The following is a 72,089-nucleotide window of genomic DNA, read 5'->3' as shown; positions in this document are numbered from 1 at the left end:
TTAATGCTCACCATAACCCTAACCCTCAAGCTCACAGTCACCCTCAGCCTAACCCTAAACCTAAGCCTAACCCTATCCCTAAACTTCACACTCACCCTCACCTTAACCCTAATCGTAAACCTATCCCTAACACAAACCCTCCTCCTAACTCTCACCCTAACTCTAACCCTAATACTATCATTAACATTATCCTAAAACTCACCCTAACCCTAACCTAATCCTCACCCTCACCCTAATTCTAACTCTAACCCTAACGATAACACTAACCCTCATCCTAACCCTAAACCTCACCCTCACCCTAAACCTATCCCTAAGTCTCAAGCTCACCCTAACCCTAACCCAAACCCTCAACTGAACCCTCACACTCACCGTCACCCTAACGCTCACCCTCACACTAAACATCACCCTAACCCTAACCCTCACCCTTAACTTCACCCTAGCTCTAACCCTCATACTAACCCTAAACCTCACCCTAACCTAATCCTCAACCTAACACTTACCCTCACCCTAACACTAAGGCTAAACATAACATGAACCCTCACAGTAACCCTAAACCTCAGCCTTACCCTAACCCTCACACTCTCCCTAACCCTCACCCTAACCCTAACACTCACCCTAACCCTAACTCTCACCAGCATCTAACCCTCACCCTAACCCTCACCCTAACCCTCAACCACACCCTCACCCTAAACCTAACCCTAATGCTCACACTCAACATAACCCTAAACCTCACACTCACCCTCACCCTCAGCTTAAACCTAAGAATAACAATAAACCTAACCCTAACCCTCACACTCACCCTCACCCTAAACCTAATCCTAACCCTAAACCAAACCCTCTCACTCACCCTCACCCTCAACCTAAACCTAACCCAAACCCTCAACCGAACCTTCACCCTCACCCTAACCCTAACCCTCACCCTCAACCTAAACATCACCTTAAACCTAACCCTCACCCTAACCCTTAGCCTAACCCACCCCCTAAACCTAACCCTCACCCTCACCCTCACCCTCAGGCTCACCTTAAACGTAATCCTAACCCTAAACCTCAACCTCACCCTCAACCTAACCATACCCCTAACGCTAACCAGCACCCTAACACTAACCTCCTACCTAAACCTAACCCTAAACCTAACTCTAACCCTCACTCAAACCCTAACACTCACCCCAACGCTTACCCTCACCCTAACCCCAAACTTAATGCTCACCATAACCCTAACACTCAAGCTCACAGTCACCCTCAGCCTAACCCTAAACCTAAACCTAACCCTAACCCTAAACCTCACACTCACCCTCACACTAACCCTAATCGTAACAATAACCCTAACCCTAACCCTCCTCCTAACTCTCACCCTAACTCTAACCCTAATACTATCACTAACATTATCCTAAAACTCACCCTAACCCTAACCTAATCCTCACCCTCACCCTGATTCTAACTCTAACCCTAACGATAACACTAACCCTCACCCTAACCCTAAACCTCACCCTCACCCTAAACCTATCCCTGTCTCAAGCTCACCCTAACCCTAACCCAAACCCTCAACTGAACCCTCACACTCACCGTCACCCTAACGCTCACCCTCACACTAAACATCACCCTAACCCTAACCCTCACCCTTACCCTCACCCTAGCCCTAACCCTCATACTAACCCTAAACCTCACCCTAACCTAATCCTCAACCTAACGCTTACCCTAACCCTAACACTAAGGGTAAACATAACATGAACCCTCACAGTAACCCTAAACCTCAGACTAACCCTAACCCTCACGCTCTCCCTAACCCTCACCTTAACCCTAACCCTAACACTCACCCTAAGCCTAACTATCACCCTCATCTAACCCTCACCCTAACCCTCACCCTAACCCTCAACCACACCCTCACCCTAAACCTAACCCTAATGCTCACACTCAACATAACCCTAAACCTCACACTCACCCTCACCCTCAGCTTAAACCTAAGCCTAACAATTAACCTAACCCTAACCCTCACACTCACCCTCACCCTAAACCTAATCCTAACCCTAAACCTAACCCTCTCACTCACCCTCACCCTCAACCTAAACCTAACCCAAACCCTCAACCGAACCTTCACCCTCACCCTAACCCTAACCCTCACCCTCAACCTAAACATCACCCTATACCTAACACACACCCTAACCCTTAGCCTAACCCACCCCCTAAACCTAACCCTCACCCTCACCTTCACCCTCAGGCTCACCTTAAACCTAATCCTAACCCTAACCCTCAACCGCACCCTCAACCTCACCCTCAACCTAACCATACCCCTAACGCTAACCCTCACCGTAACACTAACCTCCTACCTAAACCTAACCCTAAACCTAACGCTAACCCTCACCCAAACCCTAACACTCACCCCAAAACTTACCCTCACCCTAACCCCAAATTTAATGCTCACCATAACCCTAACACTCAAGCTCACAGTCACCCTCAGCCTAAACCTAAACCTAATCCTAACCCTATCCCTAAACCTCACCCTCACCCTCACCCTAAACCTAATCGTAACCCTAATCCTAACCCTAACCCTCCGCCTAACTCTCACCCTAAACCTAACCCTAACACTATCATTAACCTTAACCGTAAACCTCACCCTAACCCTAACCCTAATCCTCACCCTCACCGTTATTCTAACCCTAACCCTAATGATAACACTAACCCTAACCTTTACCCTAACCCTCACCCTCACCCTAACCCTAACGCTAAGTCTCAACCTCACCCTAACCCTAACCCAAACCCACAACTGATCCCTCACCCTAACCCTAACCCTAAACCTCAACCTCACCCTAAACCTAACCCTAAGTCGCAAGCTCACCCTAACCCTAACCCAAACCCTGAACTGAACCCTCACCCTCACCATCACCCTAACCCTCACCCTCACCCTAAACATCACCATAATCATAACCCTCACCCTTACCCTCAACCTAGCCCTAACCCTCATACTAACCCTAAACCTCACCCTAACCTAACCCTCAACCTAACCCTTACCCTCACCCTAACTCTAAGGCTAAACCTAACATGAACCCTCACATTAACCCTAAACCTCACCCTAACCCTAACCCTCACCCTCAACCTCACCCTCCGCCTAACACTAAGGCTATCCCTAATCCCAACCCTAACCCTAACACTAACCCTAAACCTAAGCCTCACACTAATCCTTACCTAAACATGACCCTAACCCTCACACTCACCCTAGCCCATACCTTAACCCTAAACCTAATCCTAACCCTCACCCTAACCCTCACCCTCAGCCTAAACTTAAGCCTAACCCTAACACTAACCCTAAACCTCAACTCACACTAACCCTAATCCTAACCCTAATCTTAACCCTCACCCTCACCCTAACTCTAACTCTAACACTAAGCCTAACCCTAACCCTCACCCTCAGCCTCACCCTAACCCTAACCGTCACCCTCAAACTCACCCTCAGCCTAACCCTAAGCCTAACCCCAATCCTAACCCTAAACCACACCCTCACCCTCACTCTAACACTAATCCTAACCCTAACCCTCCTCCTAACTCTCACCCTAACCCTAACCCTAACCCTAACCCTAACACTAACACTAACCCTTAACTTCATCCTAACCCTAACCCTAATCCTCACCCTCACTGTTATTCTAACCCTAACCCTAACGATAACACTAACCCTAACCCTAACACTAACCCTCACCCTCACCTTTAACCAAACCCTCCTCCTAACCCTAAACCTAACCCTAACCCTAAACGTCACCCTAACCCTAACCCTAACGCTCACCCTCAGCCTCACCCTCAACATAAGATTAACACTAACCATAACACTAACAATAACCCTAACCATATCCCTAATTCTAACCCTCACCATCACCCTAACCCTGACCCTAACCCTCACCCTAACCCTAAAACTCATCCTCAATGTAACCCTAACCCTAACCCTAACTTCACCCTAATGCTAACCCTAATCCTCATCCTCACACTAGCCCTCACCCGAACCCTAATCCTAACCCTAAACCTCATCCTAACACTCACCCAAATCCTAACACCCAAACCCTAACCCTATCCCTAACTCTCACCCTCACCCTCACCCTCCGCTTAACACTAAGACTATCCCTAACCCCAACCTTAACCCTAACACTAACCTTATACCTAACCCTCACACTAAACCTCACCCTAACCCTGACCCTAACCCTAACCCTCACCCTCACCCATATGCTCGGCCTAAGCCTAAGCCTAAGACTAACCCTAACCCTCACACTCAATTTCACCCTAACCCTAACCCTCACACTAACCCTAACCCTAAAACTCTCCCTCATGCTAGGCCTAAGCCTAAGCCTAAGCCTAAGCGTAACCCTAAAACTCACACTAACCCTCACCCTAACCCTAACCCTAACACTAAACCTAAATCTAACCCCAAACCTCACCCTTACACTAACCCTAACTCTAACCCTATCCCTAAACCTAAACCTTACACTATCCCTATCCCCAACCCTCACCGTCACAGTAACTTTAAACCTAAACCTAATCCTACCAATAACCCTAACCCTAACGCTAACCCTCACCTTGTCCATAACCCTCACCCTAAACCTAACCCTCACCCTCACTCTTAGGCTCAGCTTAAACCTACGCTTAAGCCTAAGACTAACCCTTACCCTTACACTCACCCTCACCCTAACCCTAACAGTAACACTCACCCTAACCCTAACCCTTACACTAACCCTCACCCTAATGCTAACACTAAACCTAAACCTCGCCCGCACCGTAACCCTAACCCTCAGCTTCAACCTCACCCACCGCTTAACACTAAGCCTATCCCTCACACCAACCCTAAACCTAACACTAACCCTAAACCTAACCCTCACCCTAACACTCACCCTCACCCTAGCCCATACCCTAACCCTAAGCCTAATCCTAACCCTCACCCTAACGCTAACTCTTACCCTAACCCCAACACTCACCCTAAACTTAACCCTCACCCTCACCCGCACCATAACACTAATCTTAACCCTAACCCTAACCCTCACCTTAAACCTCACCATAACCTTAACCCTAACAATAACCCTAACCCTAAACCTAACCATAAACTTCACCCTCAGCCTCACCCTCACCGCAAATGTAACACTAACCTAACACTAACAATAACCCTAACCCTAACCCTAACCCTCACTGTAACCCTAAACTTAACCTTTACCTTACCCTCACCATAACCCTCACACTAACCTAACCCTCAACCTAGCCCGAACCCTAACCCTAACCGTCACCCTCACCCTCACGCCCACCCTCAGCCTAAATTTAAACCTAACACTACTCCTAAAACTAACCCTCAAGTTCACGCTCACACTAACCCTAACCCTAAACCTAACCCTCACACTCACCCTCACCCACACCCTAAGCCTCAGTGTCACCCTAACGCTCACACTCACTGTAACCCTAACCCTAACCCTCACGCTAAACCTATCTCTCACCCTAACCATAAACCTAACATTCACCCTCACCTTCACCTCACCCTAACCCTAAACCTCACCCTAACCCTCACCCTAAACCTCACCCTAAGCCTAATGCTAACTCTAACCCTCACACTCACCCTGAACCTCACGCTAACCCTTACTCTCACCATAAAGCTAACACTAACCCCAACCCTCACACTGACCCTAACCCTCACCCTAACCCTAACCCTAACCATAACCCTAACGCTAACCCTAACGCTCATCTTAACCATAACCATACGCCTCAAACTAACTCTCATCCTAAACTTAACCCTAACACAAACCCTCAACCTAACCCTAACCCTAACTTTCAACCTAACCCTAATCCTCACCCACACCCTCAGCCTCATCCTCAGCCTAAACCTAACCCTAACCCTAATCCTAACCCTAAACTTCAACCTCATCCTAACTCTATCCCTAACCTTCACTCTCACCCTCACTCCCACCCTCACCCTAACCCTAACCCGAACCCTAAACCGAACCCTCAACCTAACCCTCATCTTAACCCTCTCCCTAACCCTCATCCTAACCCTAACCCTAGCCCTTACCATAACCCTAAACCTCACCCTCACCCTGACCCTAAACCTAACCCTAACCCTCACCATAACCCTAAACTTAACCCTAACCCGAAGCCTCACCCTAACTCTCATCCTAACCCTCTCGCTAACCCTCATCCTAACCCTAACCTTAGCCCTTACATGACCCTAAACCTCACCCTCACCCTAACCCTAACCCTAACCCTCACACTCACCATAATCCTCACCCTAAACTTTACCCTCACCCTAACCCTCATCCTAACCCTCACACTATCCCTAACCCTAACCCTCAAGCTAACCCTTACACTCACTCTAACACTAAGCCTAACCCTAACAATAACTCTCACACCAACCCTCACCCTAAATATCACCCTATTATTAACCCTAACCCTAAAACTCACCGTAACCCTAACCCTCACCCTCACCCTCAGCCTAACTCTCAGCCTAAAGCCTAACCCTAACCCTAACCCTCAGATTCACCCTCACCCTAACCCTAACCCTAAGCCTCACCCTCACCCTCAACCTCACCCTAAACCTAACGCAAACCCTCAAACCAACCCTCACCCTCAACATAAACATCACTGTAACCCTAACACTCACGCTAATCTGCAACATAAACCGAACCCTCACCCTAACGCTAACCCTCAACCTCACCCTAAACCTAACCCTTACCCTAACCCTAACCCTCACCCTCATCTAACCCTCACCCTAACCCAAACCCTACCCTCACCCTTACCCTCAACCACACCCTCACCATAATCCTAACCCTAATTCTCACACTCAACATAACCCTAAACCTCACACTCACCCTCACCCTCAGCTTAAACCTAAGCCTAACAATAAACCTAACCCTAACACTCACACTCAACCTCACCCTAAACCGAATCCTAACCCTAAACCTAACCCACTCACTCACCCTCACCCTCAACCTAACCCTAACCCAAACCATCAACTGAAACTTCACCCTAACCCTAACCCTAACCCTTACGCTCAGCCTAAACATCACCCTAAACCTAACCCTCACCCTAAACCTTAGCCTAACCCTCACCCTAAACCTAACCCTCAACCTCACCCTCACCCTCAGGCTCAACTTAAACCTAATCCTAACCCTAATCTTCACCCTCACCCTCAACTTAAACCTACCCCTAACGCTAACCCTTACCCTAACACTAACCTCCAAACTAACCCTAACCCTAAACCTAACGCTAACCCTCACCCAAAACCTAACACTCAACCCAACCCTTACCCTCACCCTAATCCAAAACCTAATGGTCACCATAACCCTAACACTCAAGCTCACAGTCACCCTCAGCATAACCGTAAACATAAGCCTAACCCTATCCCTAAACCTCACACTCACCCTCACCCTAAACCTAATCCTAACCCTAACCCTAACCCTCCTCCTAACTCTCACCCTAACCCTAACCCTAACACAATCACTAACATTAAGCCTAAATCTCACCCTAACCCTAACCCTAATCCTCACCCTCAACGTTATTCTAACCCTAACCCTAACGATAACACTAACCCTAACCCTAACCCTAACACTCACCCTCACCCGCAACCTAACCCTAAGCCTCAACCTCACCCTAACCCTAACCCAAATATTCAACTGAACCCTCACCCTCACCTTCTCCCTCACCCTAAACCTCACCGTAAACATCACCCTAACCCTAACCCTCAATCTTACCCTCACCCTAGCCCTAACCCTCATACTAACCCTAAACCTCACCCTAACATAACCCTCAACCTAACTCTTACCCTCACCCTAACACTAAGCCTAAACCTAACATGAGCCCTTACAATAACCCTAAACCTCACCCTAACCTTTACCATCACACTATGCCTAACCCTCACCCTAACCCTAACCTAACCCTCACCCTAACCCTAATCATCACCCTCACCCTCACTATCACCCTAACCCTCTGCCTAAAGCCTAACCCTAACCCTCACAATCACCCTCAACCTAACCCTAACCCTAAGCGTCACCCTCATTCTCAACCTCACCCTAAACCTAATGCAAACCCTCAAACCAACTCTCACCCTCACCATAAACATCACCGTAAACGTAACACTCACCCTAATCGGCACCAAAACCCTAACCCTCACCCTAACGATAACCCTCACCCTCACCCTAACCCTAACCCTCACCCTAATCCTAACCCTCACCATCATCTAACCCTCACCCTAACCCAAACCCTAAACCTCTCCCTAACCCTCAACCTCAACCTCACCATAAAACTAACCGTAATGCTCACACTCAACATAACCCTAACCCTCACACTCACCCTAACCCTAAGCTTAAACCTAAGCCAAACAATAACCCTAACCCTAACCCTCACACTCACCCACACCCTAAACCTAACCCTAACCATAATCCTAACCCTCTCACTCACCCTCAGACTCACCCAAACCCAAACCCAAACCCTCAACCTAAACATCACCCTAAACCTAACCCTCACCCTAACCCTTAGCCTATCCCTCACCCTAACCCTAACCCTCACCCTCACCCTCATCAACAGGCTCACACTAAACATATTCCTAACCCTAAAACTCACTCTCATCCTCAACCTAACCCTACCCGTAATGCTAACCCTCACTCTAAACCTAACCTCGAACCTAACCCTAAACCTCACCCTTAACCTAACCCTCAACCTAACCCTAAACCTCACCCTAACCCTAAACCTCATGCTCACAGTCACCCTCCGCCTAACACTAAACCTAAGCCTAACCATAACCCAAACCCTCAACTTAACCCTCACCCTCACCCTGAACCCAACCCTAAGTCTCACCCTCACCCTAACATCACCCTAACCCTAACCCTCACCCATACCCTCACCCTAGCCCTAACCCTCATACTAACCCTAAACCTCACCCTAAACCTAACACTCAACCTAACACTTACCCTCACCCTAACACTAAGCCTAAACCTAACATGAACCCACACACTATCCCTAAAACTCACCCTAACCCTAAACCTCACATTAACCCTAACCCTCACACTAACCCTAACCCTATCCCTCACCCTAACCCTCACTCTAACCCTAACCCTGACCCTAACCCTCACCCTGTCCATAACCCTCATACTAACCCTAACCCTGACCCTACCCTAACCCTTACCCTCTCCCTTAGGCTCGGACTAAGCCTAAGCCTAAGACTAAAACTAACCCTTACACTCACACTGACCCTCACCCTAACCCTAAAAGTAACAGTCACCCTAACCCTAACCCTCACACTAACTCTCACCGTAACACTAACACTAAACATAAACCTCACCCAAACCCCAACCCTAACCCTCACCCTCACCCTCACCCTCCGCCTAACACTAAGACTATCCCTAACCCCAACCCTAACCCTAAAACTAACCCTAAACCTAACCCTCACCCTAACCCTCACTCTAACCCTGACCGTAACCCTCAACCTCACCTTAGGCCATACCCTAACCCTGAGCCTAAACCTAACCCTCACCCTAAACCTCACTCTAACCCTAACCCCAACCCTCACCCTAACCCTAACCCTCACCTCACCCTCACCATAACTCTAATCCTAACCTTAACCCTAACCCTAACCCTCACACTCACCTTCACCTTAACCCTAATCTTAATCCTAACCCTAACCCTAACACTCACCCCCACCCTAAACCACACTCTAACCCCAACCCTAACACTAACCATAACCCTAACACACACCCTACACTAACTCTAACCCTAAACCTCACCTTAACCCTAAACCTCACCCTAACACTTACCTTCACACTAAAACTCACCTTAACCCGAAAACTAACCCTCACACTAACCCTAACCATCACCCTAAACTTAAAACTCACCCTAACCCTAACCCTAAACTTCAACCTTGCCCTAACCCTAACCATTACCCTAACCCTATCACTCACCCTAACCGTAACCCCCACCCTCAACCTCAAGCTGGGCCTAAGCCTAAGCATAAGCCTAAGACTAACCCGAACCCTCACACTCACCCTCACCCTAACCCTAATCGTAACTGTAACCCTAACCATAACCCTCACACTAACCCTCACCCTAACGCTAACACTAACCCTATCCCTAACCCTCACCTAACCCTCACCCTAACCCTTAACCATAACCATTACCATAACACTCACCCTCAGACTAACCCTCACCTTTACCCTTACTGTCACCCTCACCCTAACCCTCACCCTAACCGTAATCATCATTCTAACACTCAACCTAACTGTAACCCTAACCATCACCCTAACCGTAACACTCACCCTCACCTTCAGCCTCAGCCTATCCCTAAGCCTAAGACTAACCCTAACCCTAAACATCACCCTCATCCTAGCCCTCACCCTAACGCTAATCCTAACCCTAACCCTCATCCTAACCCTCAACCTAACCATAACCCTAACCATCACTCAAAAGCGAATTCTCATCCCCATTATCACCCTCAGCCTAATCCTAAGCCTAAGCCTAACCCTAACCCTAATCCACACACTCATCCTCACTGTAACCCTAATACTAAACCTAACCCTAACCCTAAACCTAATCCTAAACCTCACCCTCAACCTAACCCTAAACCTAACACTCACCCTAAACCTAACCCTCACGCTCAACGTAACCCTAACCCTAAACCTCAACCTAACGCTAACCCTAACCCTCACACTCACTGTAGACCTCACTTAACCCTAATCCTAACCCTAAACCTCATCCTATCCCTCACCCTAACCCTAAAACCCTAACCCTCATCCTAACCCTAACACTCTCCCCCTCACACTCATGCTCGGCCTAAGCCTAAGCCTAAGACTAACCATAAACCTCACACTCACCCTAACCCTCACCCCAACCCTAACACTAACCCTCACCCTCACCTTAGCCAATACTCGAACCCTAAGCCTAAACCTAACCCTCACCCTTACCCTCACTCTCACCCTCACCCTAAGTCTAATCCTAACCCTAACCCTCACACTCACCCTCATCCTAAACCTAATTGTAACACTAACCCTAACCCTAACACTAACCCTCACCCTAATGCTAATTCTAACCCTAAACCTCATCCTCACCCAAACCCTAACCCTCTCCCTCACCTTCAACTTCTGCCTAACACTAAGCCTATCCCTAACCACAGCCCTAACCCTAACACTAACCCTAAACCTAACTCTCACACTAACCCTCAAACTAAACCTCACCCTAACACTCAACCTCACCCTCACCCTAAACCTAACCCTAATTCTCACACTCAACATAACCATAACGGTCACACTCACACTCACCCTCAGCTTAAACATAAGCCTAAAAATAACCCTAACCCTAAACCTCACACTCACCTTCACCCTAAACCTAAACCTAACCATAAACTTAACCCTCACACTCACCCTCACCCTCACTCTAACTCTAACCGAAACCCTCAACTGAACCCTCACCTTCACCCTCAACCTAACCCTAACCCTCACCCTAACCCTCAACCTAACCCTACCCCTAACGCTAACACACATCCTTACCCTAATCTCCAACCTAATCCGATCCCTAACCCTAACGCTAACACTCACCCTAACCCTAACCTCCAACCTAACGCTAACACTCACCCTTACCCTAACGTGAACCCTCACCCTAACCCTAACACTCAACTCAACCATTACCTTCACCCTAACTCTAAACCTCACCCTAACCCTAACTCTCACGCTCACAGTCACCCTCAGCCTAATCCTAAACTTAAGCCTAACGCCATCCCAAACCCTCACACACACCCTCACACTAAACCTAACCCTACTACTCACCCTCACCCTCAACCTCACCCTAACGCTAACCCAAACCCTCAACTTAACCCTCACCCTCACACTAACCCTAACCCTCACCCTCACCCTGAACATCACCCTAACCCTAATACTCACCCTTTCCCTCACCCTAGCCCTAATCCTCATACTAACCCTAAACCTCACCCTAAACCTAAACCTCAACCTAACCCTAACCCTAACACTAACACTAAGACTAAACCTAACATAAACCCTCAAAGTAACCCTAAACCTCACCCTAACCCTAACCCTCACACTAACCCTAACCCTCACCCTAACCCTAACACTAAAACTACCCTTCACCCTACCCTCACTCTAACCCTAAACCCAACCCTAACCCTCACACTCACCTTCACCCTAACACTCACCCACCCCTAACACTCAACCAAACCCTAACTCTCATACTCTCCCGAACTCTAAGCCTCACAATATCACTCACACTCATCCTCAACCTAAACCTCACCCTAACCCTAACCATCACCCTAACCTCACCCTTACCCTCAACCTAACCCTCACCCTCAACCTAACACTAACCGTAACCCTAACACTAAACCTCACCCTAATCCTCACCCTAACCCTATGCCTAACCCTCACCATCACGCTAACCTTTAACATTACCCTCAGCCTAACCCTCACACAAACCCTAACCCTCAACCTAACCCTAACTCTAACCATCACCCTCACCCTCACACTCACCCTCAGCCTAACTGTAAACCTAACCCTACTCCTAACACTAACATTCACCTTCACACTCACCTAACCCTAATCCTAAACCTAACCCTAAGTCTAAGCCTCACACTCACCCTCACCGTCACCCTGACCCTAAGCCTCACTTTCACACTCACACTCACCCTCACCCTAACCCTAACCATAACTCTAACCCTAAACCTCACCCTAACCCTAACCCTAACACTCACCCTCAATCTAACCTTTAACCTTACCCTCACCCTAACCCTCACACTAACCCTAACCCTAACACTCACCCTAACCCTAACACTCACCCTAACCCTCACCCTCACCATAGACCTCACCCTAACCCTAATCCTAACGCTAACCCGCACCCTAAACCTAACCCTCAACCTAACCCTAACCCTCACCCTCATCTAACCCTCACCCTAACCCAACGCTAACCCTCACCTTAACCCTAACCCTCACACTAAACAAACCCTAAAACTCATCCTAACCCTCACACTAACCCTAATGCTAACCCTAATCCTAACCATAACCCTCACCCTAAACCTAAACCTCAATCTAACAATAACCCTCACACTCATCTAACCCTCACCCTAACCCAAACCTAACCCTCAGCCTAACCCTCAACCTAACCCTAACCCTCACCCTAACCTAACCCTAACACTCACCCTAACCCTCACACTAGCCCTAATGCTAACCCTAACCCTCACCCTCACACTAACCCTTCAACCTAAACCTTAAACTCACACTAACCATAACCCTAACATTAACCCTCAACCTCACCCTAAACCTCAGCCAAACCCTAAACCTCACCCCAACACTTACCCTCACCCTAACTCTCATCCTAACGCTAACCCTAACGCTAAACTTCACTTCACCCGCAACCTCACCTTAACCGTAACCCTAACACTAACCCTAACAATAACCCTCACACTAACCCTAACCCTCACACTAACCTTCACCCTCAACCTCACCCTAACCCTCACCCTCATCTTAACGCTAACCATAACCCTAACCCTGAACCTCACCCTAACCCTCACCCTAACCCTAAACCTAACCCTCACCCTCTCCCTAAACTTTAGCCTTAACCTCACCCTAACCCTCACACTAAACCTAAACCTCACCCTAACCCTAACCCTAACAGTCACCCTCATCCTCACGCTCACCCTCAGCCTAAATTTAAACCTAACGCTACTCCTAACACTAACCCTCAACTTCACCCTCACACTAACCCTAAACCTAACCCTAAGCCTAACCATCACACTCACCCTCACCCACAACCTAAGCCTCACTGTCAACCTCACGCTCATCCTCACCCTAACCCTAACCCTAACCATCACGCTAAGCCTATCTCTCACCCTAACCATAAACCTCACAATCGCCCTCACCCTCACCTCACCCTAACCCTAAACCTAAACCTAACCCTCACCCTAAACGTCACCCTAACCCTAATGCTAACTCTAACCCTCACACTCACCCTAAACCTCACGCTAACCCTTACTCTCACCGTAAAACTAAACCTAAGCCTAACCCTCACTCTTACCGTAACCCTCACCCTAAACCTAATCCTAACCCTAGCCCTCACCCTCACACTCAACCTAACCCTACCCCTAACGCTAACCCTCACCCTAAACCTAAACTCCAACCTAACCCTAACCCTAACCCTACCACTAAGCCTCACCCTAAACCTAACTCTCATCCTAACCCTAACCCTCAAACTCACAGTCACACTCAGCCTAACCCTAAAGCTAAGCCTAACCCTATCCCTAATCCTCACACTCATCATCACCCTAAACCTAACCCTAAGTCTCACCCTCACACTCAACCTCACCCTAACCCTAACCCAATCCCTCAACTGAACCCTCTCCCTCACCCTAACACTCACCCTAACCCTAACTCTCACACTCACCATAACCCTCAAATTAAACCTTACCCTCACCCTAACCCTGATCCCAACCCTCACCCTATCCCTAATCCTAAACCTCAACCTAACACTTACACTCACTCTAACACTAAGCCTAACCCTAACACTAACTCTCACACTAACCCTCACCCTAAATATCACCCTATCATTAACCCTAACCCTATCCCTAACACTCACCCTCACCCTCAGGCTAACCCTCAGCATAAAGCCTATCCCTAACCCTGACCCTCAGAGTCACCCTCACCCTAACCCTAACCCTAAGCCTCACCCTCACCCTCAACCTCACCCTAAACCTAATGCAAAACCTCAAACCAACCCTCACCCTCACCATAAACATCACCGTAACCCTAACACTCACCCTAATCCGCACCATAAACCTAACCCTCACCCTAACGCTAACCATCACTTTCACCCTAACACTAACCCTCAAACTAACCCTCAACCTCACCCTCACCCTAAACCTAACCCTAATGCTCACACTCAATATAACCCTAACCCTCACTCTCACCCTCACCCTCAGCTTAAACCTAAGCCTAACAATAACCCAAACCCAATCCTCACACTCACCCTCACCCTAATCCTAACCCTAACCCTAATCCTAACCCTCTCACTCACCCTCAGACTCACCCTAACCCTAACCCAAACTCTCAACCTAAACATCACCCTAAACCTAACCTTCACCCTAACCCTTAGCCTAACCCTCACCCTAACGCTAACCCTCACCCTCACCCTCACCCACAGGCTCACCCTAAACCTAATCCTAACCCTAGTCCTCCCTCTCCCCCTCAACATAACCCTACCCCTAACGCTAACCCTCACCCTAAACCTAACCTCCAACCTAACCCTAACCCTAACCCTAACGCTAACCCTCAACCTAACCCTAACCCTCAATCTAACCCTCACCCTCACGCTCACAGTCACCTTCAGCCTAACTCTAAACCTAAGCCTAACCCTATCCCTAATCCTCACACTCACCATCACCCTAAACCTAACCCTGAGTCTCACCCTCACACTTAACCTCACCCTAACCCTAACACAAACCCTCAACTGAATCCTCACCCTCACCCTCACCCTCACCCTACCCCTAACCCTAACCCTCACACTCACCATAACCCTCACCCTAAACCTTACCCTCACCCTAACTGTCATCACAACCCTCACCCAATCCCTAACCCTAACCCTCAACCTAACCCTTACACTCACTCTAACACTAAGCCTAACCCTAACACTAACTCTCACACTAATCCTCACCCTAAATATCACCATATCATTAACACTAATCCTAAAACTAACCCTCACCCTCACCCTCAACCTAACCAACAGCTTAAGCCTAACCCTAAACTTAACCCTCAGGGTCACCCTCACCCTAACCCTAACCCTAAGCCTCACCCTCACCCCCAACCTCAACCTAAAACTAATGCAAATCCTCAAACCAACCCTCACCCTCACCATAAACATCAGAGTAACCCTAACACTCACCCTAATCTGCACCATAACCCTAACTCTCACCCTAACGCTAACCCTCACCGTCACCCTAACCCGAACCGTCACCCTAACCCTAACCCTCACCCTCATCTAACCTTCACCCTAACCCAAACCCTAACCCTCAAACACACCCTCACCCTAAACCTAACCCTAATGCTCACACTCAACATAACCCTAACCCTCACACTCACCCTCATCCTCAGCTTAAAACTAAGCCTAACAATAACCCTAACCCTAACCCTCACACTCACCCTCACCCTAAACCTAATCCTAACCCTAAACCTAACCCTCTCACTCACCCTCACCCTCAACCTAACCCTAACCCTCAACCTAAACATCACCTTAAACCTAACCCTCACCCTAACCCTTAGCCTAACCCTCACCCTAACCCTAACCCTCACCCTCACCCTCACCCTCAGGCTCACCTTAAACCTAATCCTAACCCTAACCCTCACTCTCAAGCTCAACCTAACCCTACCTCTAACGCTAACCCTCACCCTAACCTAACCTCCAACCTAACCCTAACCCTAAACCTAACGCTAACCCTCACCCAAACCCTAACACTCACCCCAACACTTACCTCACCCTAACCCCAACCCTAATGCTCACCATATTACTAACCCTCAAGCTCACAGTCACCCTCAGCCTAACCCGAAACTAAGACTAACCCTATTCCTAAACCTCACACTCAACCTCACCCTAACACTAACCCAAACCCTCAACTGAACCCTCACCCTCACCCTCACCCTAAGCCTCACCCTCACCCTAAACATCACCCTAAACCTAACCCTCACCCTTACCCTCACCTTAGCCCTAAACCTCATACTAACCCTAAACCTCACCCTAAACCTGACCTTCAACCTAACCCTTACCCTCACCCTAACACTAAGTCTAAACCTAACATGAACCCTCACAGTAACCCTAAACCTCACCCTAAACCTAACCCCCACACTATCCCTAACCGTCACCCTAACCCTAACCCTAACCCTCACCCTAACTCTAAACATCACCCTCACCCTCACCCTCAGCCTAACCCTCAGCCTAAAGCCTAACCCTAACCCTAACCCTCACAGTCACCCTCACCCTAACCCTAATTCTAAGCCTCACCCTCACCCTCAACCTCACCCTAAACCTAATGCAAACCCTCAAACCAACCTCATCTTACCCTAAACATCACCCTCACCCTAACCCTCACCCTAATCCCCACCAGAACCCTAACCCTCACCATAACGCTAATCCTCACTCTCACCCTAACCCTAACCCTCACCCTAACCCTAACCCTCACCCTCATCTAATCCTCACCCTAACCCAAACTCTAACTCTCACCCTAACCCTCAACCTCACCCTCACCCTAAACCTAACCCTAATGCTCACACTCAACATAACCCTAACCCTCACACTCACCCTCACCCTCAGCTTAAACCTAAGCCTAACAATAACCCGAAACCTAACCCTCACACTCACCCTCACCCTAAACCTAACCCTCACACTAATCCTAACCCTATTACTCATCCTCACACTCACCCTAACCCTAACCCAAACCCTCAACCTAAACATCACCCTAAACCTAACCCTCACCCTAACCCTTAGCTTAACCCTCACCCTAACCATAACCCTCACCCTCACCCTCACCCTCAGGTTCACTTTAAACCTAATCCTAACCCTCACCCTCACGCTCAACCTAACCCTTATCCTAACGCTAACCCTCACCCTAACCCTAACCTCCAACCTAACCCTAACCCTAAACCTAACGCTAACACTCACCCAAACCCTAACACTCACCCGAACACTTACCCTCACCCTAACCCCAACCCTAATGCTCACCATAACCCTAAACCTCAGGCTCATAGTCACCCTCAGCCTAACCCTAAACCTAAGCCTAACCCTATCCCTAAACCTCACACTCACCCTCACCCTAAACCTAACCCTAAGTCTCAATCTCACCCTAACCCTAACCAAAACACTCAACCTAAACATCACCCTAAACCTAACCCTCATCCTAAACCTTAGCCTAACCCTTACCCTAACCCTAACCCTCACCCTCACCCTCACCCACAGGCTCACCCTAAACGTAATCCTAACCCTAACCCTCACCCTCAACCTAACCCTCACCCTAACTGTAACCCTCAACCTAAACCTAACCCTCACGCTCACAGTCACCCTCAGTTAACCCTAAACCTAAGCCTAACCCTATCCCTAAACCTCACACTCACCCTCACACTAAACCTAACCCTAAGTCTCAATCTCACCCTAACCCTAACCAAAATCCTCAACCTAAACATCACCCTAAACCTAACCCTCACCCTAAACCTTAGCCTAACCCTCACCCTAACCCTAACCGTCACCCTCACCCTCACCCACAGGTTCACCCTAAACGTAATCCTAACCCTAACCCTCACCCTCAACCTAACCCTCACCCTAACTCTAACCCTCAACCTAAACCTAACCCTCACGCTCACAGTCACCCTCAGCCTAACCCTAAACCTAAGCCTAACCCTATCCCTAATCCTCACATTCACCCTCACCCTAAACCTAACCCTAAGTCTCACCTTCACCATCAACCTCACCCTAACCCTATCCCAAACCCACAAATGAACCCTCTCCTTCACCCTCACCCTAATACTCACCCTCACCCTAAACATCACCCTAACCCTAACCCTCACCATTGCCCTCACCCTAGCCCTAACCCACATACTACCCCTAAACCTCACCATAAACCTAACCCTCAACCTAACCCTTATTCTTACCCTAACGCTAAGCCTAAACCTAACATGAAACCTCACAGTAACAGTAAACCTCATCCTAACCCTAAACCTCACCCTAAACCTAACACTACCCCTCACCCTAACCCTCACTCTGACCCTAAACCCAACCCTAACCCTCAACCTCACCATCATGCTAACACTCACCCAACCTTAACCCTCACCCAAACCCTAACCCTCATACTCTCCCAAACCCTAAGCCTCACTCTAACAGTTACCCTCATCCTCACCCTAACCCTCACCCTAACCCTAACCCTATCAGTCACGCTCACCCTCACCCTCACACTCAGCCTAACTCTAAACCTATACCTCACTCAAACCCTCAACTTAACCCTAAACCTAACCCTCACCTTCACCCTAACCCTAACCCTCACTGACAACCTAGCATTCACCCTAAACCTAATCCAAACCCTAACCCTCACCCTAATGCTCACCCTTACCCTCACCCTAACCCTCACCCTCACCCTAACCCTAACCGTAACCCTACCCCTAATCCTCACCCTAACCCTAACCCTAACCCTCACCCTAACCTTTAACCTTACCCTCACCCTAACCCTCACACTAACTCTAACCCTCAACCTAACCCTAACCCTAACCATCACCCTCACGCTCACCCTCAGCCTCACTTTAAACATAAACCTACTCCTAACACTAACCTTCACCTTTACCCTCACACTAACCCTAACCCTAAACCTAAACCTAATCCTAACCCTCACACTCACCCTCTCCCTCACCCTAAGCCTCACTGTCACCCTCACGCTCACCTTCACCCTAAAATTAACCCTCACCTAAAACCTATCCCTCACCCTAAAAATAAACCTCACAATCACCCTCACTCTCACATCACCCTAACCCTAAACCTAACCCTAACCCTCACCCTAAACCTACCCTTACCCTTATGTAACTCTAACCCTCTCACGCTAAACCGCACGCTAACACTTACTCTCAGCATAAATCTAACCCTACCCCTAACCCTCGCACTGACCCTATCCCTTACCCTAACCCTAACCCTAACCATAACCTTCACCCTAACCCTCACCCTAACCCTAACCCTCATCCTAAACCTCACCCTAACCCTAACTCTATCCCTAAACCTAAAGCTAACCCTAATGCTCAATCTAACTGTAACCGTACTCGTCAAACTAACTCTCATCCTAAACTTAACCCTAACCCAAACCCTTACGTTAACACTAACCCTAACACTCAACCTAAGCCTAATCCTCACCCACACCCTCAGCCACATCCTCAGCCTAAACCTAACCCTAACCCTAACCCTAACCTTAATCCTCACCTGCATCCTAACTCTAACCCTAACCTTCACTCTCACCCTCACCCCCACCCTCACCATAACCCTAACCCGAACCCTAAACCGAACCCTCACACTAACCCTCATCCTAACCTTCTCCCTAACCCTCATCCTAACCCTAACCCTAACCCTTACTGTAACCCTAAACCTCATCTTAAACCTCACCCTAACCCTAAACCTATCCCTAACCCTAACGCTATCCCTAACGCTCACACTAACCGTAACCGTACCCCTCAACCTAACACTCATCCTAAACTTAAGCCTAACCCAAACCCTCACGCTAACCTTAACCCTAACACTCACCCTAACTCTAATCCTCACCCACACCCTCACCATCACCCTCAGCCTAACCCTCAGCCTAAGCCTAAACCTAACCCTAACACTCACACTCACCCTCACACAAACCCTAACCCTAAGCCTCACCATCACCCTCAACCTCACCCTTACCAAAACCCTAACCCTCACACTAACCCTAACCCTCACCCTAATGCTAACCCTCAACCTAAACCTTACACTCACCCTAACACTAAGTGAAACCCTAACACTAATTCTGACAATAACCCTCACCCTAAACATCACCCTATCCCTAACCCTAACCCTAACCCTCACACTCACCCCCACCCTCAGCCTAACCCAAAGCCTAAGCTTAACCCGAACCCTAACCCTCACACTCACCCTCACCCTAACCCTAAGCCTAATTCTCACCCTCACCTTCAACCTCACGCTAACTCTAACCCATACCCTCAAACCAACGCTCACCCTCAACCTCACCCTAACCCTCACCCTAAACATCACCCTAACCCTAAACCTCACCCTAATCCTCACCCTTACCCTAACCATCACCCTAACCCTAACCCTCACCCTAAACCTAAACCTCAATCTAAACATTATCCTCAACCTAACACTAAGCCTAACCCTAACACTAACCCTCACTAACCCTAAACCTCACCCTAACCCTAATCCTCACCCTAACATAACCCTAACACTCACCCTAACCCTCAACCTATCCCTTAATCGCACCCTAAACCTAACCCTAACACTAACCCTCAACCTCACCCTAAACCTCACCTTAACCCTAACCCTAACACTAACTCTCAACCTCACCCTCAACCTCACCCTAACCCTAACCCTCACCCCAACACTTACCTTCACCAAAACCCTCACTCTAACGCTAACCATAACGCTAAACCTCACCTCACCCGCAACCTCACCTTAACCGTAAACCTAACCCTAACCCTAACAATAACCCTAACCCTAACCCTAAACCTAATCCTTACCCTAACCCACATCATCACCCTCACCTTCACCCTAAACCGAACCCTAATCCTCTCCATAACCCTAAACCTCTCCCTAAACCTAACCCTCACACTCAACCTAACCCTCACCCTAAAACTTACCCTCACCCTAACCCTCAGCCTAACCCTAAAACTAACTCTAACCCTCACCTTAACCTTCACCCTAAACCCAACCGTAACGTTAACCCTCAAACTAACCCTGAACCTCACCATAACCCTAATCCTGCCCCTCATCGTAACCATCATCCTAACCCTCACCCTAACCCAAAATCTAACCCTAAAACTTACCCGCACCCTAACACTCACCCTCACACTCACCCTAAGCCTCACCCTCACACCCACCCTAACCATCACCCTATGGCTAACCCTCACCCTAACCCTAAGATTAACACTCACCTTAATCATAACCCTCACCCTCACCCTCACCCTCAGCCTAAACCTAACCCTAATCCTAACCCTAACTCTAAACCTCACCCTAACACTTAAACTAACAATCACCCTAACCCTAACCCTAATGCTCACACTCAACATAACACTAAGCCTCATACTCACCCTCACCCTCAGCTTAATCCTAAGCCTAACAATAAAGCTAACCCTAACCCTTACACTCACCCTCACCCTAAAACTAATCCTAACCCTAAACCTAACCCTTAACCTCACTCGCACCATAACCCTCACCCTAACCATCACCCTAACACTCACCCTCACCCTAACCATCAACCTATCCCTAACGGTCACCCTCACCCTAAGCCTAAGCCTCACAGTAACCCTAACCCTCACCCTCACCCTCAGCCTAACCCGAACCCTAATCCTAACCCTAACCCTCACCTTAATCCCCACCCTAACTCTAAACCTAAAACTCACACTCACCCTAACCCTAACTCTCACACTCACCCTCACCCTCAGCCTAAACCTAAGCCTAATATTAACACTAACCTTAACCCTCACACTCACCCTCACCCTGAACCTAACCCAAACCCTCAACCAAAACCTCACCCTCACTCTCACCCTAAACATCACCCTCACCCTAAACATCACACTAAACCTAAGCCTCAGGGTAAGCCTTAGTGGAACCCTCACCCTAACCCTCACAGTCACCCTCAGGTTCACCCTAACCCCAATCCTAATCCTAACCCCCACACTCAACCTTATCCTCACCCTCACCCGAACTTTAACCCTAACAATAACCCTAACCCTAACCCTGAACCTAACCCTCAACCTAACCATAAACCTCACGCTAACCCTCGCCCTCACCCTCACCCTCATCTTAAACCTAAGCCTAACCCTAACCCTCACCCTTACACTCACCTTAACACTAGTCCTAACCCTAAACCTCACCCTAACAGTAACCCTAACCCTCACCCTTTCTTTATCCTCACCCTAAACCTAAACCTCACATTAACCTTTATGCTCACCCTAACCCTAACCCTACCCTTCACCCTAACCCTCACCCTAATTCTAACCTTAACCACTAACCTAACCCTCTCTCTAACCCAAACCCTAACCCTCACCCTCACCCTATCCCTCACCCTAAATGTAACGCTAACTCTAAACCTCACCCGCACTCTCACCCTCATGCTCAGCCTTACACTAACCCTACCCCTAATCCTAAACCTAATGCTCAACCTGATCATAACACTCACCATAACCCTTACCCTCGCCCTCACAATATCCCTAACCTTAACCCTCACACTAAACCTAACCCTCACCCTTAACCTAACCTTACCCCTCACCCCAAACCTCAACCTAAACCTAACCCTCACCCTAACGCTAACCCTCACCCTCACCCTAGCCCTCACCCTAATCCTAACCCTCATCTTAAACTTCACCCTCACACCACCCTCAAACTAACCCTAACCCTAACCCTCTCCCTAACCCTAACCCTAACCCGCACACTAGCCCTCACCTTAAACCTAACCCTAACCCTACACCTCACCTTAACCCTAACCTTAATCCTAACCCTAACCATCACCCTAACACTGACCCTAACCCTAACCCTCACCCTTACCTTAACCCTCACCCTAACCCTTAACCTCATCCTCACCCTAAACCTCACACTAAACCGAAACCTCACCCAAACTCTATCCCTAACCGTCACCCTCACCCTCACCCTCATGCTAACCCTAACACTAACCCTCACTCTAACCCTAAAACTCACCCTAACCCTAAGCCTAACCCTCACCCTCACTCAATCCTACTGCTACCTCTAACAATCACCCTAATCCTCACGCTATCACTTACCCACACCATAAACCTAAACATAACCCTCACCCTCACCCTCACCCTAAATCTCACCCTAAACTTAACCCTAACCGAAATACGAAACCCTAACCCTAAACTGAACCCTAACCCTCACCCGAAACCTTAACCCTATCCCTAAACCTAACCCTCAAGCTAAGTGTCACCCTATACCTAACCCTATCCCAAACCCTAACCCTCACCCTAACCCTCACCCTAAACCTTATACTCACCCTCACCCTAACCCTAACACTAATGCTGACGCTTACAATAACTCTAACCCTCACCCTAAACCTCTTACCCCTCACCCTAACCCTCATCCTAACCCTAAACCTACCCAAAACCTATCCCTAACCCTAATCCTAAACCTAACCCTCACCCTCATCATAACTAACCCTAACCCTAACACTAACTCTCACCCTCAACTTCACCCTCAGCCTAACCCTGACCCTCACAATAACCCTAACCATCACGCTAACCCTCAACCTAATCCTCAACACTAACCCTAACCGTAACCCTTACACTAACCCTAACCCTAAACATCACCAAAATCCTCAATAACCCTAAACCTAGTCCTAACCCTAACCCTTACCCTCACCCTAAACCTTACACTAACCCTAAACCTAAACATCACCAAAATCCTCAATAACCCTAAACCTAGTCCTAACCCTAACCCTTACCCTCACCCTAACCCTAACACTCACCCAACCCTAACCTTCACCCTAACACTAAGCCTAACCCTAACACAAACCCTCACACTAACCCTAACCCTTAGCCTAAACCTAACCCTCAACCTAAACCTAACGCTAACCCAAATCCTCACCCTCAACTTATCCCTCACACTAACCCTTTTTCTATCTCTAACCCTAACCCTAACCCTAACCCTCACCCTCACCCTTTCCGTAACTCTCACCCTCACCAAAAACCTGACCCTTACCCTTACCTTATCCTCACCCTAACCCTCACACTTACCCAAAACCTCAACCTAACCTAATAAACACACTCACACTAAACATCACCCTAACCCTAATGCTAACCCTAACACTCACCCTCACCCTAACCCTCACTCTAAACCTGAAACTCACTCTAACCCTAACGCCAAACCCACAACCTCACCCTAAACCTCACCCTAAACCTAACCCTCACCCTAATCCTTACCCTCACCCTAACCCTCACCCTAAACCTAACCCTAAGCTAACCATAAACCTCACCCTAACCCTCACCCTCAACCTATCCCTAATCCACAACCTAACCCTCAGCCTAAACCTCACCCTAACCCTAACCTTAACCTTCACACTAACCCTAACCCTCACCCTAAACTTAACCCTACCCCTCACCCTAACCCTAACCCCCATGCTCACCCTAAACCTAACCCTAACCCTATCCCACACCCTTACCCTCACCCTCATCCTCACCCTCACCTTAAACCTAACCCTAACAATAACCCTAATCGTAAACCTAACCCTCACCTTAACCCTAAACCTCAAGCTAACCCTCATCCTCAACCTCACCCTCACCTTAACCTTAAGCCTAACCCTAACCCTCACCCTCAACCTCAACTTAACACTAAAGCTAACCCTAACCCTCACCCTAACAGTAACCCTAACCCTCACTCTCACCCTAACCGTCACCCTAACATTATCCTCACCCTATCCATAACCCTCACATTAACCCTAATCCTCACCCTAACCTTAATAGTACCCCTTACCCAAACCCTCATCCTAACTCTAAACCTAACCCTAAACCTAACCCTCACCTAACCCTAAATCTCAACCTTACCCTAACACTCACCATCACCTGAACCCTCACCCTAAACCTAACACTAACCCACACCCTAACCCTAAAGCTCACCCTCACCCTCACCCTCACTTAATCCTCACAGTAACCCTAACCATTATCTAAAAAGGCCCTCACCCTCACCTTCACCCTAACCCTCACCCTCACCCTAGCACTCACCCTAAACGTAACCCTACCCGTAAACCTCACCCGCACTCTCTCCTTCATACTCAGCCTTACCCTAACCCTACCCCTAATCCTAACCCTAACCATCAACCCATCATAACCCTCACCATAACTCTTACCCCCACCCTCACCCTATGCCTAACTGTAACGCTCTCACTAAACCTAAACCTCACCCTAAACCTAACCCTACCCCTCACCCCAAGCTTCAACCTAAACCTAACCCTGACCCTCACCGTAATGCTAACCCTAACCCTCACCTTAGCCCTCACCCTAATCCTAACCATCATCCTAAACCTCACGCTCACACCACCCACAAACTAACCCTAACCCTATCCCTCACCCTAAGCTTAACCCTCACCCTAACCCTTAACCTCATCCTCACCCTAAACCTCACACTAAACCTAACCCTCACCCTAACTCTAACCCTAACCGTCACCCTCACCCTCACTCTCACGCTAACCCTAACCCTAACCCTCACCCTCACCCTCACCCAAAGCCTACTAATAACTCTAACACTCACCCTAACCCTCACGCTATCACTTAAACACACCATAAACCTAAACCTAACCCTAACCCTCACCCTCACCATAAACCTCACCTTAACCCTAACAGTAACCCAAACACGAAACCCTTAACCTAACCCTAAACTGAACCCGAACCCTCACCAGAAACCTAAACCCTAAGCCTAAACCAAACCAACAAGCTAACAGTCACCCTAAACCTAACCCTATCCCTAACCCTAACCCTCACTCTAACCCGCACCCTAAACCATATCCTCACCCTCACCCTGACCCTAACCCTAATGCTAATCCTCACAATAAATCTAACCTCACTCTAAACCTAAACTTTCCCCTCACCCTAACCCTCATCCTAACCCTAAACCAAACCCAAAACCTCTCCCTAACCCTAATCCTAACCCTAACTCTCAACTTCACCCTCACCCTCAGCCTAACCCTAACCCTCACACTAACCCTAACCGTCAAGCCAACCGTCAACCTAATCCTCACACTAACCCTAACCCTAACCCGTACACTAACCGTAAACCTAAACCTCAACAAAACCCACAATTACCCTAAACCTAGACCTAACCTTAACCTTTACCCTTAACGTAACCCTAACCCTCAACCTCACCCTAACCCTAACCCTCACCCTAAACCTAACCCTCACCCTAAACCTTACCCTCACCCTAATACTAAGCCTAAACCTAACACCAACACTCACACTAATCCTAACCCTCAGCCTAAACCTAACCCTCAACCTAAACCTAACCCTAACCCTAATCCTCACCCTCACCTTATCCCTCACACTAACCCTTTTCCTAACCCTAACTCTAACCCTCACACTAACCCTAACCCTCTCCCGTTCCGTAACCCTCACCCTCACCAAAAACCTCACCCTTACCCTTACCTTACCCTCACCCTAACCCTCACACTAACCCAAAACCTCACCCTAAACTAACCAAAACACTCACACTAAACCTCACCCTAACCCTAATGCTAACCCTAACACTCACCCTCACCCTAAACCTCAACCTAAACCTTCACCTCAACCTAACAGTAACCCTAACCCTCAACCTCACCCTAAACCTCACCCTAAGCCTAACCCTAACCCTAACCCTTACCCTCACCCTAACCGTAAACATAAGCTAACCCTTAACGTCACCCTAACCCTCACTCTCACCCTAACCCTAATCTAAACCCTAACCTAACTTCAACCTAAACCTTTACCTCAACCTAACACTAACCCTAACCCTCAACCCCAACCTAAACCTCATCCTAACCCTAGCCCTAACCTTCACACTAACCCTAACCCTCACCCTAACCTTAAACCTACCCCTCAACCTAAACCTCATCCTAAACCTAACCCTAAACCTAACCCTAACCCTAAACCTCACACTAACCCTAACCCTCACCTTCACCCTCACCCTCAACGTAACCATAAACCTAACCCTAAACCTAAAAAGAAGCCTAATCCTAACCCTTATCCTAACCCTCACCTTCACCCTTATCCTAACCCTCACCTTCACCCTCACCCTAACCCTAACCCTCACCCTTAACCTAACCATCAACCTCACCGTAACCCTAAACATAACCCTAAAACTTAGTCTCACCCTAACACTAACCCTAAACCTAAAACTAGCCATTACACTAACCCTAATCCTCAGCCTAACCCTAACCCTCAACCTAACCCTATCCCTAACCCTAACACTCACCCTCACCCTAGCCCTCACATTAAACCTAATCTTAATCCTAACCCTCACCCTAAACCTAACCCTCACCCTATTCCCAACCCTCAATCTCACCCTCACCCTAACCCTAACCCCAAACCAAACACTCACCCTAACCGTCACCCTTACTGTAAACCTAAACCTAACCCTCACCCTAACCCACAAGCTTACCATAATCCTAACCCTCACACTTAACATTACTCTCACCCTCAACCTAACCCTCACCCCAACCCTAACCCTCACACTAACCTTACGCTAACCCTCACACTAACCATATTGCTAACCCTAACTCTCAACCTGACCCTAAACCTCACCATAACCCGAAACCTCACCCTAAACCTATCCCTATCCCTAACCCTCAACCTAACCTTTACCCTCAACCTAACACTAACACTAAGCCTCACACTAACAATAAACCTCACCCTAACTCTAACCTCACCCTAAGCCTAACCCTCACCCTAACACTAACCCTAACCCTCACCATAACCTTTAACCTTACCCTCACCCTAATCCTCACAGCAACCCTAACCCTAAGACTAACCGTTACCCTCTCCCTCACGCTCACCCTCAGCCTAAATTTAAACCTAACTGTACTCTTAAACCTAACCCTCACCTTCACCCTCACACTAACCCTAACCCTAAAGCTAACTCTAAGCCTAACCCTCACAATCACCCTCACCCTCACCCTAAGCCTCACTGTCACCCTCACGCTTACCCACACCCTAAACCAAAGCCTAACCCTCACCCTAAACCTATCTCTCACCCTAACTATAAACCTCAAAATGACCCTCACCCTCACCTCACCCTAACCATAAACCTAACCCTAACACTCACCCTAAACCTCACCTTAACCCTAATGCTAACTCTAAACCTCACACTCACCCTAAACCTCATGCTAACCCTTACGCTCACCGTAAATCTAACCCTGACCCTAACCCTCACCCTAACCCTAACCCTAACCCTAATACTAACCCTCATCCTAAACCTCACCCTAAACCTAAACCTATCCCTAACCCTAACGCTAACCCTAACGCTCACCCTAACCCTCACCCTAACCTAATCCTAACCCTAACCCTCACCCTAACCCTCACCCTTAACCTTAAACTAACCCTCATACAAACCATCACCCTAACTCTCACCCTCACCTTAACCTACCCCTAAACCTCACCCTAACACTCACCTTCACCCTATCCCAATTCCTCACCCTAACCCTCACACTCACACTCAACCCCACCCTATTCCTAACCCTAAACCTCACCCTCACCCACACCCTAAACCTCACCCTCACCCTCACACGAACCCTAACCCTAACCCACACCCTAACCCTAACGCTAAACCTAGCCCTCACCCGAACCCTAAACCTAACCCTCACCCTCACACTCACCCTAACCCTAAACCTAAACCTAACCCTCACGCCAACTCTAAACCTAACCCTAATGGTAATCATAACCCTCACCCTCACCCTAACCCTCACCTTAACACTTTCCCTCTCCCTAACCCTCATCTTAACCCTCACTTTAACCCTAACCCTAACCATCACCCTAACCATAATCCTCAACCCCACCCTCACCCTAAGCCTAACCCTAAAACTAAGACTAACCCTAACCCTACCCCTCAGCCTAATGCTCACCCTAACCCTAATCCTAACTCTAATACTCACCCTATCCCTAAACCTAACCATAACCCTCACCCTCACCCTAGACCTGACCCTAACCCCAAACCTAACCCTCACCATAACCCTAACACTAATGCTAACCATAAACCTCACCATCAATCTAACCCTCACCCTAACTCTTACCGTCCGCCTAACCCTAACACTCACCCTCACCCTAACACTCACACTAATCCTTACCCTCAACCTAACCCTACACCTAACCCTCAAACTAACCCTTACCCTCACCTAACCCTACAGTTACCGCTCAGCCTAACCCTCTCCCTCACCCTAAACCTAATCCTCACCGTAACCCTCACCCTAACCCTAACCCTAAATCTCACACTCACCCTCACCCTTACCATCACCCTCAGCATAACACTAACCATAACCCTAATCCTAACCATAAACCTCACCCTCATCCTAAAAGTCACCCTAATTCTTACCTTCACACTAATCCTAACCCTAACCCTAACCCTAACACTCACACTAAACCTAACCCTCACCCTAATCATAACCCTACCTCTTACCCTAACCCTCACCCTAAACCTAAACCTATACCTAACCCTAACCTTCACCCTAACCCTCACCCTCACGCTAACCCTAACCCTAACCCTCAACCTTACCCTAAAGCCCACCCTAAGCCTTAACCTTATCCTCACTCTAAACCTCACACAAAACCAAACCCTGACCCTTACTCTAACCCTAACAGTTACCCTCACCTTACCCTCACACGAACACTAACCCTAAGCCTCACCCTAACCCTAAAACTTACCCTAACCCTAACCCTAACCCTCACCCTCAAGATCACCTTAAACCTAACCCTAACCCTCACCCTAAACTTCACTCTAACCCTAATGCTAAACCTAACACTCACCCTAACACTCACACTATCACTTACCAACACGATAAACCTAAACCTAATCCTAACCCTCACCCTCACCGTAACCCTCAACCTAACCCTAACCCTAACCCGAAACCCTCACCATAACCCTCACCCTAACTCTAACACTAATCCTAACCCTAACCCTAACCCTAATGCAAACCCTTACCCTAACCCTAACCTAACTCTCAGCCTACCCCTAAAACTAACCCTGACCCTCACCCTAACCCTAACCTTCACCCTAACCCTAACCCTCACCCTAAGCCTTACCCTCACCCTAACACTAAGCCTAACCCTAACACCAACCCTCCCAATAACCCTACCCTCAGCCTAAGCCTAAGCCTCACCCTAAACCTAGCCCTACCCCTAAACCTCACCCTCACCTTAGCCCTCACACTAACCCTATTGCTAACACTAAACCTCACCCTAACACTAACCCTCACCCTAAACTTCCTCCTAACACTAACCCTAACCCTAACACTGAGTCTCACCCTAACCATAACCCTAAAACTAATCCTAAACTCCACCCTAAACCTAACCCTCACCCTAACCCTAACCCTAACCCTAAACCTCACCCTAACCCTCACACTCACCTTAACCCTAACCAAAACCCTAAACCTCAACTTAACCCTAACCCTAACCCTCACCCTAACCCTCACACTAACCCTATCCCTCACCCTAACCCTAACCCTACCCCTCACCCTAAACTTCCTCCTAACACTAACCCTAACCCTAACCCTAAACCTCACCCTAACCGTAACCATATCTCTCAACTTCACCCTCACCCTAAACTGAACTGTAACCCTAACGATAACCCTAACCCTAACCTTAATCTTAACCCTCACCCTCACCCTAAAACTAACCCTAACCCAATCCCTCACGCTCACCCTCAACCTCACCTTCACCTTAACCCTCACCCTCACCCTAGCCCTCACCCTAACCCTAACCCTAACCCTAAACCTCACCCGCATCATCACCCTAACCCTCAGTCTAAACCTAACCCTATCTCTAATCATAACCCTCACCCTCACCCTCACCCTAACCCTCACCCTAACCCTTACCCTCACCCTCACCCTAACCTTAACCGTAAACCTCAAATTAAAGCTAACCCTCACCCTAACCCCCACCCTAATCATAACCCTAACCCTCATCATAACCCTAAAGTTCACCCTCAACCTAGCCCTCACCCTAACCCCAAACCTCACCCTAAAACTCACCCTCACACCAGCCTCAAAATAAAACTAACCCTAACCCTCACCCTAACCCTAACCCTCACCCTAACCCTAACCCTCAGCCTAGCCTTCACCCTAACCCTAAATAACCCTCACCCTCACCCTCATCCTCACCCTCAGCATAACACTAATCCTATCCATATTCCTAAATCTAAACCTCACCCTCACCCTAACCACCAAGATAATTCTTACCCACACACTAATCCTAACCCTAACAATAACCCTAACTCTCACACTAAACCTAAACCTCACCCTAACAGTAACCCTACCCGTTACCCTAACTGTCACCTTAACCCTAACCCTAAACCTCACCCTAAACCTCACAGTCACCCTAAACCTGACCCTAACCCTAATGCTAACCCTAACCATAACCCTCACCCTCACCATAACCCTCACCCTACACCTCACTCTAATCGTAAACCTAACCCTCAGCCTAACCCACACCCTAACAATAACCCTAACCCTCACCAAAAACCTCACACTAACCCTAATACTAACTTCCACCCTAACCCTAACGTTCACCCTAACCCTAACCCTAACCCTAACCCTCACGCTCACCCTCTCCCTCTTCGTAACCCTAAGCCTAACCCTAACCCTAATACTAACCTCCACCCTAACCCTAAAGTTCACCCTAACCCTAACCCTAACCCTAAGCCTCACGCTCACACTCACCCTCTCCTTAACCCTAAGCCTAACCCTAACCATCACCCTAACCCTCCCCTTAACACTAAACCTAACCCTAACCCTCACTCTAAGAGTAACCCTAAACCTCACCATCACCCTAACTCTCAACCTTACTTTATCCTCACCCTAACCCTAACCCTCACATTAACCCTAATACTCACCCTAACCATAACCCTACCCCTCACCCTAACCCTCACCCAAACTTTTAGCCTAACCTTAACACTCTCCTAACCCTAACCCTAACCCTAACCGTAACCCTCACCTAACCTGGTTATGGTTAATAACCCTCAACCTCATCCAAACCCTCACCATCACCTGAACCTGCACCCTCACCCTAACCCTCACCTAATCCTCACCTTAACCCTAACATTACCTAAACAAGACCCTCACCCTCACACTCACCTTCACCCTAACCCTCACCCTCAACCTATCCCTCACCCTAACCGTAACCCTAAACCAAAAATTCACCCGCACCCTCATCCTCACCATCAGCCTAACCCTAACACTATCCCTATTCCTATCCCTAAACCTCGCCCTCACCCTAACCCTCACCATAACCCCTAACCTCACCCTCACCCTAACCCTAACAGTAACCCTCACACTAAACCTAACCTCACCCTAAACCTAACCCTACCCCTCATCATAACACTTACACTAAACCTAACTCAAACCCTCACCCTAACCCTAACCCTCACACTCACCCAGGCCCTCAATCTAACCCTTTCCCTCACCCTAAACCTCACCCTCATACCACCCTCAAATTAACCCTGACCCTAAACCTCACCGTAACCCTAAATCTCACCCTAACCCTAATCCTCACCCTAAACCTCAACCTAACCCTAACCCTAAAACTCACACTCACCCTCACCCTCACCATCACCCTCAGCGTAACCCTAACCATAACCCTAACCCTAACCCTAAACCTCACCCTCACCCTAAACGTCACCCTAATTCTTACCTTCACACTAATCCTAACCCTAACCATAACCCTAATACTCACACTAAACCTAACCCTCACCCTAACCATAACCATACCCATTACCCTAACCCTCACCCTAACCGTAACCCTATCCCTATCCCTAACCCTAACCCTCACCCTAACACTAACCCTAACCCTCACCCTTACCCTAAACCTCAAAATAAGCCTTAACCTCATCCTCACCCTAAACCTCATACTAACCTAACCCTCAGCCTAACTCTAACCCTAACCGTCACCCTCACCCTTACCCTTACCCTCACGCTAACACTAACCCTAAACCTCACCATAACCCTAAAACCAACCCTAAACCTAACCCTAAACCTCACCCTCAAGCTCACCTTAACCCTAACCATATCCCTCACCCTAAACTTCACTCTAACTCTAATGCTAACTCTAACACTCAACCTAACCCTCACACTATCACTTACCCACACGATAAACCTAAAACTAACCCTAACCGTCACCCTCACCTTAAACTTCAACCTAACCCTAACCATAACCCTAACCCGAAAGCCTCACCATAACCCTAACCATAACTCTTACACTAATCCTAAACCTAACCCTCACCCTAACGCTAACCCTTACCGTAACCCTAACCCTAACTCTCACCTAACCCTCAGCCTAACCATAACACTAACCCTGACCCTCACCCTAACCCTAACCCTCACCTGAAACCTAACCCTCACTCTAACCCTTATCCTCAACCTAACACTAAGCCTAACCCTAACAACAACCCTCACACTAACCCTAACCCTCAGCCTAAGCCTAAACCTCACCCTAAACCTAACCCTAACCCTAACCCTCACCCTCACCTTAGCCCTCACACTAATCCTATTGCTAAACCTAACCCTCACCCTAACACTAACCTTAACCCTAAACCTCACCCTAAGCCGAACCCTCACCTTAACCCTAACCAAATCCATAACCCTCACCCTATCCCTAACCCTACCCCTCACCCTAAACTTCCTCCTAACACTAACCTAACCCTAGCCCTAAACCTCACCCTAACCGTAACCATATCCCTCACATTCACCCTCACCCTAAACTGAACTGTAACCCTCACTCTAACCCTAACAATAACTCTAACCCTAACCCTAATCTTAACCCTCACCCTCACCCTAACACTAACCCTAACCCAAACCCTCACCCTCACTCTAACCCTCAGCCTCACCTTCAACCTAAACCTCACCCTCACACTAGCGCTCATCCTAACCCTAACCCTAACACTAAACCTCACCTGCACCCTCACCCTCACCCTCAGCCTAAACCTAACCCTATCTCTAATCATAACCCTAAACCTCACCCTCACCCTAACCCACACCATAACACTTACCCTAACACTCACCCTAACCTTAACCGTAAACCTTACACTAAAGCTAACCCTCACCCTAACCCTCACCCTAAACATAACCCTAACCCTCATCATAACCCTAAAGTTCACCCTCAACCTAGCCCTCACCCTAACCACAAGCCTCACCCTAAACCTCACCCTCACACCAGTCCCAAACTAAACCTAACCCTAACCCTCACCCTAACCCTAACCCTAAACCTAACTCTCACCCTCACCCTCATCCTCACCCTCAGCGTAACTCTAATCCTATCCATATTCCTAAACCTAAACCTCACCCTCACCCTAAACATCACCCTAATTCTTACCCTCACACTAATCCTAACGCTAACACTAACCATAACTCTCACACTAAACCTAACCCTCACCCTAACTGTAACCATACCCCTTACCCTAACCCTCACCTTAACCCTAAAGCTAATCCTCACCCTAAACCTCACAGTCACCCTAAACCTGACCCTAACCCTAATCCTAACGCTAACCCTTACCCTAACCCTAACCCTCACTCTGACCCTAACCCTCACCCTAAACCTCATCCTAATCCTAACACTATTCCTCAGCCTATCCCACATCCTAACACTAACCCTAAACCTAACCCTCACCCTAAACCTCACCCTTACCCTAATCCTAACCCTCAAACTAAACCTAAACCTAACACTCACTCAAAAACTCAACCTCACCCACACTCTAAGCCTAACCCTCACTCTAACCCTCACCATCACCATAACCTTCACTCTTACCGTAACCCTCAATCTCACCCTAACACTCGCCCTTACCCTTATTCTTCTTCTCACCCTAACCCTCACCCTAACCCTAACCCTCGCCCTAACCTAACCTGAACACTCAACCTAGCCCTCAACCTAAAGCTAATGCTAATCCTAACACTCACCCTAACCCTAACCCTTAACCTCACCCTAAACCTAACCCTAAAACTAACCCTCACTCTCACCCTAAACCTCACCCTAAGCCTAACCCTCACCCAAACACTTACCCTCACCCTAACAGTAACCCTGACGCTAAACCTCACCTCACCCGCAACCACACCGTAACCGTAACCCTAAACCTAACCCTAACAATAACACTAACCCTCACCCTAACCCTAACCTCACACTCACCCTAACCCTCACCCTAAAATCTATCTTCACCCTAACCCTCACCCTAACTCTAAACCTAAACCTAAACCTCACCCTAACCCAACCACTAATCTTAACCCTTAAACTAACCCTGAACTTCACCCTAACCCTAACCCTGCCCCTCATCCTAACCATCATCCTAACCCTAACTCTAAACCCTCACCCTGACCCTAAACCTAATCCTAAACCTCACCTACACCCTAAGAGTCACGCTCACCGTCACCCTCACCCTAACCCTCAATCTCACCCTAAACATCAACCTATACCTAACCCTCACCCTTACCTAAGCCTAACACTCATCCTAACCCTAACCCTCACCCGCATCTAACCCTCAGCCTATCCCTAACCCTAACCCTAACGCTCACACTCACCCTAACCCTAACCCTCAAACTCACCCTCACCCTCAGCTTAAACCTAAGCCTAACAATAACCCTAAACATAACCCTCACAATCACCCTCATCCTAAGCCTAAGCCTAACCCTAAACCTAACACTCAAACTCACCCTCACCCTAACCCTAACCCAAACCCTCAACCGAACCCTCACCCTCAACCTAAACATCACCCTAAACCTAACCCTCAAACTAACCTTTAGCTTAACCCTCAATCTAACCTTAACCCTCACACTCACCCTCACCCTCAGGCTCACCCTAACCCTAATCCTCACCCTAACCCTAACCCTCACCCTCAACCTAAACCTATTTCTAACCCTCACCCTCACCCTATCCCTAACCCTAACCCTAATCCTCACATAACCCTAACCCTAACCTTCAACGTCACCCTAACCCTCACCATTAACCGAACCCGAACCCTAACCCTAACCCTCACCCACAACATAACGCTCAAGCTCACCCTCACCTTAAACCTCAACTAATCGTCACACTAACCCTCACCCTAATCCTAACCCTAAACCTCACCCTAACCCTAAGCATAACCATAAACCTAACCCTCACCCTAACACTCACCCTAAACCTAACCCTCTCCCTAACCCTAAAACTCACCCTAATCCTCACCCTAACCCTCACTCTCACACTCACCCTCACCCTAACCCTCACCCTAATCCTCACCCTAACCATAATGCTAACTCTAACACTCACCCTAACCCTCATGCTATCACTTACCCACACCCCAAACCTAAGCCTAACCTTAAACCTCACCCTCACACTAAACCTCACCCTAACCCTAAACCTAATCCTAACCTTCACCCTCACCCTATCCCTAACCCTAACCCTAACCCTCACATAACCCTAACCCTAACCTTCAACATCACCCTAAAGCTCACCATTACCCGAACCCTCACCCTAACCCTAACCCTCACCCACACCCTAACGCTCAAGCTCACCCTCACCCTAAACCTCAACTAATCGTCACCCTAACCCTAACCATTACCTAACCAAGACCCTCAGCCTAACCCTCACTTCACCCTAACCCTCACCCTCACCCTAGACCTCACCCTAACCATAAACATAACCCTAACCCTAAACCTTACCTTCACCCTCAGGCTCACCCTCAGCCTAAACCTAACCCTATCCCTAATCCTAACCCTAACCCTCACCCTCAATCTAAGCCTCACCATAACCTTTACCCCCACCCTCACCCTCACCCTAAACGTAACCCTCACACTAAACCTAACCCTCATCCTAAACTTAACCCTACCCCTCACCCTAAACATAACCCTAACCCTAAAGCTCACCCTCACGCTAGCCCTCACCCTAACCCTAATTCTAACCCTAACCCTTATCCTCACCCTAAACCTCACACTAGCCCTAACCCAAATCCTCAGTCTAACCCTAACCCTAACCCTTACCCTAACCCTCTACTTCAGGCTAACCCTCACCGTTACTCTTACCGTCACGATCATCCTAACCCTCACCCTAAACCTAACCTAATCCATCACTATAACCCTAACCCCACCCTCACCATCATCCTCATCGTAACCCTATGCCTAAGCCTAACCCTAAACCTTTCCCTCACCCTCACCCTAGCCCTCACCCTAACCCTAATCCTAACCCTAAGCCTAACCCTAACTCTCACCCTAACCCTAAGGCTAAACATCACCCTAAGCCTAATCCTCTCCCCAACCATCACCCTCAACCTTACCCTAAGCCTAAGCCTAATACTAATCCTAACCCTCACACTCACCCTCACCCTAAACCTAATCCTAAACCTAACCCTAACCCTAAACCTCAATCTAACCCTCACCCTAAACCTAACACTAACACTAACACTAGCACTAACCCTAACAGTCACCATATCCCTCAGCCTCAACCTAACTCTAACTCTAAACCTCACCCTCACCCTATCCCTAATCCTAACCTTATCCTTAAACCTCACAATAACCCTAACCCTAAATCTCACCCTCACCCTCACCCAAACCGTAACTCTAACCCTATCCCTAACATTAACACTAATCCTAACCCTAAAACTAACCCTAACCCTAACGCTAAACTTCACCCTCAGCCTCACCCTAATTGCAAATGTAAACCTAACCATAACACTTACAATGATCCTAACCCTAATCCTAAACATCACCCTCACCCTAACCCTAATCCTCATCCTAACCCAGACCCTAACCCTAACCCTGACCCTCACTGTAACCCTCACCATCATCTTAAGCCTCACCCTCACCCTAACCCTAACCATCACCCTAACCCTTAACCTCACCCTAATCCTAACACTAAGCCTAAAAAAAAACTCACCCTAACCCTCACCCTCAACCTAACTGTAACCCAAAACCTAACGATCAACCTAACCCTCACCCTAACCATAACCCTAAACCTAACCCTAAACCTCACATTAACCCTAACTCTCACGCTAACCCTAACCCTACCCCTCACCCTAACCCTCATGCTAACTCTAAACCTCACCCTTACCAGGACCCTAACCCTATCCCTAACCATAAACCTCACCTTAAGACTAACTCCAAAACTAACCCTAAGCCTAACCCGTACCCTAACCCTAAGTCTAACACTTTCCCTAACCTTAAACCTTACCTAAACCCTCCCCCTCAGCCTAACCCTAAACCTAACCCTAACCCTGACCCTCACCTTAGCCCTAACCCTAAACCTAATCCTAACCCTAACCCTCATCCTAATCTTCACCCTAACCCTAACCCTAACCATCACCCAAAACCTATTCCTCACCCCACCCTACCCCTCAGCCTAACGCTAAGCCTAAGCCTAACCCTAACCCTAAACCTCACCCTCAACCTAGCCCGCACCCTAACCCTAAACCAAATGATAACCCTCAACCTAACCATCACCCTAAACCTAACACTAAACCTCACACTAAACCTAACCCTACCCCTCAACCTAACCATAACACTCATCCATACAGTAACTCTAACCCTAAACCTCACCCTAACCCTAACCCTAACCCTCACCCTAAACCTCACACTAAACCTAACCCTAAACTTAACCCTCAACCTAGCCCTCAAACTAACCCGAATCCTAACCCTATACCTCATCCTACACCTCACCCTAAACCTAACCCTAAAACTCATCCTAACCCTAACCCTCACCCTCACCCTCAACCTAACCCTAAGCATAAACCTAACCCTAACCCTAACCCTCACCCTCACCCTCACCCTAACCATAATCCTAAATGTAACCCTATCCCTAACCCTAACCCTCACACTAACCCTAACCCAAACCCTAACCTTAACACTAATCCTAACACTAACCCTCACAGAAACCCTCACCCTAACCCTAACTCTAACCCTAAACCTCACCCTCACCCTAACCCTAAACCTCACCCTCACCCTCAGCTTAAACCTAAGCGTAACTCTAACCCTAACACTAATCCTCACACTCACCCTCACCCTAACCCTAAACTTAATCCCAGCCTAACCCTAAGCCTAACCCTAACCCTCACCCTAGCCCTCACCCTAAACCTAATACGAACCCTAACCCTCATCCTAACCCTCACCCTAACCCTAAACCTAACCATCACCCAAAACCTATTCCTCACCCCAACCTCACCCTCAGCCTAAATCTTAACCCTAACCATAACTCTCACCCTCAGCCTCACCCTCACCTCAAACTTAACCCAAACCAAAACACTAACAATAACCCGAATTTTAACCCTAACCCTAACCATAATCCTAACCCGCACCCTCACCCTCAGCCTAACGCTAAGCCTAACCTAGGCCTAACCCTAACCCTATCTCTAATCCTAAACCTAAACCTAATCCTCAGCCAGACACTCACTCTAACCCAAACCCTAATGCTAACCCTCATCCTAACCCTAAGCCTAACGCTAACCCTAACCCTAATGCTCACACTCACCCTCACCCTAACCCTAATCCCAAACATAACCCTATCCCTAACCCTAACCCTCACCCTAACACTCACCCTAGCCCTCACCCTAGCCCTTATCCTAACCCTAAACCTCATTCTGACCCTCAACCTAACCCTAACCCATTTACCCTTACCATAACCATACTCCTAACACTCACCCTCTTGCTAGGCCTAAGCCTAAGCCTAAGCCTAACCCTAACCCTCACCCTAACTCTAACCATAACACTAACCCTAAATCTACCCCTAAACCTCACCCTCACCCTAACCCTAACCCTAAATGTAACCCTAACCCTAAACCTAAACCTCATCCTAACCCCAAACCTAACCCTCACCCTTACCCTCACCGCAACCGTAAACCTAAACCTAACCCTAACAATAACCCTAACCCTAAACCTAACACTCACCCTATCCCTAACCCTAACACTCACCCTAAACATAACCCTCACCCTAACCCAAACCCTCACCCTAATCCTAACCCTAACACTAACCCTCACACTAACCCTAACCATCACCCTAAACCTAAACCTCACCCTAACACTAACCCTCACCCTAACCCACACCCTAAACATAACTCTACCGCTAAACCTCACCCTCACACTAACCCTAACTCTAACCACCACCCTAACACTAAACCTCAACCTAACCCTAACCCTCACACTCACCCTCACAGTAACCGTAACCCTAACCCTGACAATAACCCTAACCCTAACCCTCAACCTAACACTTACCCTCACCCTAACACTAACCCTAACCCTAAAACTAATCCTCAGACTCACCCTAACCCTCACCCTAATCCTAAACCTCATCCTAACCCTAACCCTAACCCTAACCCTCTCCCTCACCCTAACCCTCACCCTAACCCTAATTCTAACCCTCACCCTCACCCTAATCTTAATCCTCATTCTCACCATAAAACTCACATTAACCCTAACCCTAATCCTCAATTTAACTCTCACCCTAACCATATCCCGAACCATTACCCTAACCCTCACCCTAACCCTAACCCTGACACTTATCTTAACCCTCACCCTCAGCCTAACCCTAATCCTCATCCTCACCCTAAACCTCACACTAACCCTAACACTAATCCTCAATCTAACCCTCACCCTAACCATAACCCGAACCCTTACCCTAAACCTCACCCTAACCCTAACCCTAACCCTAACTCTAACTCTAAAACTAACCCGAAATCTAAACCTCATCCTAACCCTAACCCTAAACCTCAGCCTCACCATCACCCTCTGCCTTACCCTCAGCCTAATGCTAACCCTAACCCTAACCCTCATAATCACCCGCACCCTCACCCTCACCATAACTCTAAACCTAACCCTCTCCCTAAACCTAACCCTAAACCTCAACCTAAACCTCACCCTCACCCTAACGCTAATACTAACCCTAACCCTAAACCTCACACTAATCATCCCCCCAACCCTAACCCTAACCCTAACACTAACCCTAACACTAACCCTAATCCTAACCCTAACCATAACTTAACTGTAACCATAACACTAACAATCACCCTGACCCTAACCCTAACCCTAACCCTAACCCTCAACTCACCCTCACCGTAACCCAAATCCTAAACCTAACCCTATCCCTAACACTAAACCTCAACCTAACCCTCAGCCTAGCCCTCACCCTAAACCTAATCCTAACCCTAAACCTCATCCTAACACTCACACTAACCCTAACCCTAATCGGAACCCTAACCTGAACCCTAACACTGACCCTCATGCTCGGACTAAGCCCAAGCCTAAGCCTAATCCTACCTCTAAACCTAACCCTCACCCTAACCCAAACCCTAACACTACCCCTAATCTCACCCTCACCATAACCCTAACTCAAACCCTAACCCTAAACTGAACCTCATCCTAACCCTAACCCTAGCACTCAACCTCACACTAACCATAAACCTCACCCTAACCCTAACTCTCACCCTAACACTTAACATCACCCTAACACTAACGGAAACGCTAACACTAACGCTCACACTAACCCAAACATCACCCTAACCCTAAACCTCACCCTAACACTAACCCTAACCCTCAACCTCACCCTAGCCCTCATCCGGACCCTAACCCTAATTCTCACCCTAAACCTCACACTAACCCTAACTCTAATACTCAATCTAACTCTCACCCTCATCCTAACCCTAATCCTAACCCTGACCCTTACCGTAACCCTCACCCTCAGCCTAACCTCACCTTTACCCTTAGCATCACACCCACCATAACCCTCACCCTAAACCTCACCCTAAACTTAACCATCATCCTAACCCTAACTCAACCCCTAAACCTCACCCTCACCTTAATCCTAATTCCAACACTAACCCTAACGCTAATCCTAACCCTCACCTTCCCCCTAACCATAACCCTCACCCTAAACCTAACCCTCACCCTAACAGTTACCCTCACCCTAACCCTAACCCTCACACTAATCCAAACCCTCACCCTAATCCTAAACCTCACCCTAACCCTAACTCTAACCCTCAACCTCACACTAGCCCTCACCCTAACCCTAATTCTAACCCTCACCCTCACCATAACCATAAACCTCTTCCTCACCGTAAACCTCACACTAACCCTAACCCTAACCCTAATCCTCAATCTAACCCTAAACCTAAATCTAACACTAACACTTACCCTAACCCTAACCCTAAACATAACCCTCACCCTTATCTTAACCCTCACCCTCAGCCTAAACCTCACCTTTACACTTACCATCATCCTCACCCAAACCCTCACCCTAAACATAAACCTCATCCTAACACTCACCCTAACCGAAAACCTAACGATCACACTAACCCTAACCCTCACCCTCAACCTCACAGTCAGCCAAAACCCTAAGCCTAAGCTTAAAACTCACCCTAAATCTCACCCTCACCCTAGCCCTCACCCTAACCCTAATCCTAACCCTAACCCTCATCCTAACCCTCACGCTAACCCTAACCCTAACCATAACCCTAACCCTAATCCTCACCCCCACCCTCACGCTCAACCTAAACCTAAGCCTAAGCTTAACCCTAACCCTAACCCTCACACTCACCCTTAACCTAAACCTAATCCTAACCCTTACCCTAACCCTAATCATAAACCTCAAACTAACCTGCACCCTAATCTTAACCCTAACACTAACCCTAACCCTAACCCTGGACATAAATCTCCCCCAAACCCTAAATCTAACGCTAAAACTAACCGTCACCCTAACCCAAATCCTAACCCTAACCCTCAACCTAACCCTAACCCTCACCCTCACTGTAAATATAACACTCATTCTAACCCTCACCCAAACTCTAACCCTAACCCTAAACCTCACCCAAACACTAACAGTAACCCTCACCCTCACCCTAGCTCTCACAATAACACTAATCCTAACCCTAATCCTCATCCTAACCCTGACCCTAATCCTAAACCTAACCCTCACCCTAATCCTAGGCCTAACCGTAACCCTCAACCAAAACCTAACACTCATGCTCACCATAACCCTAACCCTAAAACTCACCTTAACCTTAAACCCAACCCGAACCCTAATTCTCACCCAGACCCTAACCCTAACCCTAACCCTAACCCTAAACCTAACCCTAATCCTAACACTAACCCTAACTCTAACACTAACCCTAACCTTAACCCTCATCCTCAGCCTCACCCTAAAACTAACCCTAACACTAACTCTTACACTAACCCTAACCCTAAGTCTCACCATAACCCTAAAACTAAAAACCTCACCCTTAATCTAACACTAACCCTCACCCTCACCCTCTCAGTAACCGTAACACTAACCCTAACCCTAACAATAACCTTAACCCTAACCCTATTCCTAACTCTCACCCTCACCCTAAACCTAATCCTAACACTAACCCTCACCCTAACCCTAATCCTCACCTTACCATAACACTAACCTTATCCTAACCCTCACCCTAAACCTAAACCTCACCCTAACACTAACCTTGACCCTCAACCTAACCCTAGCCCTCACCCTAACCCTAATCCTAACCCTAATCCTCATCCTAAACCTCACCCTAACCCTAACCCTAAACCTCACCCTAATCCTAAGCCTAACCCTAACCCTCAACCTAACCCTAACCCTCAGCTCAACTTAACCCTAACCCTAAACCTCAACCTAACCCTAAATTTAACCTGAACACTAACTCTCACCCTCATCCTAACCCTAACCCTCACCCTAACACTAAAACTCACCCTCAGTGTAACACTAAGCCTAACCCTAAACCTTTCGCTAACCATCACACTCACCCTAAACCTTACACTAATACTATTCCTAAAGCTAACCCTAACCCTCACCCTCAGCCTCAAATTAACCCTAACTCTTACACTAAACCTCACCCACACCCTAACACTAAACCTAACCCTAACCATAAACCACACCCTAAACCTCACCCTAAACATAACCCACAACCTAGCCCTCACCCTAACCCTAATCCAAACCCTAAACTCAATCTAACCCTCACCATAACCCTAACACTAACCCTCACCCTAACCCTAACCCTCACCCTCAGCCTAACCCTAAGCCTAACCCTAAACCTAAACCTAACCCTCACACTCACCCGCACACTCACCCTAAATCTAAACTTAACCCTAACACTAACCCTCACCCTAAAGCTCCCCCTAACCCTATATCTAACCCTAAACCTCACCCTCAACCTAAACCAAACCCTAAACGTAACCCTAAACCCCACCCTACCCCTAACCCTAACCATCACCCTAAACCTAATCCTCACCCCACCATCACCCTCAGCCTAAACCTAAGCCTAAGCCTAACCCTAACCCTAACCCTCACACTCACCCTCACCTTAACCCTAACTCTAACCCTAACACAATCCCTAAACCTCACCCTAACCCTAACCCTAACTCTCACCCTCACACTCACAGTAACCTTAACCCTGAACCTAACCGTAAAAATAAGCCTTACCCTAATCCAAACCCTCACCCTAACCATAACCCTCAACCTAAACCATTCCCTCACCCTAACACTTACCCTCACACTAACACTAACCCTAACCCTAATCCTCACACTAACCCTAACCCTAACCCTAAACCTCAACCTAAACCTCACTCTCAACCTAACACTAACACTAACCATAAGCCTCACCCTAAACCTAACGCTCACCCTAACCTTAACTCTACTCCTAAAACTCACCCTCACTCTACCCCTAACTCTAACCCTAACCCTAACACTGAACCTCACCCTAAACCTAACCCTAACCCTAACCCTGAACCTCATGCTCAGCCTAAGCCTAAGCCTAAGCCTAACACTTACCCCACCCCTCACCCTCACACTAGCCCTCACCCTAACTCTAATCCTAACCCTAACCCTCATCCTAAACCTCTCTGTAACCCTAACCCTAACCATCACCCTAACCCTAACCCTCACACTCACTCTCCCCTAACACTAATCCTAATCTTAAGCCTAACCCTAACCTTAAACCTCAACCTAAACCTCATCCTAACCTTAACCCTAACACTAACTCTAAACCTAACCCTCTACCTAACCCTCCAAATAACCCTAAATCGAACCCTAAACCTCACCCTCACCCTAACCATAATCCTAACCTGAACCCTAAATTTCACCATAACCATAATCCTAACCCTCACACTCACCCTCACCATAACTCTAATCCTAACCCTAAAAATAACGCTAATCCTAACCCTAAACTTAACCCTAACCCTAACCCTAAAACTAATGCTAGCACTCACCCTAACCCTAACACTAATCCTAACCCTCACCCTCACTCTACCACTAACCCTCACCGTGATCATTACCCTAACCCTCATCCTAACCCTCACCCTAACCCTAACCCTAAACCTTACCCTAACACTAACCCTAACCCTCAACTTCAACCTCAGCCTCACCCTTACCCTAACTCTAAAACTAAACCTCAGCCTCACAATAAACCTTACCCTAATCCTAATCCTAACCCTAAGCCTAACCCTAACATTCACCCTAACCCTAAACTTCACCCTCACCTTCATGCTCAGTGTAATCCTAATCCTAAACCTAACCCTAACACTAACCCTCACACTCACCCTAACCATTACAGTAATCCTAATCCTAAACCTAAGCCTAACCCTCACCCACACCCTAACCCTCACCCTCACCCTCACCCTAACCCTAACCCTAACACTAACCTTAACCCTAATCCTCACCCTCAGCCTCACCCTAAAACTAACTCTAACACTAAACCTTAACCTCACCCTAACCCAAACCTTAAACATAAACCTAAACCTCACCCTAACACTAACCCTAAACCTCACCCTCACCCTAGCCCTTACCCTAACCCTAATCCTATTCCTAATACTCATCCTAACCCTCCCCCTAACCCTAACCCTAACACACACCCTAACCCTAATTCTAACCCTAACCATAACACTAAAAACCTCACCCTAACCATCATCCTCACCCTCACTGTAACCCTAACCCTAACCCTAACAATAACATTAACACTAACCCTAATCCTATCCCTCTCCTTCACCCTCACGGTAACCATAACCCTAACCCTAACAATAACATTAACCCTAATCCTAATCCTAAACCTCACTCTCACCCTAAACCTAATCCTAACCCTAACCCTCAACTTAACCCTAACCATAACCCTTACCGTAAACCTAACCCTCATCCGAACCCTCATGCTAAACCTAACCCTAACCTGAAACCTCACCCTATCACTAACCCTAACCCTCACCCTCACCCTAGCCCTCACCCTAACTCCAATCCTAACCCTCACCCTAACCCTAACCCTCACCCTAACCCTAATCCTAAACCTCACCCTAACCCTAAACCTAACCCTAACCCTCAACCTAACCCTAACCCTAAACCTCACCCTAAACCTAACCCTATACCTCACCCTAACACTAAACTTAAACTGAACCCTAACTCTCACCCTAAAACTAACCCTAACCCTCACCCAAACCCTAACTCACACCCTCACCCTCACCTTCATTGTAACCCTAAGCCAAGCCCTAATCTTAACCCTAACCCTCACACTCACCCTAACACTTACCCTAATCCTAATTCTAACCCTAACTCTAACCCTCACCCTCAGCCTCACCTTAACCCTAACTCTAAACCTATACCTCAACCTCACCCTAACCCTAACTCTAAACCTCACCCTAACCCTAAGCCTAAACCTCACTCTCACCCTAGCCCTCACCCTAACCCTAATCCTAACACTAACCCTCACACTCACCCTAACCTTTACCCTAATCCTAATCCTAATCCTAAGCCTAACCCTCACCCTCACCCTAACCCTCTCCGTCACCCTCACTCTCACCCTAACCCTAACCCTAACACTAACCCTAACCCTCACCCTCAGCCTCACCCTAAACCTAACTCTAACACTAAACCTTAACCTCACCCTAACCCAAACCCTAAACATAACCCTAAACCTCACCCTAACCCTAACCCTAAACCTCACGCTCAACCTAGCCCTTACCTTAACACTAATCCTATCCCTAATCCTCATCCTTACCCTCCCCCTAACCCTAACGCTAACCCTCCCTCTAACCCTAATTCTAACCCTAACCCTAACACTAAAAACCTCACTCTAACCCTAACCTTAACCCTCATCCTCACCCTCACCATAACCCTAACAATAACATTAAACCTAACCCTAATCCTAACACTCACACTCACCCTCACCTTAACCGTTACCCTAACCCTAACAATAACATTAACCCTAACCCACATCCTAAACCTCACCTTCACCCTAACTCTAATCCTAACCCTAACCCTCACTTTAACCCTAACCATTACCCTTACTGTAACCCTAACCCTCATCCTAACCCTCACACTAACCCTAACCCTAAACCTCACCCTAACCCTAAACCTAACCCTCACCCTCAACCTAACCCTAACCCTCAAGCAAAATGTAATCCTAACCCTAACCCTCAACCTAACCCTAAACTTAACCTGAACCCTAACTCTCACCCTAAACGTAACCCTAACCCTCACTCAAACACTAACCCTCACTCTCATCCTCACCCTCAGTGTAACCCTAAGCCGAACGCTAAACCTAACCCTAACCCTCACACTCACCCTAAACCTTACCCTAATCCTAATTCTAACCCTAACTCTAAGCCTCACCCTCAGCCTCACCTTAACCCTAATTCTAAAACTAAACCTCAACCTCACCCTAACCCTAACCCTAAACCTCACTCTATCCCTAACCTGAAACCTCACCCTCACCCTAGCCCTCACCCTAACCCTAATCCTAACCCTAACCATCATCCTAACTCTCCCCATAACCCTCACCATAACCCTCACCCTAAACCGAACCCTCACCCACACCATCAACCTCAGCCTAACCCTAATCCTATCTCTAACCCTAACCCTCACAATCAACCTAACCCTAAACCTAAACCATACTCTAACCCTAACCCTCACCCTCACCCTTATCCTCAGCCGAAGCCTTAGCCTAATCCTAATCCTAACCTTAACCCTCTCACTCACCCTAACACTTACCCTAATCCTAATCCTAACCCTAACCCTAACCCTCACCCTCAACCTAACCCTCACCTTAAGCCTAACACTAACATTAATCCTAACCCCAACCCTCGACCTAACCCTCCAACAAACCCTAAATATAACCCTTAACCTCACCCTCACCCTAACCCTAACCCTAACCCTAACCCTAAACCTCACCCTAACCCTAACCCTAACCCTCACCCTCACCGTCACCCTCACCATAACTCAAACGCTAACCCTAAAAATAACACTAATCCTAACCCTAAACCTAACCCTAACCCTAATGCTAACACTCACCCTCACCCTAAACCTAATCCTAACCCTAACCCTCACCTTAATGTAACCCTCAACCTCACTATAACCCTAACCCTCATCCTAACCCTCACCCTAACCCTAAACCTAACCCTAAACCTTACCCTAACACTAAATCTAATCCTCACCCTAGCACTCACCCTAACCCTAAGCTTAAACCTAATCCTCATCCTAACCCTCACCCTAACCCTAACACTAAACCTCAACCTAACCCTAACCCTCACACTCACCGTAACCCTAACCGTAACTTTCACCCTAACCCTAAACTTAACAGAACCCTTACTCTCACACTAACCCTATCACTTACCCTCATCCTAACCCTAACCCTCACCCTCAGCCTAACCATAAGCTGAACCCTAACTCTAACCCTAACCCTCACATTCACCCTAACCCTTACCCTAATCCTAATCCTAACCCTAAGCCTAAACCTCACCATCACTCTAAATCTCACCCTAACCCTAGCAATAACACTAACCTTAACCCTAACTCTCAACCTCAGCCTCACCCTTACCCTAACTCTAACCCTAAACCTGACAATAACCCTAACCCTAAACCTCACCCTCACCCTAGGCCTCACCGTAACCCTAATCCTAACCCTCATCCTAAACCTCACCCTAACACTAACCCTAACCCTCACCCTAACCCTAATCCTAACCCTATCCTTCACTCTACCCCTAACTCTCACCCTGACCGTAATCCTAACCCTCATCTTAACCCTCACCCTAACCCTAACCCTAAACCTTACCCTAACACTAACCCTAACCCTCACCTTCAACCTCAGCCTCCCACTTAACTTAATTCTAAAACTAAACCTCACGCTCACCATAACCCTTACCCTAATCCTAATACTAACCCTAAGCCTAACCCTAACACTCACCCTAACCCCAAACTACAAACTCACCTTTACCCTCAGTCTAATCCTAAGCCTAAGCCTAACCCTAACCCTAACCCTCACACTCACCGTAACCTTTACCGTAATCCTAATCCTAAACCTAAGCCTAAAACTCAACCTCACCCTAAATCTCACCCTCACCCTAACCCTAACACTAACCTTAACCCTAACCCTCACCCTCAGCCTCACGCTAAAACTAACTCTAACACTAAACCTTACCCTCACCCTAACCCAAACCCTAAACGTAACCCTAAACCTCACCCTAACCCTAACCCTAAACCTCACCCTCACCCTAGCCCTTACCCTAACACTATTCCTAATCCTCATCCTATCCCTCCCCCTAACCCTAACCCTAACCATCAGCCTAACCCTAATTCTAACCCTAACCCTAACATTAAAAACCTCACCCTAACCCTAACCCTAACCCTCATCCTCACCCTCACCGTAACGGTAACCCTAACCTTAACAATAACATTAACCCTAACCCTAACCCTAACCCTCACCCTCACCGTAACCGTAACCCTAACTTAAACAATAACACTAACCCTAACCCTAATCCTAACCCTACTCTTCACCCTAACACTCATCTTAAACTTAACCCTAACCCTAACCCTCACCCTCACGCTAGCCCTCACCCTAACCCTAATTCTAACCCTAACCCTCATTCTCAATCTAAACCTCACACTATCCCTAAACCTAATCCTCAATCTAACGCTAACCCTAACCCTTACCCTAACACTCACCCTAGCACTAAGCCTAACCCTTACCATAACCCTCACCCTCAGTCTCACCCTCACCTTTGCTCTTACTGTCACTCTCATCCTAACCCTCACCCTAAACCGAACCCTCATCCTAACCCTCAACCTAACCCTAACCCTATCCATCACCATAACCTTAAGCCCCACCCTCAGCATCACCCTAATCCTAAACATATGCCTAAGCCTAAACCTAACCCTAACCCTCACCCTAAACCTAACCCTCACCATCACAGTAACCCTAACCCTAACCCTAAGCCTAACCCTAAACCTAAACCTAACATTAACCCTCACCCTAAAACTCACACTAATCCTTAACCTCACCCTAACCCTAAGCCTAACCTTCACACTAAACCTAATCCTCACCCTAAACGTAACCATGCCCCTCAGCCTAACCCTCATCCTAACCCTAAACCTAAGCCAAACCCTCAACCTAAGCCTAACCTTAACCCTAACCCTAAACCTCATACTAACCCTAACAGTCACCCTCAACCTCACCCTCACCCTCACCCTAACCGTAACCCTCACACTAACCCTCACCCTCACATTAACCCTAACCCTAACCCACACCCTCACCCTCACTCTAATACTAACCCTAACACTACACCTAAACCTAACGGTAACCCTCACCCTCACCCTAAACCTAACCCTAACACTAACCCTAACCCTAACAATAACCCTGACCCTAACTCTAATCCTAACACAAACCCACACCTTAACACTAACCCTAACCCTAAACCTCACCCTAAACCTAAACCTCACCCTCACTGTAAACCTAACCCTAACCGTAACCCTCACCCTCACCCTCACCCTAACCCTTACCCTAATCCTAATCCTAAAACTCAACCTCACCTTAACCCTTACCCTAAACCAAACCCTCACCATAACCCTAACCCTCACCCTCAACGTAAACCTAACCCTAACCCTAAACCTAACTCTCAACCTAACCATAACCCTAACCTTAATCCTAAACTCCACCCCAACCCTCACCCTCACCCTTACCCTAAACCTCATCCTAACCCTCACCCTCACCTTAACCCTAACCAAAACCCTAACGCTCAACCTAAACCTCACCTTAACCCTAACCCTAACCCTCATTCTAACCGTCACACTAACCCTAACCCTCACCTTAACCCTAACCCTACCACTCACCATAAACTTCATCTTAACACTAACCCTAACCCTAACCCTGAACCTCACCCTAACCCTAACCATAACCCTAACTTTCACCCTCACCCTATACTGAACTGTAACCCTCACTCTAACCCTAACAATAACCCTAAACCTAATCTTAAACCTCAACCTCACCCTAACCCTAACCCTAAACCAAACCCTCACCCTCACCATAACGCTCAGCCTCACCCTCAACCTCAACTTCACCCTAACCCTGACCCTCACCCTAGCCCTCACCCTCACCATAACCCTAACCCTAACCCTAAACCTCACCCGCACCCTCACTCTCACCCTCAGCCTAAACCTAACCCTATCTCTCATCATAACCCTAACCTTCACCCTCACCCGAACCCTCACCATAACCCTTACCGCAACCTCAACCTAACCTTAACCGTAAACCTCACACTAAACCTAACCCTCACCCTAAACCTAACGCTAACCCTCATCATAACCCTAAAGTTCACCCTCAACCTAGCCCTCACCCTAACCCAAAGCCTCACCCTAAACCTCACCCTCACACCACCCTCAAACTAAACCTAACCCTTACCCTCACCCTAACCCTAGCCCTCACCCTAACCGTTAATAACCCTCACCCTAGCCCTCACCCTAACCCTAAACCTAACGCTCACCCTCACCCTCATCCTCACCCTCAGTGTAACACTAACCCTATCCCTATTCCTAAACCTAAACCTCACCCTCACCCTAACCATCACCCTAATTCTTTCCCTCACACTAATCCTAACCATAACCCTAACCTTTACTGTCACACTAAACCTAAATCTCACCCTAACCGAAACCCTACCCCTTACCCTAACCCTCACCTTAACCCTAAACATAACCCTCACTCTAAACTTCACCCTAAACCTCACAGTCACCCTAACCCTGACCCTAACCCTAATCCTAACCCTAAGTCTCACTCTAAACCTAACTCTCCCCCTTCCCCTAACCCTCACCCTAAACCTCACCCTAATCTTCACCTTAACCCTCAGCCTAACCCAAAACCTAACCCTCACCCTAACCCTAATCCTAACCTCCACTCTAACCCTAACATTCACCCTAACCCTAAACCTAACCTTAAAACTCACCCTCTCCTTAACCATAAGCCTAACCCTAACCTTCACCCTCAACCTTACCTTAACACTAAACCAAAACCTAACCCTCACTCAAACAGTAACCATAAACCTCACCCTCACCCTAACCCTTACTTGATCCTCACCCTAACCCTAACCCACACATTAACCCTAATACTAACCATAACCGTAACACTACCAGTAACCCTAAACCTCACCCTAATTTTAACCCTAACCCTAACCCTCACCCTAAACCTCACCCTCATACCACCCTCAAACTAACACTAACCCTAACCCTAACTCTAACCCTAACCCTCACCCTAACCCTATACCTCACCCTAACCCTAACCCTCATCCTAGCCCTCACCCTAACCCTAACCCTAAAACTCACCCTCACCCTCACCCTCACCATCACCCTCAGCGTAACCCTAAAGATAACCCAAATCCTAACACTAAACCTCACCCTCACCCTAACCATCACCCTAATTCTTACCTTCACACTAATCCTAAACCTAACCGTAAACCTAACACTCACACTAAACCTAACCCTCACCATAACCTTCACCCTAACCCTAATGCTAACTCTAACACTCACCCTAAACCTCACACTGTCACTCACCCACATGATAAACCTAAACCTAACCCTAAACCTCACCCTCACCATAACACTCACCCTAACCTTAACACTAACTCTAACACTAATCCTAACCATAACCCTCACCCTAACGCTAACCCTTACCCTAACCCTAATCATAACCCTCACCGAAATCCTCAAACTAACCCTAACCCTAACCCTAACCCGAAACCCTCATCCTTACCCTAACCCTAACTCTAACACTAATCCTAACCCTCACCCTAACCCTAACCCTAACCTTAACCCTACCACTCATCCTAAACCTCATCCTAACCCTAACCCTAAACCTAACCCTAATCCTAAACCTCACCATAACCTTAACCCTCACCCTCAACATAACCATAAAAATAAACATAACTCTAAAAATAACCCTAACCCTAAACTTTATCCTAACCCTCACCCTCACCTTAACCCTAACCTAACCCTAACCCTCACCCTAAACCTAACCCTCACCCTCACCGTAAACCTAAACCTAACCTTAACACTTACCATCACCCTAACACTAACCGTAACCCTAAACCTCGCACTAACTCTAACCCTCACCCTAAACCTTACCCTCACCCTAACCCTCATCCTAACCCTCACCCTATCTCTAAACGTAACCCTCAAACTAACCCTAACCCTCACCCTAACCTTAACCCTACCACTTACCCTAAACCTCATGCTAACCCTAACCCTAAAACTAACCCTAATCCTAAACCTCACCCTAACCATAACCCTCACCGTCAACGTAATCATAAACCTAAACATAAACCTAAAAATAACCCTAACCCTAAACTTTATACTAACCCTCACCCTCACCCTAACCCTAACCCTAACCCTGACCCGAAACCTATCCTTCACCCTCACCGTAAACCTATACAAAACCCTAACACTTACCCTCACCCTAACACTAACCCTAACCCTAAACCTCACACTCACTCTAACCCTCACCCTAAACCTAACCCTAACCCTCAACCTTATCTTACCCTCACCCTAACCCTAACCCTTACCCTCACCCTAACCCTCTATCTCACCCTCACCCTAATCCTAAACCTCACCCTAAACCTCACCCCTCATCATAACCTTCACTCTTACCGTAATCCTCAAACTCACCCTAACCCTCAACCTTACCCTTATTCTTACCCTCACCCTAATGCTCACCCTAACCCTAACCCTCACCCTAACCTAACCCTACCCCTCACCCTAGACCTCAAGGTAAACCTAATGCTAACCCTAACCCTCAACCTAACCCTAACCCTAACCTTTAACCTCACCCTAACCCTAACTCACACCCCAACACTTACCCTCACCCTAACGCTAAACCTAACACTAAAACTCACCTCACCAGCAACCTCACTGTAATCGTAACCCTAACCCTAACAATAACACTAACCCTAACCCTAAAACTAATCCCTAACCCACACTCTCACCCTCAACTTCATCCTAAATCTAACCCTAAACCACTCCATAACCTAACCCTAACCTCACACTCACCCTAACCCTCACCCTAAAACTTACCCTCACCCTAACCTTCACCTTAACCCTAATCCTAACCCTAACCCTCACCTTAAACCTCCCCCTAACCCTAACCCTAACGGTAACCCTTAATCTAACCCTGAACCTCACCCTAACCCTAACCCTAAACCTCATCCTAACCATCATCCTAACCCTAACACTAAACCCTCACCCTAACCCTAAACCTAACCCTAAACCTAACCTGCACCCTAACAGTCACGCTCACCCTCACCCTCACCCTTACTCTAAACCTCACCCTAACCATCAAACTATCCCTAACCCTAACACTAACCCTAATCCTAACACTCGCCCTAACCCTAAGCCTCACCCTCATCTAACCCTCAGCCTATCCCTAACCCTAACCCTAACGCTCACACTCAGCCTAACCCTAACCCTCACACTCTCCCTCAGCTTTAACCTAAGCCTAAAAATAACCCTAACCCTAACCCTCACAATCACCCTCACCCTAAGCCTAACCCTACCTCTAAACCTAACCCTCACGCTCACCTTCACCCTCACCACCCTAACCCAAACCCTCAACCGAAACCTCACCCTCAACCTCACCCTAACCCTCACCCTCAACCTAAACATCACCCTAAACCTAAACCTCACTCTAACCCTTAGCCTAACCCTACCGTAACACTAACCCTCAACTTAACCCTCAACCTCAGGCTCACCTTAACCCTAATCCTAACCCTAACCCTCATCCTCACCCTCAAACTAAACCTATCCCAAACCCTAACCCTCACCCTAACCATAACCTCCAACCTAACCCTAACCTTCACCATAACCCTAACGCTAACCCTAACCCTAACCCTAAACCTCAGCCTCACCCTCACCCTCAGCCTAAGACTAACCTTATCACTAACCCTCACACTCAACCTTACCCTAAAACTAACCCTAAGCCTCACCCTCACCCTCAACCCCATCTTAACCCTAACCCAAACACTCAACCCAACCTTCACCTTCACCCTCACCCTAACCCTCACCCTCACCCTAAACATCACCCTAACCCTAAACCTCACCCTAACCCTCACCCTAAACCTAACCCTCACATTAACCCTAACCTTCACCCTAACCCTAACCCTCAACCTAACCCTTACCCTCACCCTAACACTAAGCCTAACCCTAACTTGAACCCTCACAGTAACCCTAAAACTAACCCTACCCCTCACCCTACCCCTCATTGTAACTCTAATCCCAACCATAACACTCACCCACACCGTCACCCTAACACTCACACTAACCCTAACCATCACCCAAACCCTAACCCTCACACTCTCCAGAACCCTCATCCTCACTCTAACACTCACCCTCACCCCAACCCTCACCCTTACCTAATCCTCACCCTAACCCTAACCCTCACATTAACCCTAAACTTAACTTTAACCCTAATCCTCACCCTACCCCTCTCCCTAACTCTAACCGTAACCCTAACACTAACCCTCACCCTAATCCTAACCCTTACCCTCACCCTCACCCTAAACCTTACCCTTACCTTAAATCTCACCCTAACCCTAAACCTCGTTCTACACATCACCCTAACCATAACCCTCACTCTAACCCTAACCCTATCACTCACACGAAACCTGACACTCACCCTAACCCTCAACCTAACACTAACCTCCAACCTAACATTAACCCTCACCCTAACCCTAACGCTAACCCTCACCCTATCCCAAACCCTCACCCTAACTTTTATCCTCACTCTATGCCTATCCCTCACAGTAACCCTAATCCACACCCTAACCCTAACTCTACCCCTCACCATAACACTCACTCTAACCCTAACCCCAACCCTCACCCTCAACCTCACAGTCACCCTAACACTCAGCCTAATCCTCAACCTTATCCTCACCCTAACCCTAACCCTAAGCCTAACCCTCACCCTAAACCTCACCCTAAACCTTAACCTCACCCTCACCCTAAACCTAAACCTCACCCTAACCCTAAACCTAACCCTAAACCTCACCCTATCCCTCACCCTAACCCTAATTCTAACCCTAAACCTCACCCTAATCCTAAACCTAGCCCTAACCCTTACCCTATCTCTAACCCTCACCCTCACCCTTGCCCTCACCCTAACCCTAATAGTAACCCTCACCCTCACCCTAACCCTAACACTCATCCTCACATTAACCCTAACCCTAATAATCAGTCTAACCCTCACCCTAACCCTAACCATCACCCTAATTCTTACCCTCACACTAATCCTAACCCTAACCCTAAATCTAACTCTAACACTAAACCTAACCCTCACCATAACCTTAACCCTACGACTTATCCTAACACTCACCTTAACCCTAACACTAAACCTCACCCCAACCCTCAGCCTAAACCTCCCCGTCACCCTAAAGCTGACTCTAACCCTAATAATAATCCTAAACCTCACCAGAACTCTAACCTTCACCCTCACCCTAACCCTCACCCTAATCCTAAGCCTAAACCTCAGCCTAAACCTCAGCCTAACCCTCACCCTAACCCTAAGGATAACCCTAATCTTAACACACACCCTAACCCGAACCCTCACCCTAACCCTAAACCTCACCCTAATCCTCACCCTAACCCTCACTCTCACCTGCATCCTCACCCTCACCCTCACCCTCACCCTAGCCCTAATGCTAACTCTAACCCTCACCCTAACCCTCATACTATCACTTACCCATACCACAAACCTATCCCTAACCTTAAAACTCACCCTCACCCTAAACCTCACCCTAACCCTAAACCTAATCCTAACCCTCACCCTAACACTTACCCTCACCCTAACACTAACCCTCATAATAACCCTAAGCCTCACCATAACCCTAAACCTCACCCTCACCATAACCCTAACCCTAACCCTAACCCTAACACTCACCCTAACCCTAAACCTAACACTAACCCTAACACTAACCATCACCCTAACCCTAACTCTAAACCTAAACCTCAACCTCAACCTAACCCTAAACCTAACCCTAAACCTCACCCTAAACCTAACCCTAAACCTCACCTTCATCCTAACCCTCATCCTAACCCTCACCCTCACCCTAATCCTAACCATCACCCTAACCCTAATCCTCAAGCTCAACCTCACCCTCAGCATAACCCTAACCCTAAACCTAAACCTAACCCTAACCCACACAATCACCCTCACCCTAACCTTTACCCTAAGCATAACCTATCCCTAACACTAAACCTCACCCTAACACTTCCCCTCACCCTAACACTAACCCTAACTCTAACACAAACCCTCACACTAACACTAACTCTCACCTTAACCCTAAACCTTACCCTAACCCTAAAGCTAAACTTCACCCTCACCCTAGCCCTCACTGTAACCTTAATTCTAAACCTAACCCTCAACCTAATCATAATCCTCATCCTCACCCCAAACCTCACACTAACCCTAACCTACTCCTCAATCTAACCCTCACCCTATCCCTAACCCTTAACCTAACCCTCACCCTAACCCTATCCCTCACCCTTATCTTAACTCTCACCCTCAGCCTAACCCTCAATTTTATCCTTACAATCACCCTCACACTAACCCTCACCCATACCCTAACCCTCTCCATAGCCCTTACCCAACCCTAAACCCAACTCTCACCCTCACCCTCATCCTCAGCGTAACATTAACCCTAACACTATTCCTAACCCTAAACCTCACCCTCACCCTAATTCTTAACCTCACATTAATCCTAACCCTAAACCTATCCATAACCCTACCCCTTATCCTTACCCTCACATTAACCCTAACTCTAACCCTCACCCTAAACCTCACTGTCACCCTAAACCTAACCCTAACCCTAATAATAACCGTAACCCTCACCCTAATACTAACACTCAAACTCACCGTAATCCTAATCCTAACCCTCAGCATAACCCTCAAACTAACCCTAACCATAACCCTAACCCTAACCCTCACACTAACCCTCACCCTAAACCAAACCCTAACCCTCACCCTCACACGCAGCCTAACCCTCACACTAACCCTTAACCTCATCCTCACCCTAAACCTCACACTTAATCGAACCCTCACCATAACTCTAACCCTACCCGTCACCCTCACCGTCACCCTCACGCTAACCCTAACCCTAACCCTCACCCTAACCCTAAAACTCACCCTAATCCTCAACTTAAACCAAACTCTCACCCTCACCCTCACCCAAACCCTAAACTTAACCCTCACCCTAACCCTAATGATAACTCTAACACTCACCCTAACCCTCATGCTATCACCCACACCACAAACCTAACCCTAACCTGAACCCTCACCCTCACCCTAAACCTCACCCTAACCCTAAACCTAATCATAACCCTAACCCCCACCCTCAACCTAACCCTCACCATAACCCTTAACCTCACCCTCACCCTCACCCTAACCATAACCCTCACACTAAACCTAACCCTCACCCTAAACCTAACCCTACACCTCACCCTAACCATCACCCTAAACTTAGCCCTAACCCTAACCCTCACCCTCATGCTAGCCCTCACCCTAACCCTAATTCTAACCCTAACCCTCATCCTCACCCTAAACCTCACCCTCATCTAACCCTCATCCTATCCCTAACCTTAACCCTAATGCTCACAGTCACCCTAACCCTAACCCTCAAACTCACCTCAACCTCAGCTTAAACGTAAGCCTAACCATAACCCTAACCATAAACCTCACAATCACCCTCACCCTAAGCCTAACCCTAACCCTAAACCTAACCCTCACCCTCACCTTCACCCTCACCTTAACCCTAACCAAAACCCTCAACCAAAACCTCACCCTCAATCTCACCCTAACCCTCACCCTCAAACTAAACATCACCCTAAACCTAACGCTCACCTTAACCCTTAGCCTAACCCTCAACCTAACCCTAAACCTCACCCGCACCCTCACCCTCAGGCTCACCCTAACCCTAATCCTAACCCTAACCCTCACCCTCATCCTCAACCTAAACCTATCCTTAACCATAACCCTCACCCTAACCGTAACCTCTAAAGTAACCCTAAGCCTCAACATAACCCTAACACTAACCCTAAACCTAACACTAACCCTAACCCTCACCCTCATCCTCAGCCTAAGTCTAAGCCTATCCTTAACCCTCACACTCAGCCTTACCCTAAAACTAACCCTAAGCCTCACCCTCACCCTCAACCTCAACCTAAACCTAACCCAAACACTTATCCAAACCTTCACACTCACACTCACACTAACCCTCAACCTCACCCTAAACATCACCCTAACCCTAACCCTCACCCTAACCCTAACCCTCACATTAACCCTAACCCTCACTCTAACCCTAACCCTCAACCTAACCCTTACCCTCACCCTAACACTAAGCCTAATCCTAACTGGAACCCTCACAGTAACCCTAAACCTCACCCTAACCCTAACCCTCACAGTAAACGTAACACTCACCCTAACCCTAACCCTACACCTCACCCTACCCCTCACTCTGACCCTAACCCCAACCCTAACCCTCACCCTCACCGTCACTCTAACACTCACCCTAACCCTAACCCTCACCCAAAACCTAACTCTCACACTCTCAAGAACACTCATCCTAACTCAAACACTCACCCTCAAAATAAACATAACCCTAAGCCTAACCCTCACCCTAACCGTATCCCTAACCCTCACACTAACAGTAACCCTAAACCTCACCCTCACTCCAACCCTCACGCTTACCTTCTCCTCACCCTAACCCTAACCCTAACACTAACCCTAACCTTAACTCTTTCCCTACCCCTCACCATACCTCTAAACCTCACCCTCACCATAAACCTAACCCTTACCCTCACCCTCACCCTAACACTCACCGTAGCATTAACCCTCACTCTAACACTAACCCTCATCAATACCTTAACCTTCACTGTCACCCTAACCCTAAGCCTCACCCTCATTCTACACATGACCCTAAACATAACCCTCACCCTAACCCTAAACCTATCACTTATCTTAACCCTAACACTCACCCTAACACTCACCCTAACCCTAACTTCCAACCTAACACTAACCCTAACCCTAACACTAAACCTCACACTAACCCTAACCATCACCCTAACCCTAAACCACACCCTAACACTAACCCTAAACCTCACCCTCAACCTCGCCCTCACCCTAACCCTAACCCTCATCCTCACCCTAAACCTCACACTAACCCTAACACTAATAATCAATCTAACCCTCACCCTCACCATTACACTTTCCCTAACCCTCACCATAACCCGAATCCTCACCCTTACCGTAACCCTCACCTTCGGCCTAACTCTCACCTTTATCCTTACCGTCACCCCCACCATAAACCTTACGATAAACCTAACCCTCACACTAACCCCCACCCTAAACATAACTCTACCCCTAAACCTCATCCTCACACTAACCCTAACTCTAACCATAACCCTAACACTAAACGTCACCCTAGCCCTAACCCCCACACTCACCCTCATAGTAACCGTAACCCTAACCCTAACCCTAACCCTAACAATAACACCTCACCCTAACCCTTAACCTCATCCTCACCCTAAATCTCAAACTTAACAGAACCCTCACCATAACTCTAACCCTAATCGTCACCCTCACCGCCACCCTCACACTAACCCTAACCCTAACCCTCACCCTAACCCTAAACCACACCCTAATCCTGACCTTAAACCTCACTCTCACCTGCAACCTCACCCTAAACCTAAACCTAACCCTCAGCCTAACCCTAATGCTAACTGTAACACTCACCCTAACCCTCAGGCTATCACTTAACGACACCATAAACCTAACCCTAACCTTAACCCTAAACCTCACCCTAAACGTCACCCTAACCCTAAACCTAATCCTAACGCTCAACCTCACCCTAAACCTCACCCTCAACCTAACCCTCACAAAAACCCTTACCCTCACCCTCACCCTCACCCTAACCGTAACCCTCACCCTAAACCTAAACCTACCCCTCACCCTAACCCTCAAACTAAACTTAACCCTAACCCTAAACCTCAGCCTCATGCTAGCCCTCACCCTAACCCTAATTCTAACCCTAAACCTCACCCTAACCCTCATCGTCACCCTAAACCTCACACTACCCCTAAACCTAATCCTCAATCTAACCCTAACCCTAACCCTCACACTAACCCTCAACCTAAACCTAACCCTCACCCTTACTGTAACCATATCTATCACCATAACACTAACCCTCACCCTCACCATCACCCTCAGCCTAAACCTATGCCTAAGCCTAAGCCTAACCCTAACCCTAACCCTCACATTAACCCTCTCCCTCACTCTAACCCTAACCCTCAACCTAACCCTTACCCTCACCCTAACACTAAGCCTAATCCTAACTTGAACACTCACAGTAACCCTAAACCTCACCCTAACCCTAACCCTCACAGTAAACCTAACTCTCACCCTAACCCTAACCCTATACCTCACCCTACTTCTCACTCTAACCCTAACCCCAACCCTAACCCTCACCCTCACCATCACCCTAACACTCACCCTAACCCTAACCCTCACCCAAACCCTAACTCTCACACTCTCAAGAACACTCATCCTAACTCAAACACTCACCCTCAAAATAAACATAACCCTAAGCCTAACCCTCACCCTAACAGTAACCGTAAACCTCACCCTCACTCCAACCCTCACGCTTACCTTATCCTCACCCTAACCCTAACCCTCACACTAACCGTAACCTTAACTCTAACCCTACCCCTCACCCTATCCCTCACCCTAACTCTAACCCTAACCCTCACCATAAACCTAACCCTTACCCTCACCGTCACCCTAACCCTAACCGTAATATTAACACTTACCCTAACACTAACCCGCATCCATACCTTAACCTTCATTGTCACCCTCACCCTAACCCTCAACCTCATTCTACACATCACCCTAAACATAACCCTCACCCTAACCCTAACCCAATCACTTACCTTAACCCTAACTCTCACCCTAACACTCACCCTAACCCTGACTTCCAACCTAACATTAAACCTGACCCTAACCCTAATGCTAAACCTCACCCTAACCCTAAACCTCACCTGACCCTTACCCTCACTCAAACCCTAACCCTCACACTATCCCTAATCCTCACCCTAAAACTAACACTACCCCTCAACCTAACCTTCACTCTAACCCTAACCCCAACCCTAACCCTCACCCTCACCCTAACCCTAACCCTCACCTTAACCCTAACCCTCACCCTCACCCTCAGCCTAAAGCTAAGCCTAGGCCTAACTCTAACCCTAACCCTCACACTCACCCTCATCCTACCCTTAATCCTAAATCTAACCCTATGTTTAACCCTAACCCTCACCCTCACCCTAGCCCTAAACCTAAACCAAATCCTAACCCTAACCCTCATCCTATCCCTCACCCTAACCCTAACGCTAACTATCACCCAAAACCTATTTCTCACACCCACCCTCACCCTCAGCTTAACCCTAAGCCTAAGCCTAACCCTAACCCTAACTCTCACCCTCACCCTAGCCTGCACCCTAACCCTAATCCAAACCATAATCCTTAACCTCACCCTAACCCTAACCCTCAACCTCACCCTAAGCCTAAACCTAAGCCAAACCCTAACCCTAAAACTAACCCTCACACTCACCCTCAACCTAACCCTAATCCTAATCCCACCCCTAACCCTACCCCTTACCCTAACCCTAACCTACACCCTAACCATAAAACTAATTCTGATCCTAAACCTAACCCTCACCCTAACCCTAACCCTCAACCTCACGCTCAAGCTAACGTAACCTTAACTCTCACCCTAACCCTAAAACTCATCCTAATCTTCACCTTAACCCTCACTCTCACCCGCACCCTCACCCTAACCCTAAACCTAACCCTCACCCTAAACCTAATGTTAACTCTAACACTAACCCTAACCCTCATGCTATCACTTACCCACACCACAAACATAACCCTAACTTTAACCCTCACCCTCACCCTAAACCTCACCCTAAACCTAAACCTAATCCTAACCCTCACCCTCACCCTAACACTAACCCTAACCCTCACCCTCACCCTAACCCTCTCCATAAACCTTAACCTCACCCTCACACTCACCCGAACCATAACCCTCAAACTAAACCTAACCCTCACCCTAAACCTAACCCTACCCCTCACCCTAAACCTCAACCTAAACTTAACCTTAACCCTAACCCTCACCCTAACGCTAGAACTCACCTTAACCCTAATTCTAAACCTAAACCTCACCCCAACCCTCATCCTCACCCAAAACCTCACATTACCCCTAACCCTAATCCTCAATCTAACCCTAACCCTAACCCTTACCCTAACCCTCACCCTTACTGTAACCCTCACTTTTACTCTTACCGTCACACTCCTACTAACCCTCACCGTAACCCGAACCCACATCCTAACCCTCACCCTTACACTAAACCTATCCATCACCATAACCCTAAAGTTCACCCTCACCATCACCCTCAGCCTAAACCTAACCGTAACCCTAAACCTCACCCTCATGCTAGCCCTTACCCTAACACTAATCCTAACCATAAACCTCATCCTAACCCTCACCCTAACCCTAAGGCTCACCATCACCCTAAGCCTAATACTCAAACCCACCCTCACCCTCAGCCTAACCGTAAGCCTAAGACTAATCCTAACCCTAACCCTGACACTCACCCTCACCCTAAACCTAATCCTATCCCTAACCCTAACCCTAACCCTCACGCTAAACCTCCCCCTCAACCTAAGACTAACCCTAAACCTCACCCTGACCCTATCCCTAATCCTAACCCTAACCCTAAACCTCACCCTATCCTTAACGCTAACCCTCATCCTCACCCCCACCTTCACCCAAACAATAAGTCTAAACCTAACCCTAACATTAACACTAAACCTAACCCTAAAACTAACCCTAAACCTAACCCTAACCTTCACCCGCACTGCAAATGTAACCCTAAAAATAACACTTACAATAACCCTAACCCTAATCTTAAACATCACCATCACCTAACCATAAACCTAAACCTAACCCTCACCCTAACATTAACCCTCACCGTCACTGAAACCCTAAAGCTAATCTTAACCCTCACCCTAACCCTAAGACTAACCCTCACCCTAAACCTTAACCTCACCCTAATCCTAACACTAAGCCTAACCTAAACTTCACCCTAAACTTCATACTCACCCTAACCCTAACCCAAACCCTAACCCTCAACCTAACCCTCAAACTAACCCTAACCCTAACCCTAAACCTCACATTAACGCTAACACTCACCCTAAACCTAACCCTACCCCTCACCCTTACCCTAATGCTAACTCTAACCCTCACCTTTACCAGAAACTTAACCCTAACCCTAACCCTAAACCTCACCTTAAGCTTAACTCTAACCCTAACCCTAACCGTAACCGGCACGCTAAACCTATTCCTCACCTTCAGGCTCACCCTCAGCCTAAATCTAAGCTTAAACCTAACACTAACCCTAGCCCTCACACTCACCCTCATCTAAACCCTAAACCTAATCCTAACCCTATCACTAACCCTAACCCTCACCCTAACCCTAACCCTAACACTAACCCTAACCTTAACCATAACCCTCATCCTAACCCTAACTGTAACCCTAAACCACAACTTCAACCTAACCCTAAATCTAACCCTAACCGTAACCTTAAATCTCACACTAACCCTAACCCTAAACCTTATCATCACCCTAACCCTCACCGTAACCGTAACCGTAACCCAAACCCTAACAATAAACCTAACACTAACCCTAAACCTCACCCTAATGATAACCCTCACCCTAACCCTAAACCTCACCCTAACAATTACCCTCACCTTAACACTAAACCTCACACTAAACCCAAACCTCACCATAACCCTAAACTTCACCCTAACCCTAAACTTAACAGAACCCACACCCTAACCTTAATTCTAACCCTGATACTCATGCTAACCCTAACCCTCATCCGCACCCTAACCCTCACACTAACCCTAACCTTAACCCTAAACCTCACCCTAACCCTAACCCTAACACTCACCCTCAGCCTAACCCTAAGCCTAACCCTAAACCTAACCCTAACCCACACACTCACACTCACCCTAACCTGAAACCTAAACCTATCCCTAACCCTAAACCTCCCCCAAAGTCGCACCCTAACTCTAACCCTAACCCTCAACCTAGCCCTCACCCTAACCCTAACTCTAACCCTAAACCTCACCCTAACCCTAAACCTAACTCTAACCTTAACCCAAACCCTAAACCAAACCCTAACCATAACCCTAACCCTAATCCTCACACCCACCCTCACACTCAGCCTAACCCTAAGCCTAAGCGTAACCCTAACCCTTACCCTCACAATCACCCTCACCCTAAGCCTAATCCTAACCCTAACTCTGACCCTAACCCTTAACCTCAACCTAACCCTCAACCTAAACTTAACCCTAACCCTAACCCTAACATTAACTCACGAACTAACCCTCCCCTAACCCTAAATATAACCCTAAACCTAAACCTCATCCTCACTGTACACCCTACCCTAATGCTCACCCTAAACCTAATCTTAACCTGAACCCCAACTCTCACCCTAACACTAAACCTAACCCTCACCCTAACCCTCACCTCCACCCTCACCCTCAGCCTCAGCCTAAGCCTAAGCCTAACCCTAATCCTAACCCTCACACTCACCATAACACTAACCCTAATCCTAATCCTAAACCTAACCCTAATATTCACCCTCACCCTCACCCTCACCTTCACCCTAACCCCATCATTAACCCTAACCCTAACACACACACTCAGCCTAACCCTAAGCAGAACTCTAACCCTAAATCTCACCCTCACCCTTACTCTAACCCTAACCCTAAACCGAAACCTAACCCTAACCCTAAACCTAACCATCACCCTAGCCCCTCCCCCTAACCTTTATCTTAACCCTAACCCTCACACTAACCCTAACCTTAACCCTCACCCTAATCCTGAGCCTCACCCTCAACCTCACTCGCAGCCTAACCCTAAGCCTAACCGTAAAGCTAACGCTAACACACACACTCACCCTTACCCTAACCCTAATCCTAACCCTATCCCCAACCCTAACACTCCTCCTAACTCTCACCCTAACACTAACCCTAACACTAACCCTTACCCTAAACCTCAACCTCACCCTCACCCTAACACTAAATCTAACCCTAAAGTTCACCCTCACCCTAAACCTAACTCTAACCCTAACCCAAATCCTAAACCTCACCCTATCCTTAACCCTCACCCTCACCCTCACCCTCACCGTAAACCTAAACCTCACCCTAACAATATACTTAAACCTAATCCCAACCCTCACCCTAAACATAACCCTCACCCTAACCCAAACCCTCACTCTCACACTTACCCTCACTCTAACACTAAACCTAAACCTAACACTAACACTCACACTAATGCTAACCCTAATCCTAACACTAAACCTAAACCTAAACCTCACCCTCTCCCTAAACATAACATTGACCATAAACCTAACCCTCACCCTAACCCTCCTCCTAACCCTATATCTAACCATAAACCTCACCCTCACACCCACACTAACCCTAACCCTCACCCTAACCATAACCCTCACCCTAACCCTAACCCTCACCATAACACACTCACCCTAACACTAACCCTAACCCTAACACTCACCCTCACACTAACCCTAACCCTCACCCTAATCCTAAACCTCACCTAAACCCTAACACTAACCCTAACTCTCACACTCACTCTAGCCCTCACCCTAACCCTAATTCTAACCCTCACCCTCACCCTAACCCTAACCCTCATCCTTACCCTAAGCATCACATTAAGCCTAAACCTAATCCTCAATCTAACCCTCACTAAACATTAACCCTAACCCTAACATAACCCTAACCCTTACACTACCCCTAAACCTAAACCTAACACTCACCCTTATCTTAACCCTCATCCTCAGCCTAAACCTCACCTTTACCCTTAACATCATCCACACCCTAACCATCACACTAACCCTAAACCTCATCCTAAACCTCACCCTAACTGTAAACCTAAACATCACCCTAAACCTAACCCTCACCCTCAACCTCACTCTCAGCCTAAGCCTAAGCCTAAGCCTAAGCCTTACCTTAACCCTCAACCTAACCCTCACCATAACCCTAACCCTAACCCTCACGCTAAACCTCACCCTAACCCTAAGTCTAACCCTAAACCTCCCCTCAACCTAAACCTAACCCTATCCCTAAACCTCACCCTAAACCTCACCCTAACACTTACCCTCACCCTCACCCTCAACCTCATCGTAACTCTAAACCTAATCCTAACAATAACCCTAAACCTAACCCTAACCCTAACCATAACCATAACCCTCACCACAAACATAACCCTAACCATAACACTAACAATAAACCTAACCCTAACCCTAAACCAAATCCTCACCCCCACTGTCACCCTTAGCCTAAACCTAAGCCTAAGCCTAACCCTAACCCTAACCATAACCCTCACCCTTAACCTCACCGTCACCGCAAACTGAACCCTAACCATAACACTAACAATAACCCAATCCCGAACCCTAACCCTAACCCTAATCCTCAACCCCACTGTCACCCTCAGACTAACCCTAAGCCTAACCCTAACCCTAAACCTAACACTTACCCTAAACCTAATGCTAATCCTCAGCCTCACATTCACCCTAACCCAAACCCTAAACTTAACCCTCACCCTAACCCTAAGCCTAGGCCTAACACTAACCCTAACCCTCACACTCACCCTCACCCTAAACCTAATCCTAAACCTAACCCTATCACTAACCCTAACCCTTACCTTAACCCTCACCCTAGCCGTCAACTTAAACCTAAACCTGACCCGAAACCTCATCCTAAACCTCACCCTAATTCCAAACCTAACCCTCACCCTAATCCTAACCCTAACCCTCACCCTCATGCTCAGCCTAAGCCTAAGCCTAAACCTATCCCTCACCCTAAAACTAACCCTAACACTAACTCTAACACTAACCCTAAACCTCACTCTAAACCTAACCCTAACTCTAACCCTAAACCTAAACCTAAACCTCATCCTAACCCTAACCCTAACCCTCACCCTCACCCTAGCCCTCACCCTAAACCTTACCCTCATCCTCACCCTAAACCTCACACTAGCCCTAACACAAATCCTCAATCTAAACCTCACTCTCACCCCACCACTAACCCTATCCCTCACCCTAACCCTAACCCTCACCCTAACCGTAACCCTCACCCTCAGTCTAACCCTTGCGTTTACCCTAACTGTCAGCCCCACCCTAACCCTCACACTAACCCTAACCCTCACCCTAATCCTAAACCTCACCCTAACCCTAACCCTAACCCTCACCCTGACCCTAGCCCTCACCCTAACACTAATTCTAACCCTCACCCTCACCCTAACCCTAACCCTCATACTCGCCCTAAACCTCACACTCACCCTAACCCTAATCCTCAATCTAACCCTCACCCTAACCCTAAATCTCATCCTTACCCTAAACCTAAACCTAACCCTTACCCTCATCCTAATCGTAATCCTCACCCACAGCCTAAACCTCACATTTACCCTTACCATAAACCTCATCCTAATGCTAACCCTAAACATAAACCTAACCATCGCCCTAACCCTAACCCTCACCCTAAACCTCACACTCAGCCTATCCCTAAGCATAAGCCTAAGCCTGAACCTCACCGTCACCCTCACCTTAAATCTAACCCTAACCCTAACAATAACACTAATCCTAAACCTAAACCTAAACCTAACCCCAAACCTACCTTAATCCTAAACCTCACCCTCACCCTAAACCTAATCCTAAACCTAACCCTAACCCTCACCCTAACCCTAACCCTCACCCTTACTGTAACCCTAACCCTCATCCTAACCCTCACCCTAAACCTAACCCTAACCTTAAAACTCACCCTACCACTAACCCTAACCCTCACCCTCACCGTAGCCTTCACCCTAATCTTAATCCTCACCCTAATCTTCATCCTAACCATCACCCTAAACCTAACCCTAACCCTCACCCTAACCTTAACAATAGCCCTCAACCTTACCCTAACCAATACGTTCACCATAACCCCAACCCTAACCCTCAGCCTAACCCTAAACTTAACCCGAACCCTAACTCTCACCCTATCCCTAATCCTATCACTCAACCTAAACCAAATCCTCACCCTCACCCTCGCCCTCAGCAAAACCCTAAACCTAACCCTATCCCTAAACCTAACCCTCACACTCACCCTTATCCTAATCCTAATCCTAACCCTAAGCTTAACCATCACCCTCACCCTAACCCTCACTCTATCCCTAACTCTAACACTAACCCTAACCCTAACCTTCATCCTCAGCCTCACCCTAACCCTAACTCTAACCCTAAAACCCACCCTCACCCTAACCCTAACCCTAACGGTAAACCTCAACCTAACCCTCAAACTAACCATAACCCTAACAATAACCCTAACCCTAACCCTCGACCTAACCCTCCCCCTAACCCTAAGTCTAACCATGAACCTCACCCTCACCATAACCCTAATCGTAACCCTAATCCTAAACCTAACCCCAACCCAAAACCGAACCCTAACACACACACTCACCCTCACCCTAACTCTAATCCTGACCCTAACCCTACCCCTGAACGTCCCCCTAACTCTCACACTAGCACTAACCCTAAGAGTAATCCTAACCCTTAACCTCATCCTAATCTTCACCCTAACCCTAACTCTCACCCTAACCCTAACCCTCACCCTCACCTTCACTGTAACCCTAACCCTAACCCTATCCCTAACAATAAGCCTAACACAAACTCTCACCTTCACCATAACAATTACCCTCAACCTAACAATTACCCTCACCCTAACACTAACCCTAAACCTAACTCTAACACTCACACTAACCCTAACCCTCACCCTAATCCTAAACCTCACCCTAACACTAACCCTAACCCTCACCCTTACCCTAGCCCTCTCCCTAACACTAAATCTAACCCTCACCCTCACTCAAACCCTAACCCTCACACTCACCCTAAACCTCACATTAACCCTAACCCTAATCCTCAATCTAACACTCACCCTAACCCTAACCCTCATCCTTACCCTAAACCTAAACCTAACCCTTACCCTCATCCTAATCTTAATCCTCACCCACAGACTAAACCTCACATTTAACCTTACCATAAACCTCATCCTAATGCTAACCCTAAACGTAAACCTAACCATCACCCTAACCCTAACCCTCACCCTCAACCTCACACTCAGCCTATCCCTAAGCGTAAGCCTAAGCCTGAACCTCACTGTCACCCTCACCTTAAATCTAACCCTAAGCCTAACAATAACACTAATCCTAAACCTAAACCTAACCCTAACCCCAAACCTACCCTAACCCTAACCCTCACCATTAACGTAACCATAAACCTCATCCTAAACCTCACCCTAACCATAACCCTAACCCTAAACCTCACCCTAACACTAACTCTAACCCTCACCCTCACCGAAGCCTTCACCCTAATCTTAATCCTAACCCTAATCCTCATCCTAACCATCACCATAAACCTAACCCTAACCCGCACCCTAACCTTAACAATAGCCCTCAATCTTAGCCTAAACCTCACATTCACCATAACCCCAACCCTAAACCTCACCCTAACCCTAAACGTAATCCTCATTCTCATGCTCTCCGTAACTCTAACCCTAACCCTAACAATAACACTAATCCTAACCCTAAACCTAACCTTAACCCGAAGCCTAACCCTAATCCTAACCCTAACCCTCACACTAAACCTCACCCTCACCCTCATTGTAACCCTAACCTTCATCCAAAACCTCTCCCTAACCCTAAACTTAACCCAAAACCAAACCCTAACACACACACTCACCCTCACCCTAACTCTAATCCAAACCCTAACCCTGAACGTCCCCCTAACTCTCACACTAACACTAACCTCAAAACTAACCCTACCCCTAACCCTCAACCTAACCCTCACACTAGCCCTAAATCTAACCCTAACCCTAAACCTCACCCTCACCTTCACTGTAACCGTAACCGTAACCCTAAACCTAACAATAAACCTAACACAAACCCTAACCCTCACACTAACCATAAGCCTCACCCTAACCCTAAACCTCACCCTAACCCTACCCCTAACCCTAACCCTCACCCTCACCCTAGACCTCACCCTAATTCTAACCCAGACCCTTACCCTAACCCTAACCCTCACCTTTATCTTAACCCTCACACTAAGCCTTAACCTAACCATTGCCCTTAACATAAACCTCACCCTAACCCTCACCCTAAACCTAAAACTCATTCTAACCGTCAACCTAAGCATCACCCTAAAACTAACCCTCAACCTCAAAAACACACTCAGAATAAGCCTAAGCCAAATCCTAAGACTTACCCTAATCCTCACCCTAGCCCTCACAGTAACCCTATCCCTAACCCTAACCCACA

This window comes from Dipodomys merriami, unplaced genomic scaffold (assembly GCF_024711535.1).
Source record: "Dipodomys merriami isolate MVZ:Mamm:240054 unplaced genomic scaffold, mDipMer1.0.p SCAF_79, whole genome shotgun sequence".
NCBI classification, from domain to species: Eukaryota; Metazoa; Chordata; class Mammalia; order Rodentia; family Heteromyidae; genus Dipodomys; species Dipodomys merriami.
This window is presented reverse-complemented; position numbering follows the sequence as displayed.